Source organism: Oryctolagus cuniculus, chromosome 1, assembly GCF_964237555.1.
Source record: "Oryctolagus cuniculus chromosome 1, mOryCun1.1, whole genome shotgun sequence".
NCBI lineage: Eukaryota > Metazoa > Chordata > Mammalia > Lagomorpha > Leporidae > Oryctolagus > Oryctolagus cuniculus.
Window position 1 is genome coordinate 185,011,498 of NC_091432.1, and position 71,052 is coordinate 185,082,549.

Consider the following 71,052-nt stretch of genomic DNA (forward strand, 5'->3'; position numbering starts at 1 on the left):
ACAAGATGAGCCTGGACCCTGAAATAAGGAGGTGCTAAAAACAACAAACCCACAAAGATGGTGCTGTGTCAAAGGGATGAATGAAATGAGCCAATGGAAAGAACTCCTCAGGGCTCCATTTGGAACAATTTGAACAAGAAAATAAAGTGGTATTGGATTTTAGCATATGGTATAAAATAAATACTCATGAGTCCATATATATTGTTGAACAGATAAATAAATGGGGAGAAGAGACCTTCTTACATTCAGAAGAATTCCTTATGCAAATACTCTGCCGTAGAGGAGGTGAAGCGCAGCTCCCCACTGTCTCATCGTGAACCACACATAGAGACTTTGCTCCAAAGAGTACAGGATGTAAAGGGGAATAAACAAGTAGTTTGTGATGAGAAAACCTGACTAGCACTATCTCATTAAGGTGGTCAGGATATGATTAAATGATATGATATGATTAAAGGATGTGGTATGATTAAAATGGCTTTTCACTTTTCTAGTCTTCCTCTTGAAAGTCCATAATCCCAGTCTCATAATTATAAAAAAAAACCTGAAAAAACCCAAAGATGAGTATTTATAAAATACCTGACCAGTTACCTTCAAAACTGTCAAGTTCATCAAAGCAAGGAAAAACTAAAAAACTTCATTTCTAAGAGGAGCCTAAGAAGGCTAACCGTTATATGATATGCTGGATGAGATCCTAGTAGAGAAAATTGATTTTATGTAAAAACAAATGAAACCCATTAAAATATGGACTTTAGATGACAAAAATGTATTAATTATGGCTCCAAAAGGCCATAAGCAAAGTGGAAATTCTCTCCACCCTTCAGAGAAAAGTGCGTCCTTCTGTGATGCCCACTTCTTTCCACTGGGGTTTCACTCACAGAGATCCTTCATGTAGGACATTTTTTGCCACAGTTTCTTGACTTTCCATGCCTGAAATGCTCTTGTGGGCTTTTCAGCTAGACCAGAATGCCTTAAGGGCTGATTCTGAGGTTAGAGTGCTGTTTAAAGCAATTGTCATTATGAGTCTGCTGTGTGGACTACTTCCCATGTTGGAGCATTCACTCCTTTTTAATTCTATCTATTATTATTGCCAGACACTAAATCCTATCCATATGATCACTTTAACACTTAAGATGGTATTTTTACCACCCAGCTTAAGGGGATTTGGAATCTAGTAGCAAGTTTTTAAACTTTATCCTTAGAAGTAGCAATTAATTTTAACTCCTGAAAACACCCAAAGGCTTGGACATCCCTCAGCCCTTGAGGTGTGAATTACACTTCTTTGTTTTAATCACTCAGCTCACATTACAAACAGCAGCTACTTCTTTAATATGTAGGGTATCCTATCTTCCATTATCTCTCCTAATTCTCCTGTAGACTAGTGTGGTGTTGAGTCAGGGATGTGCACACACACAGTGAGTTCCTAAAACCACCTTAAACTAGCTAGTAAGTCCCAATTATTAAATTTTCAAGAATGTTGCAAACCAGTTGTTAAACACAGCCATTTCTAAAATTTAAACTATCCATAGTTATAATTACATAAATAACAATACAGATAAGGGGCCAGTGTTGTGGCATAGTGGGTAAAGCTGCCACCTGTGATGCCAGCATGCTATACGGCTGCCTGTTTGTGTCCCAGCTGCTCTACCTCCAATCCAGCTCCCTGTTAATGGCCTTGGAAAGCAGTGGAGGATGACTCAAGTACTTGGGCCCCTTGACACCGACGTGGAATACCTAGATGAACTTCCTGGCTCCTGGCTTCAGTCTAGCTCAGCCCTGGCTGTTATGACCATATGGGAAGCGAACCAGTGGATGGAAGATCTCTCTCTCTCTAACTCTTTCATATATAACTAAATACCTCTTTATACTTTTTTTTACCTCGTTATACCTTTTTTATTCATTATAAATGCATACCTTGTAAAAAAAAAAAAAAAACAGGTGACACGAGCAGGCATCCATCCTAGAAGTTAAGACATGGGTTTGGATGACTGTATTCATTATTGGGTTCAAACCTTGGCTCCACTCTTGTCCCAGTTTCTTGCTGATGTGTACCATGGATGGCAGTATATGGTGGCTGAAGCCACCTACAACCCAGACCCTTCTACCCACATGGGAAACCTGAATTGGCCTCCTCAGTTCCAGCTTCAGCTTCATCCAGTGATTACTGTTGCAGACATTTGGGGAGTGAACCAGCAAATGGGATGCTTTGTTTTTATGTCTCTCTGCCACTCAAATTAATAAATCATTTTTAAAACAAAGGTAATAAATACTCAATATTCATCACTTCTTAAATTTTTTTACTATTAGCCCTACTTTTGAGGTTATGTCTAGTGTATCTACATGGTGGAAGTAATACAAAATGGTATGCTACTTCCCTGTTTTGTTTGGTGAGGTCACATTGGTATGTAGAAATAGGCTATGGATGGAGTATTTATATACCATGGAAACTTAGAAAACTCACATCAGGAATTGAGTTATTGTTTTGTGTCTGCCTGCCTTAAAATATAATAGAGGGACAGGCATTTGGCACAGCAGTTCAGACTCTGCTTGGGATGCCCAGATCCCATTTTGGAATGCCCCAGTTCAAGTCCTGGCTCTGCTTCTAATTCCAACTTCCTGCAAATGTGCAGTCTGGAATACAGCACATGATGGCTCAAGTGCTTGGGTCCCTGCCACCCATGCGGGATACCTAGATTGAGTTCCCAACTCCCAGCTTTGGCCTGGCCCAGCCCTAGCTGTTGCAGGCATTTGTGAAGTACGCCAGCAGATAGGAACAGGCTCTTTGTCTCTCTGTCTCTATCTCTCTGTCTCTCAACTAAATAAATTTTAAAAAATTAAAGAAAAGGGCACAGCATTGTGACACAGTGGGTTGGACTACTGCTTGCAATGCTGGCATCCTGTATGAGAGTGCCAGTAGGAGTCCCAGCTAAGCCACTTCTGATCCAACTCCCTGCTAATGTACCTGGGAAAGCAGTAGAAGATGGCCTAGGGATTTAGGCCCCTGTTACCCAAGTAGGAGACCAGAATGGAGTTCCTGACTTCAAGCTTCCACCTGATCCAAACCTGGCTGTTAAGGACATCTGGGGAGTGAATCAGCAGATGGAAGATTCTCTGCCTGTCTGTCTGTCTGTCTCTCTCTCGATCTGCCTTCCAAATAAATAATCTTTAGAAAAAGAAATAAAGAAAAACTAGATCACTCCACAATCTATGGATTCGTATAAATCCATATTATTACCACAGATTCTTCATCCAGTTAGGTTTGAAAATGATGAGAACAGACAAATCAATTAGATGTATTAATTAGGAAACTATTATAAATTGAATTGTGTTCCCCCAAAATTCATATGTTGAAGCTAACCTCCAGTGTGACTATATCTGGAGATCAGCCTTTAAGGAAACACTCAAGGTTAACTGAGATCACAAGGGTGAGGCCCTAATCCAAAGGGACTTAGTGTCCTTAAACGTGGGCTCAGGGAAAAGGCCAAATGAGGACGTGATGAGGAGGCCACCCTCTGCAAGCCAAGGAGAGAAGCCTCAGGAGAATCAAACTTGCCAAAGCCTTGATTTGGGGCTTCCAGCCTCCAGAAATATGAGAAAAATAAATTTCTGTTGTTTAAGCCACCCTGTTGCATTCTGTTATGGCAGCCCTAGAAAACTAATATAGTATCTTTAGGTTGTAAGTAACAAAAATTCTCTGTAACAGAAGGACAGGGATGCAGGTACAAGTCAGTACTGGAAACCGGAGACTGTAGGAAATTCAGGATGTTCTCTTTCTCTAAATCTCTTTGTGCCATGTCCTGTTTTATTCTGCACATCTCCTTTATAGCTTCCTGACTAATGGAGTAGCCACAAGGTATAGGAGGCTACTGTAATATAAATTAACTATAATATAAAATTCAGTTATTTAGATGCATTAGACATCTTTCAAATGCTACACAGCATTCATTGTGACGGAGCAGGCAAAGCTGCCAACTATGAGATGCTGGCAACCCATATGGGTGCCAGTTCAAGACCCAGCTGTTACTCTTCCAATCCAGGTCCCTGATAGTGTGCATGAAGAGAAACAGAAGATGGCCCAAGGATTTGGGCCCCTGAATCCACATGGGCCCAGGCCCAGCCCTGGATGTTGTGGCCATTTGGGAAGTTAATCAGTGGGTAGAAGATTCTCTCTCTCTCCATATATTCTTCTCTCTGGGTAACTCTGGCTTTCAAATAAATAAATAAATCTTTTCTTTTAAATGATAAATAGCCACATAAGGCTGTTGCTACTGCACTAGAAATGGTAAATATAGCATTTTTCTAGCACAGCAGGGAAGTCTTTTGGGTAACACTGGATGAAAGCATTAGCAGAGATCAATTTGCCTTAAAGATCAATTTTCATTTAACCTTCAGAACCTCTTACTACATGGGTCCCTTGTATTGCTCATAACTGGTTTTGAATTTTGAATTTTTTATTGTTTTTCCTAAAGGAGACCTGCAAAATTGTAATTGTTTCAATGCCCAAAAAACTTTGATCTGAGCCTGATTATTATAGAAATTTTCTGTTTTCCAATCTACAATGGTGCCTAGGTTCAAAAGTCCAGCTAGGGGATCCAGGAATGATTTAGTTCCACTTTCAAATTTCTAGAGAATTAGAAGCTTTGCTGGAATTCCATCAAATGTAGGCAGAAATATGAGGCAAAACTGTAAGAATATAACTACCAAAAGTATTATAACTGTTATTGTGTTGCTTGTTTAGTGGTGTGGGTGTTGATGAGAAGTACAAGTTCCCAGAAATAGAAGGGGGAGTTTGGAAACAAGGCAAGCAGCCCTATGCTTCTGCTACACAATGAGAACTATAAAGTAACTCTTAATAGATGGTATTAACCTCTAGAATTTTTCAAGAACGACTAGATATTTATAAGTTTTAAGAGAACTGAAAAAGCAAAATGGTCTGCATGTGGACCTATGAGGTAGAACTTGTATATCACCAGGAAGTATCTTTGTAAAGACACAATATATTACAAGAGTTTTCAGATGTCCCGTTATTAAAATTAGAGTTGATCTTAGATTCGTTAGAGAGCCATAAAAATACTAATCTTTAACTCAGTGAAAAAAAAAAAAACAGAACATTTGTATAGCAAGATTTTGGTTTTGGGCACAGGAAATCTGGCTGTTTTCCTAAGAAGGAGAATTAAGAGGATAATGGAAACTTCAAAGCAGAGGCAGAAATGCAGAATGGCCTACTAGAGACCAGATAACAATTTTCTTTCTTTTTTTTTTTTGATAATATTTAGCTTTTTTATATTTTATTTAGTAAATATAAATTTTCAAAGTACAGTTAATGGATTACAATGGCTTCCCCCCCCCATAATTTCCCTCCCACTCACACCCCTCCCATCTCCCACTCCCTCTCCCATTCCATTCACATCAAGATTCATTTTCAATTATCTTTATATACAGAAGATCAATTCAGTATATTAAGTAAAGATTACATCAGTTTGCACCCACACAGAAACACAAAGTGTAAAATACTGTTTCAGTACTAGTTATAACATTACTTCACATTGGACAACACACTAAGGACAGATCCCACATGAGAAGTAAGTACACAGTGACTCCTGTTGTTGACTTAACAATTTGACACTCTTGTTTATGGCGTCAGTAATCTCCCTAGGCTCTAGTCATGAGTTGCCTAGGCTATGGAAGCCTTTTGAGTTCGCCGACTTTGATCTTATTCTGACAGGGTCATAGTCAAAGTGGAAGTTCTCTCCTCCCTTCAGAGAAAGGTACCTCCTTCTTTGATGGCCCCGTTCTTTCCACTGGGATCTCACTTGCAGAGATCTTCCATTTAGGTCTTCCTTTCCCTCCACCCCCCCCCCCCGCCGCCCCCAGGGTGTCTTGGCTTTCCATGCCTAAAATACTCTCATGGGCTTATCAGCCATCAGATAACAATTTTCTAGCTAGAAAGATTTTGAGTATATCTGCAAACCAATATGGGTAAGGACTGGAATCTAACAAAGGCAAGAATATTGGCTGGCTAAGTGTTCTCCATGCCAGGATGGCAGAAGGTCAGATCCAAGCTTACTCTATCATTGCAGCAGTTCCTGAAATTATTTCATAATTACTTAACTTGGAATTTCTATTCCCAGAAAATGTGAGGTGAGTAACTTCAAATACGACTCCTACAAGAAAGCACCTAAAAGTTTTAAATACATTTTAAAAAATATTTCAAATGCACTGGAGAGCTAATAAAGTGATAAAGCATTACAGGAACTCAGGGGAGTAGGCAACCACAAAGCTTCTTTTGTCCTGATAACAATTGGCTGGTACAGCAAATTCACTTTTGTCTTAATAGTCTTGCAAAGTAAGGAGAGCAGAAGTGAAAGCCCAGCCCTGCTCTAGGTGTGGTGCTTAAAAGACTTTTTCCCACACTTCTCCATTTTAGGATACTCAAAGAGCTACATCTTCAAGTACAGGGGAAGAGATAAATTGGTCTATCCAGATATTTTCAACTGGGATCCACATTGCCTGAATGAGTCATAGAACTCAAGCCATAAATTTGGTTTAAGTGTCCACCACCACCAGTGATAAAACAAATAAAAGTCTTTATCAGTCCACTTCTTGTTACTTCAACTAACATACCTGAGAGGAACTTCTTGGGAAAGAAAACATTTATTTCAGCTTACAGTTTGGAGGATACAGTTCAGAGTCAGGAGGCCCCATAGTCCGGCTTCTGCGGAGTCTGGTCATGGTGGCTGTGTAGGAATTGATCACAGGAAAACAGAAAGACAGAAGCTAGGCCAAACTTGAACTCAAATAATAACCAACCCTCCTCATGAGAACCACCCTCCAAGGGAACAATCCCAACAACCCAAACACTTCCCACCAGACCCACTTCTCAGGTGCCACAATTAGATTGAGTCTCTACCTTTAAGCCAACAACCACTCACATTAAGACAGCAGAGTTTAAATATCTGCATGAATATAACAAAATCCTTCCTGGAGATAAGAAACTTATGCCAGACCTCAAATTATTCTTACAAGTAATTTTTCAAGAACATTGATCAATTTACAAAGATAAGCAATCACATGGGTTAAAAAGATGCCATGTGTGATATTTCACAGAAACTACAAGCAGAAACAGACTGACTTCAGATATTAAAAACTTGTATACAGGTGTTCCAGTATATATCTGCAATAATAACTTTTTTAAAAAAAGATTTATTTACTTGAAAGTCAGAGTTACACAGAGAGAGAAGGAGAGGCAGAAAGAGAGAGAGAGAGGTCTTTCCATCCATTGGTTCACTCCCCAGTTGGCCGCAATGGCTGGAGCTCTGCTGATCCAAAGCCAGGAGCCAGGAGCTTCCTCCGGGTTTCCCTTGGGTGCAGGGACCCAAGGACTTGGGCCATCTTCTACTGCTTTCCCAGGCCTCATCAGAGAGCTGGATCAGAAGTGGAGAAGCCAGGACTCGAATTGGCACCCATATGGGATGCTGGCTCTGAGGCAGCAGCTTTACCTGCTACACCACATTGCTGGCCCCTGCAATAATTTCTTATAGAATTATAAGAGCCCAAGTGGAAACAAACCCAAATGCCTATTAACAATGCAAAGGATCAATAAGTTTTAGTATGTTCATACAACGAAATTCTAGTCAAGAGTGAAAACAGTATGATGTACTTTACAAATAAACCTAATGGTGAAAAAAGAAAAAAAAATACCTAGAGCATGATTCTATCAATGTAACAATAAAAATAGGTAAAGCAAAACAATACTTTTAGGGACAAATGCATAGGTGAAAAGTATAAAGAAAAACAAGGAAGTGACTTTTACAAGTTCAATATAGAAATTACATTAAGAAAAAAGGAGGGTTTTTGATCAGAAAAGACATTAGGGAGGCTCTGCAGCCATTGTATTTCTTCACCTACTTGGTTGCAACATGGGTGTTGGCTTTGTTATTGTTCATGAAACTGAATGTTTATGTTTTGTGCATTTTTCTGTATGAGTGTTATGCTTCACAATTAAAAAAATAATTTATCCAGAGTAAAGGTGTTAAAATACCTAAGTACCTACAGTAACAATGATGTTGGCTTCAGGTCAGATAACCTTCATTAAAACAAAAATCAACAAATGCCTTGGATGTTCCTGTGTTGTTGACTTTGTAGAGTAATTAGTTAATCATTTTAATTGAGTTTTAAATGACTACAACTGTCTCTCATATTCAGTGCCGCTGCCATGACTCTAGCCTGATCGCCATTTTCTTCCTCTACACATGTAGCTTTATCATCTTTATGTTGGTTACTTAGCATGTTGTAACCTGTTGTGTTTGAATTGTTTGGGATTATGACCTGTTGTCTGCATGGAATTTTCCCACAGCTATTCAAGGGTAATGGAATTATGTTAACAACAACCAAGTATATAAAGCTTCACATCTCCATTTTACAGATGCGAGGATGACTCGGCCAGACTTCTCATTTCTTGGGGAAGATTCTCAGAAAAGGATACTTTCCAGAGTAGTTGGCACCTCAGTGCTTAGGAGAAAAATAAAAGTGGAGTTTAACACAAGGACACAAAAACCAGGAACAAGAAAGTCATTAGAATGAAAGCAGACATTCTGTTACGCTCTCTTTCTCTGAGCCACATGGTCATTCACATTTGACCACTGGTTATAAAAGCTTTATTTTCTCTCCAGAAACTGACATTTTTTTACTTCTCTCTACAGGACAAAATGTGGCACCTCCTAGCTCCCTCTCTTTATGTACTGTATTACTAATTTCCAAATAGCAATATTGATTCTTTCAGCCAGCCTTTTCAGACTGGCTGCTTTCACTTAGCAATAAAGCTCTTCAATGTCTTCTTGTGGCTTGCTACTTTATTTTGAAGTTTTTATTTAAAATTTATTCGAGAGGCAGAGAGAAAGAGAAACTCAGAGAGATTCCATCCACTAGTTTAATCCCTAAAATGACTGCAACAGTTGCACAGGGCTGAAGCCGGGAGTTAGGAACTCAGTTCAGATCTCCCATGTGGGTTGCAGGAACCCAATTACTTGAACCATCACCACTGCCTTCCAAGATCTGCATCAGCAGGAAGTTGGAGTCAGGAGTCACACAGGGTAATGAAACCAAGCACTCCAATGTGGGACACAGGTGTCCTAACTAGTGTCTTAACCATTAGGCCAAGTGCCTGCTCATATCTTTTTTGATTACTGAATAAAGTGCCGTTATTATTCAATTGTACCAATTTGTTTATGCATTCACCTATTGAAAAACATCTTGGTTGCTTCTAATAGATGGCAGTCACCAACAAGGCTGCTATAAACATTTGTGTGCAAGTTTCTACATGAACATAGGTTTTTGACACATTTGAGTAAATTCCTAGGAGTAATTTATGTTAGACAACATAGTATGATTATATTTAGCTCTATAAGAATATGTCAAGCAAATCATTCAAAGTGACTGTACTATTTTGTGTTCCCATCAATAATGAATGAGAGTGAATGTTTCTCCACATCCTCATCAGTGTTTGGTGTTATCAGTGTTTGGGATTTTGGCCATTCTGATGGTTCTCATTAGTTTTAATTTGCAGTTCCCTAGTGATATATGATGCTCTGCACACAAAGTAGAGAAGATGATATAAGAGCAGGTCACTGGGAGTCATTCTTAGAATAATGCATATCATAAATTTCTTATAGTTTAGTTTCCTGTTGCTGACACAATAAATTTTCTTATTGGCAGGTGCTTAAAATAGTGTAAATGTGATATCATGCAGCAGTGCTAGTGGCTGCAGAGACTGGTGCAAAATTGTCATTCCAGTCATGGGTAGGGGTGGGGGAAGCGATATCTCAGGAACTTAACCCTTAAGCAAAACGTGGGAACTCAGCTTATGTGAACTACAATGAACATCTCAGTAACTCTTTTCCAAGAGGCAATAACAGATGGTTTGGAAATTGGGGTTTCATCTAGAAGTCTACACAGTGAATTAATGTGCCCAGTTGGTTTGGATATGCTGAAGAGCACCATGACCACAAAGGAGAGTTCATACTGTTTCTGTGCAGACTGCATTAGTATGGCCTTTATCTGTTGGAAAAATGCTGGTTTCCAAAAGATCACTGAGGCCAGATCCATTCATAAGCAGAGTTATTCAAGTCGTGATAAATTTGAAGCTCATCAAGGAAGTATTAGCCAGGATCAACAACCACAATCATCAGCAAGCACTGAGTCACAGCACTGAGGAAGGAACGAAAATACAGGCCATCAATAGCGAGGCAAGAAACAACAAATCAAAAATGGTAGTGGAGAAGATAATTGTGACCATTCTCACTACAGCAATGCATACACCCACAGCAATCAGGAAGCAGGCCTAGTAACAATTGGACCAAAACATCTGATGATTCTGGGCTTGAGAATAACAGTGCATTGGTGGCTACTGATCCAGTGATGGATGGGGCTAGTGAAACTGAATTAGTATTCAGACCTCATCCTACACTTAGGAAAAAAGATGACAATACACAGACAAGGCACATTAAAACTTCAGGTAATGCCACCATTGATTACTTGCCTAAGTATCTGGCTCTAAGGTTAGCTTTAGAAGAACTTCCAAACAAAGGAGAATCAAAGTCAGATAAACCTTGATTCAACCAGTGAGAAGCAGCATGCCATTTATATTGCAACAGCCAGTGGTTAGTTCACTGTTTTAAATGGCTCTTTTCCTTTGGAATTGGTCAGTGAGAAATACTGGAAGGTGAACATGCCCATGGAACTTTATTGTGCACCCACAAAGGAGCACAAAGGAGCTTTTAAAAACAATTCTCAGAGTGAAATTTTTCTGGCCTGTTTCTTTAACATTAAAGCTGTGCCATCAGTGCTCTTATAGACAGATATTGGATATGTTCAGTTTTCTTTCTGAGCCAGGCTCCTTTACACTACTAGAATCTTTTCCCCTTTAATCTAAAAGTTCCCTTTTGGAAGAGACTGACACTATTTCTTTGCTTTTAAAAATATATTTAAGGGGGCCCACACTGTGGCGCAGAGGATTAACGCTCTGGCCTGCTGTACCAGCATTCCATATGGGCGCCAGTTCTAATCCTGGCTGCTCCACTTCCAATCTAGCTCTCTGCTGTGGCCTGGGAAAGCAGTAGAAGATGGCCCAAGTCCTTGGACCCCTGCACCCACGTGGGAGACACAGAAGAAGCTCTTGGTTCCTGGCTTTGGATTGGCGCAGCTCCGGCCGTTGCAACCAATTGGGGAGTGAACCATCGGATGGAAGACCTTTCTCTTTCTCTCTGCTTCTCCTCTCTCTGTGTAACTCTGACTTTCAAATAATTAAATAAATCTTTTTTTAAAAAAAGTAAAAATATATTTAAGTTGTATGCTTTCATAAAATATGGTTCCATTTTGGAGTAACATTTTTACTCAGAAAGTTTCATAGTTCTGTATGTTCTGTATTTTTGGTTTTTGTTTTTGACAGGTAGAGTTATAGACAGAAAGAAAGAGAGAGAGAGAGAGAGAGAAAGGTCTTCCTTCCATTGGTTCACCCCCCAAATGGCCGCTACGGCCGGCGCACTGAGCTAATCTGAAGCCAGGAGCCAGGTGCTTCTCCTGGTCTCCCATGTGGGTGCAGGGCCCAAGCACTTGGGCCATCCTCCACTTCCTTCCTGGGCCACAGCAGAGAGCTGGACTAGAAGAGGAGCAGCCAGGACTAGAACCTGGTGCCCATATGGGATGCCGGTGCCACAGGCGGAGGATTAACCAAGTGAGCCATGGCACCGGTCCCTGTATTCTTTTTTTAAAAATATTTATTTATTTATTTTAAAGAGTTACAGAGAGACAGGAAGACACAGAGAGAAATATTCCATCTGCTGGTTCACTCCCCAGATGGCTACAACAGCAAGAGCTGGGCCAGGCCAAAGCCAGAAGCCAGGAGCTTCTTTCAGGTCTCCCACATGGGTGCAGGGGCCCAGGAACTTGGGCCATACTCCCTTGCTTTCCCAGGTGAGTTAGCAGGGAGCTGGATTAGAAGTGAAGCAGCTGAGACTCATACCAGCGCCCATGTGAGATGCCGGCATCACAGGCAGAGGCTTAACCCACTATAGGATAGTGCTGGTCCCTGCTCTGTATTCTTAGGTAATTATTTAGTTGGCTTTCCTTTTCCCACTCTCTTCCAAAGTTTCTTAGGCCTACAGAATATTAAATAATTTGAATTCTGACTTTTTTTTCTCCTGAAGTCTTATATATTTATAGTTTTCTATATAAACTGTAGAATCTTCATGAAGACCAAGGCTAAAATTTATTGTGTTTAAAAACAATTCTCAAACAATTTTTAGCTTCATGCTATTTTTTCCCATAACACCTCTTTTTAGAAAGAGGTTCCTTTTAATGCAATATTATATTTTTCTGTCTATAATTTTTTAATTTCTGATCATGAGGGAGGGAAGCAAACAAAATCAGGTTCTAACTTGGTTCAATAACAGATTTCAGTGAAGAAACAAAACTGGTAGCAACAGGAAGCCTTCAAGTGTTTACTTAAGAGTTCTTTTTTTTTTTTTTTTTTTTGGTATTCTGTCACCTAACTTCTTTTATAATGCATGCTTGATGCTTTTCCTATTAAAATTAACAGAGATATGGGGGAAATGTAAATGTATTATCTTAAGACTTTGGGAGATCAGAAATCTAAGATGGGACTTGCCAGGTTAAAATTAAAACATTGACAAGGCTATGTTCCTCCTGAAGGCTTAAGGGAGTAATGTGTTCCTGTCTGTCTTCCAGCCTCCAGGGGCCATCCACATTCTTTGGCTTATGGCCCCTTCTTCCATCTTGAAAGCCAGCGACGTTGTATAGTCTTTCTCATGCTGTCAGCTCTGGTTCTTTTTTCTGCCTTCCTGTCCACTTATAAGAATCTTTGTTATTACATTGGGCCTGTTGTGGGAAATGGTGCAGCTGCCTAGGATTATTCCAGGTTCTTCCCTCCACGTGTGAAAGAATTCAAAGCAGAGGCATAAGGAAAGTACAGAAAGCAAGACGTATTTAAAGCAAAACAAGAATGCACACTCCATGATGGGAGTGGGAATGCTGGCCATGGTAATTTTATTATAATGACTTAAAAGTCACCATGAGGACACAGCTTGTATCCTACTGGATATTTCCTGCGGGTACTGGTTCTACATTTGGCACTTTGCAGAACCTGCAGGGTTTTTTTTTTTGTTTTTTGTTTGTTTGTTTGTTTGTTTGGACAGGCAGAGTGGACAGTGAGAGAGAGAGACGAGACAGAGAGAAATGTCTTCCTTTGCCATTGGTTCACCTTCACCCTCCAATGGCCGCCGCGGCCGGCACACTGCGGCTGGCGCACCGCGCTGATCCGATGGCAGGAGCCAGGTACTTCTCCTGGTCTCCCATGGGGTGCAGGGCCCAAGGACCTGGGCTATCCTCCACTGCACTCCCAGGCCACAGCAGAGAGCTGGACTGGAAGAGGGGCAACCGGGACAGAATCCAGCGCCCTGACCAGGACTAGAACCCGGTGTGCTGGCGCCGCAAGGTGGAGGATTAGCCTAGTGAGCCGCGGTGCCGGCCTTTCCTTTACTGTTGGTTCACCCTCCAATGGCCTCTGCAGCTGACGTGCTGTGGCCGGCGCACCGCACTGATCCGAAGCCAGGAGCCAGGTGCTTCCTCCTGGTCTCCCATGCACTTGGGCCATCCTCCACTGCACTCCCAGGCCACAGCAGAGAGCTGGACTGGAATAGGGGCAACCGGGACAGAATCCAGCACCCTGACCAGGACTAGAACCCAGTGTGCCAGCACTGCAGGCGGAGGATTAGCCTATTGAACGCGGCGCTGGCCTCCTGCAGGTTCTATTACACAGAAGGAGTAGGGGCTTGGTGCACAGAAAGGAAGTGTTGGGTGGTACAGTCCAGCTGTCATGTGGGCCAGGCCATATCATATAATCTAACACATTCTCATGTTTCAGAGATTCAGATGTGGGCACCCTGGGAGTGTTCATACAGGGTGGGGCTAGTGGCATCATGCTACCTGCTACATCTTCACACACACTGAAGAAAATCAAGATGGATAAATATATAAATGTCAAATATTAATAGAAAAAGTGGGAGAATGTACATATAATTTTGGGTGTATAAAAACCTTTATCACATAGTACCCTATAAATGCATACAATTTTTATGTTTTATAACAGTTTTTTCAAAGCTTTTTCAAAAAATTTATTCAAAAAGCAGAGAGATGAGACATAAAGAGACCATCCATCCACAGGGTCACTGCTCAAACGCCCACAACAGTCAGAGCTAGGCTAGGCTGAAACCACGAGACAGAAACTCAATCCAGATCTCCCACATGGGTGGCAGGGACCCAACTACTTGAGCCATCACCTGCTGCCTCTCAGGGTGCATATTTGTAAGAAACTAGGACTAGGAGCAGAGCTGGGACTGAAACCCAGGCAGTCGAATATGGGGAACAAGTGTTCCAAGTGGAGGCTAACAGCTGTGCCACATGCCCACCCCTGAAAGATTATTAAAAAGATAATAGAGGGGTGGGTGTTGTGGCCCAGTAGGTTAGCTGTGGCTTGGGACACCCACATCCCATATCAGAGAGCTTGGTTCAAGTCTGGGTCCCCTGTTTCCTATTCAGCTTCCTGCTAATGCATCCAGGAGGCAGGTTAGGGCTCAAGTGTTGAATCCTTGTCACCCGTGTGGGAGATTCAGATAGCATTCCTAGCTTCTGGCTTTGGCCTGGCCTCATCCTGGCTATTAAGGGCATTTGGAGAGCGAATGAGCAGAAGGAAAATCTCTCTGTCTCTACTGCTCTGCCTTTCAAACAAATGTTTTTAAATGAATACATACACATTTTTTAAAAAGATTTATTTATTTTACTTGAAAGTCAGAGTTACACAGAGTGAGAAGGAGAGGCAGAGAGGAGAGAGAGAGAGAGTCTTCCATCCACTGGTTTACTCCCCAATTGGCTGCAGCGGCCACAGCACAGGTCTCTCACACAGGTACAGGGGCCCAAGGACTTGGGCTATCCTCTGCTGCTTTCTGCTGCTTTCCCAGGCCACAGCAGAGAGTTGGATCAGAAGTGGAGCAGCCACGTCTTGAACTGGCATCCATATGGGATGCTGGCACTGCAGGCGGCAGCCTTACCTGCTACACCACAGCTCCAGCCCCACATACATATTTTTTAAAAAATTTAAAGGGGCCAGCATTGTGGTATAGCCTGGGAGGCCACCGTCTGCAACACTGACATATGGATGTCAGTTCATGTCCTGGCTGTTCCACTTCCAACCCAACTCTCTGCTAACGGTCTGCAAAAAGCAGCAGAAGATGGTCCAAGTGTTTGGGCCCCTGCCACCCACATGCGAGACCTGGATAAAGGTCTTGGCTTCAGCCTGGCCCATCCATGGCTATTGTGGCCATCTGGGGAGTGAACCAGCAGATGGAAGATCTCTCTCTGTGTCTCTCCCTCTCTTTCTTTTTTTTTTTTTTTCTCTCTCTCTCTGTAACACTGACTTTCAAAATAAATAAATAAATCTTTAAAAAAGATAAATTTTGTATGTTGAATATTACTATAGTATACACAAAGTAATAACACATGCAGCAAACTGGCAGAAAACATTTATAACATATATAAGCAAGGGTTGATAGCCTCAAAGAAAAAAAGAAAAAAGAAGTACTTGAATATATGAAAAACAGCCCTACAGACAATATCTTGAGTGCATTTTATCCTAGTAAAAAAACCTGAAAATAATTTAAATGTCCACCAACAGGGGAATGACTAGATAAATGGAACACTTATTCAAATAACAGGCTACCTGCAGCAGTTTAAAAGATGAAGGAAAATTTTTCTAACCTTCAAAAACATCCAAGACACAATGATGTTTTAGCAAGTTACAGGACAACACTGGCAGTTCTATGCAGGCGGAACCAAATGTACCAAATAGAGTCACAGCCATAAAGGATCTCAGCCCCACCTTCCTCATATCAAGCGACCTTTCAGCAGACGAACAGCAGTGAAGAGACACGTTAATTTTATTCTGCACAACTTGAATACAAACTCATTCTGCATCACTTAAATAGATTCTTAACTGCATACCACTTTTTAAAACATCTGAGTTTTGTCTGCTCACCACTGCACCCAAGCACACAGTATGTACTATATCTGATAGGTAGTGTTTGTTTAGTCAATGACATATAAGGGGATGGGACATACTGTTAATATTAAATCCTATACTGGTAAAAAATTGGTTATTTATGCCTAAATTCTTCCTGCTTCAAGCATAGCTTGAGTGTGGAAATTGCTTGGGAGAAACCAAAATCCTGAGTCAGAGGTGTGTGTATGTGTGTATGTATTAGTATGTAATGAATAACTGCTGTGTTTCTAACACTCTGGTAGTTTGTACCTTATTTCTAATCTAAACGACAATCTGCAAAGTAGAAGTCACACTTGTACCCATTTTACAAATCAGGAAACTAAGGCTTGGATTGACCCACTAACCCTAGTGGGTTCTTTTTTCTTTTCCTGTTAGAGCAATTTGACAATTGCACAATTCTTCCCCAACAGAATGTGGTCAGTCTAGAAAAACTTCCTCTACCAGTGCTTCACTTACTTTATTATTTTATTTTAATAGATAACTCACACACTAGGTGTAAAAACTGGTAGCAACTGTATTTAGTACAAAGGTAACTTACTCCCTTACATTTCCCTGAGGCACCAGTCAACAACTTTCTGGGTGTCTTTCCGGAAACATTTTATGTCAATACAATAACAGATGTAAATATTTCTAAAATTTAACTAGAAGTGTTTCACATACATTGTCCTCCATCTCTCTCTTTCCACTCAGCAATATGTCCTGGAAATCACTACATATTGACTTATTACCAGAGCCTTTCCAGCAGCTGCACAATAAAAGTTGTAGGGGATCTTATTTCTTTAAATCCTTCTACATTTATGCCCATTGAAGTTGTTTCAAATCTTCTGTTATCACAAGCAACAGCGAGTATTCTTACAAATGGGCCATTTTGCACATACGCAAATGTGTCTGCAGAATAGATTCCTTCAGTTGTAATTGCTGGGTCAGATGTCTTTTTAAATTTCTCATAGATATCCTGCTTTTCATCCATAAATGTTATATAAATTTATTCCCCTCTGGCAGTGTTTATACCTACCCTCTCCACAGTACAGGAACACTTACTTGTACAAAAGGAAAATGAAAGAGAGGAGAAAGGGAAGGACAGGGAAGATAAGGGAAGAGGAGGTCTAATTTGTCAATAGAGATCCAAAAATACTGTTGTCAGCCTTGCCTAGGAGTCAAGCAGTTGCATCAACACCCATTTCCTGAAACAGTACTACATTCTGACTGAAACTGGGAAATCTATTTCTTTCTCTGCTACTTTATATGAGTGACTGATTTATTTTAAATGAATATAGGATTTGACATGGAAACTATTAATTCTGCTCTTTTGTATAAAAAAGACAACCCCATTTTCCAGTAGACTGGCTCCTCACAACCCTGGGCCACTTTTTGTCCACATGTGACTGAGGCACCTACCTTGTACCTGGTGATGACACCCAGGGAACTACTTCATCTTCCTGAGCACTGTTTACTTAAGATACCTCTAACACAGAGAAGCACAGTCACTCCATTTCTCCACTGGGTTCGCTCCTTTCATCAGTCTCATCGACAGCCTTTAAGAAAACACTATTATTTAACTTTGTGGAGACTGGTTTCCTCCACTCCCCATGTAGGAAGACAGACCCCTGGATTTCCAAGGACAAATGTTTGTCACCTTACTTTTCCTATCTAAAACTTGAAATTCATGTAGCAACTGATAGAAGCTTTTTACATGCCAAAATATCTCTGAAAGTATAGAGCAGTTAATCAGCCTTGGTGACAAGAGATAACTGGTAGAAGGACCCTAAGATTTACTTCCTGTGTTGGTAAGTTCCAACAGCTTTCTCACCCAAGCCATTAACAGCAACAGTTTATTAAATGATTTACAATGGGGGCAGAACACTATTCTCCCTCTATCTCTTGACTCCCAATAAAGAAGGAAATAATTAGCACTAATTTCTACTGGTTAGAACTAACATCTTGATTGTTCTACTGTTCATTAAAAAAAAAATCTTTTGGGCAATCTTGCCCATTTTCAGAGGGCTTGCTGGAGTTGGTGGGACTTCCTCCCTGTGGAGGGGATGGCTCTCCCAGGAGGTAGTACCTAGAACAGAGCACAGGTACTGAACACCACCAGTACCTTCCGGTCTAATTTCTGACATAAATGGTGAGTCTTTCATTTCCACTGTCTGGTGAAGAGCCTGGCACAGAGTGGTTGCCAATGGTTGTTTCTTGAATTAACAGATAAGAAGAATTCTACCGCCAAAACTCTTCAGCCACCTTCCCCCCAAGTCTCAGATATTTTCTAGTGATGAGTGTGAGCAGGCTCTGTGGGGCGCCATGATCTGAATGGAGATTGGGGTTAGGGTATGCTTTTCTTAGTTTGTTCAGAAATGCCTTAAAGGCATTAATAAATAAGGGAGATAACAAAGATTCTCAAAATTAGCCTCAGAGTCTTTCTCTGGCTGCTACTGCCTTAGAGAAACAACTCTCTAATCCCAAACTGTTCACAGATTGTGCCAAGACCCAAATCTTGCGTTAGCTGCTCTTTGAGGGGGAGGGGGAACAAACAAACAAAAAAATCTAAAAATTCACAATCACTCAAAGAAAAGTTCAAATTTTAAAACGGGAAATAATACTGATGCATTTATTTCATTGCTTATTATTTGAACTGATCACTTAAATTATTGGACGAGGATATTTCAGAAAATTCGTGGAAACGGAATTAAAAGATGCTTGTTTGGGTGCAAGAAACTTGAAATCCATGCCTAGAAGGGTATTTCAAAAAGTTCATGAAAAATGTGTATTTCGAAAACACTCTGCATGAATTTCAAAACTTCTTTTTCTTTTTTTGTTCCACCAAAATAAGCTTCTCTTCTAATTCCGCTTTAGGCGAACATTTTGAATTTCTCTCTCCTGGGAGGTCTGGAAGGAGGCGGAGCGAATACCCTCCCCTCGGGCCCGCCCCAGGGCAGCGGGTGCCTGGGTACCCGGGAGCCGCGTGGGACCGAGGAGGATCGCTGGCGCTTAGCGTCTCTGAGATACTCGCCAGTATCGCCGCACCCGGGCGCGTGGGCCTCGCCAACCTCCCAGCGGGCTCAGCAAGGGAAGTGCCCTTTTTCCGCAGCGTGCCGGGCTTGGGGCGGGTCGGTTCCGCAGTCAGTCGTTCGGGGAAAGCCCTTGTCCCCGAATTGAAGTCTCACGTCCTCTGCGCCAGCCTGGAGGCCTCGGCCAGCTGCCCAGCTTGGAACCCCTAACCCTTTCCCGCCCCACCCCTCCACCTCTCGATTCCCCCCCCCCCCTTTCTTTTTAAACCTGAGAGAATCGGCCCGAGTCTCCGCCTCCTCTCCGCGGGTGTCCGCGCGTCGCGGCCGCCTCTTTCCGCTGTCAGCCTGCACTTCTGAGACCCCGAGGCCCAGACCCCGAGTTCCCCGCTCTGGGCCCTCCGCGAAGCCGCCTGGTTCCGTGTGCGCGTGCTCTGTGCACTCCGCAAACGCGAGCGTGGAGGCCGGGCGAGATCTGCGCGCGCGAGAGCAGCTCTGCCTGGCTAAGGCTAGGGGCCTTGTAGTCGGCGCCTTGGCGCTCCGAAGGTGCCCACAGCAGGCGGGGCCTGCGCCAAAGGGGAACGGGGGTGCGGACAGACTCGCAATCCCACTGCCGAGTAGTGGAGGAGGGAGGTGAGAGGGGAGTCTAGAAAGGAGCGGAGTGAGCCTCCTACAGGTGGCGGAAGGGGCTAAGAGTGGAGAGAACTTGAAGACAGCTGAGAGGTCTGGGGAGGTTCGGAAAATGGTCGGGGACGGACACCTAGAGCGTGGGAAGGCTGGGCGCGAGCGCTATATGCAAAAGGATTTAAAACATGCAAATAAATGTTTGTATACCTGCATTGCAGCACTATGCACAGTAGCCAAAGGGTGTAGAAACTCAGATGCTCATCACTAGATGAATGTATAAAAACACGGCAGTCTATTCATACGGTGGAAGATGATTCAGCCATAAAAAGCGTTAAGTTCTGATGCGTGCTGCCTCGGAAGAATCTCAAAAATATGCTGGGTGAAAAAAGATCACATAGTGTGTGATCTTCTACATGATAGGTCCAGAGTTGATAAATCCATAGAGACAAGATTTGTTAATTATCAGAGGCTAGGGGTAAAAAGGATTAAATGAATATGTTTTTAATCGAGCCTCCTCTGGAGATGGTGAAATGTTTTGGACTAGATAGGAAAGAGCTGATGGTTGTACGGTATTTTGAACGTGCTAAATGCCATTGAATGGTACAATATCACAGTTAATTTCGTGGAATGTGGATTATGCCTCAATTAAAACTCATAACCAATAGAGGCCAGGTACTCCAGCCTGGAATGAGGCACAGTGTAGCCAGGAGCCAGCCACAGCTAAAGTTGCAGCCAAATCCTGGCAGCTTCCCTACTCTGGCAAGGTGGCCAAGTTGCTCTGGGTTTGGAGGCGAACTACTTGCTGGTAACCTTCCAGAGCGCCCTAGCTGCTGCCCGTGGATTCTGAGCGCAAAGCTGAGGGAAGGAATCCGGCCCCAACTGGCCGAAGAATGGAGGTCCAAAGCCGTGGGCCATTTCGGCCTGGCTCTGCCACCTGGGCAAAATACCCCAAATCTCATGGGTTCCAGACCAAGGCACCGGAAGTGGCTGATCAGGTAAAGGAGTCGGTTGAACCGGCCTCTCTCTGGAATTTCCAGTCATCATTTTAATTGCATCTTATCGATAAGATTTAACTTTGGATATTTTATCACCCCGAAGATCTGGATGTGTCTTAACAATCCCAGATGTGTCTCATTCTAATTGCAGTGTTTTTCTAAGAGGTGTATACAACAGTGATGTGTCTTGGAAAAAAAATATTGCCTTCGATTAGAGTGAAAATTTCTGGTTATGTGTTTCCCGTGATTATTACTTGAAGTCTGTCTCCCCCTGTTTCACTCCTTGCACAGTGCCATAGTAAGTGCTCAATATATGTTGACTGAAAAAGAAAATGAATGAAAGCTATTTTTCTTTTTAATTCGAGCATTGACTACGATTTGCAGGCAGTTTGACCCAGGAAAAGCCATGTAACCTCTTTGAGTTTTTCTAGTTCACAAAATGGTTGTGATGATATCAATATCGCATGGAGAGGGGGGTGCATGTGTGACACTGGCAGCCGGAAGTGCATACGTAGATGTGCAAACCTAGTTCATCTGTACAAGTGCTCCAGGCCTAGGTACTCAATCCCAGAAAACTCCAACCTAGGAAAAAAGCAGGCACAATGTGGTTGTGTTTTTGAAAACAGTTTATGCCGATATATAAATGAGGGTCAGGAAAGGCAGATCGGTGTAAAAATGCATTTGACTTTTTTTTTTTTTTAAAAAGCGCTTTTAAAAAGTTGGAGCTAAGAAAGCAGGGAAGAACTGCATAAGGTGGGGGTGGTTATAGCTCTGATCCAGCTTCGATGCTGGACTTCTCAGCGTCGCGAAGTCTCAAAGATCGTTTGAGTTCGGAGTGTCTGCAGAGGATGGAAAGAAAAGCAGCATTAGAAACCAGAAAGCGAGGACTTGTAGCCTCTCCCCGCCCAGTCCCCGCCCGTTATACAGGCACTTGAGGACACGAGTGGCTTTTGTCTTCCTAAGCGCAAAGCACAGGACCTGCCAATTAGTTCCAAAATGTTGTCAGCTCCCACTGCACTCCCAAGCCTCCTCGGTGGAGCAAGGCGTCACTGCCCTCCGGGCTCTGAGCGGGGCTTCGCCCGAGGGCTTAAAGACTTCTACTTTAGTGATCAATTCTTACTGACTGCTTGTGCGGGGGGAGGGGGAAGCTGAAAATGTCATCTCGCTCTTCTTGCGGCTCCAGACACCTCTTACACAGGGTGCAGAACCAGCCAGCGAGCTCGTGTCACCAAAACGCACTCCTATTTCCATGTCCAGGGGAAGGTAGACATAGGAGAAACTTTGGTTTCAATTCCCCCCCCCCTTTTTAACTTTTTTTTTATTTGACAGGTAGAGTTATAGACAGTGAGAGAGGGAGACAGAGAGAAAGGTCTTCCTTCCGTTGGTTCACCCCCCAAATGGCCGCTAAGGCCAACGGGGCGGGGCGCAGACCCAAGACAAGTGCTTCTTCCCTGTGCAGGGCCCAAGCACCTGGGCCATCCTCCACTGCCTTCCCGGGCCACAGCAGAAAGCTGGACTGGAATAGAAGCAGCCTGGACTAGAACCCGGTGCCCATATGGGATGCCAGTGCCACAGGCGGAGGATTAGCCAAGTGAGCCACGGCGCTGGCCTCAATTCCCCCTCTTTCAAACCCGCTTGTGGCTTCCTATCATTTCTGGAACAATGTGGCTGCTCCTTTCTTTTACAGGCAAGATCCCTACACGACCTGGTTCCTGCCTTCCCCTCCACTCTCCCCCAAGACACACTGCACTTCCCTCGGTCTCCCCAGCCATCCCGGATCTTCAGTCTCAAACTTCAGAATTACTCCGCGTCTGCGGCTACTTTCTTTTCATAGGGTCTCTGGCCACTCTTTAGCCTATCTTCCTGTTTACACTTTTCCACCGCCTTGGATTTCACACGTTGACTCTCTAGAAATACACTGTTTTAATCGTTGTAGTCGATTTCCCTGAATGTGGGCTCTGTGAGGGCAGGTCTCTGGTTTTGCTTTTTACTTCTATGACCCCAACACCTAAGATGGGCTGATCGTGTAGCAGCATCTTAACTAAAGAATGATGTCCCTTTTCCCCATATCCTTACCTTCCTATCTGCGCATTCACCCACTCCCAGATGGAAAATGCAGCGAGGCCTGGGATGGTTTCATCTGTACTACACAGGTGCACACTTGTCTTTTTGTTTTCCCTAAGCAACAGTAGGTCACTTACATTGTATCTCGAGATGATTTAAACAGGAGAATGGGCATGCGTTACCTGCAAGTACTATCCCATTTTATGGTAACTGAAAGCATCAGAGGATTTTGGTATTCGTGGAGGGTCCCAGAACCACTCCCCCGCAGGCGCTTAGGCAAGACTGTAATTGTGCTTGGAGAGCTTGGGGGCAAAAGGACGGACAGGAAGGAGGGTGTGTTTGGCTACATAGCTTCGACTTGGTTATTAAGGGTCGCTCAGTTTATTCATTTGCCTTGGAACAATTCAGTCAACTATTTTCTCCCCGTCAACTCTGCCTGGCTACAACTCTGTGGTTCCACTTAGTGCCCTGGACGCAAGCTGCGATTGGAGCAGGAGAGAGCTTGCGCCACTGAAGTAGATCTCGCCTCTCACGCCCAAGGCCAATAGGGTTCTGCATTCAGTATGCACAGCATCTCTCAGCGGAGCGCGCAAGCCTCCGCCTTGGCTCCGCTAACGCCCAGGGAGCCTACAGCCCTAGTTCTGAGTTAGCATAAATTCTAGTCTCTTCAAAGTCATATTTTACCTTTAAATATTAGTGTTGCTGTCGTACATCGCTTCTCATATCTATTTTGATTTTAAAAAAAATCCTCCCCCAGGCCCATTTCTCTCATTCATTGGTCTCTCAAAAAACTGAAAGCTTAAGCAAAAAACAGGGGCAAGAGGAGAGCTCCGTCTCCCTCCCATAGTGTGCAGCAAATCCGAATGTGCAGATTTGGACGTCGCCATCCCACAGGCCCTAAAATTGCCTTGCGGAGTTGTGGAAAGCTGCACCTCTCCACCGCATAAAGCGGAGGGTCGCATTTAGTAAAATCTTGCAACTGAGCTGAGAATGACGGATTTCACGCAGACACCCTGCAGAACCGGTTTTGGAAATCCAGCGGTTGGTCCCGTGATGTATTTATGCGAACGCCGAACCTGAGACCCGGGAGAGGGGATGCGGCTCACTAGCTAGCCTGCAGGAGGAAGCCGGGGCGCTAGCTGGACCTCTAGCCTCCAAGGTCTTGTTTAGCCTTGAGCTGCGTGGGTGGGGGTTGGGGGGGGATTTGAGCGGTGGCAGAGGCAGGACGGGGTGTGGGACGGGCTTTCACGAACCCAGATTCCGCAGACTGCGGCTCTGACTAGGCTGCGAGTTGGCAAGACTCGGGTTTTCCCGGGCCTTAGGCTCTGTGAGCCGCATTGAGAGCCCAGACCCTGCTTTCCCGTGCTCAACTTTGCCTTCTTGAAAACAAGCGCACTGAGCTTCCGGAGCTCTGTGTTGGAATTCTGGCATCATCCGTCCTCACCTGCGGTACCTTCCACGGCCCTTGCGCGGGCGTGGTTACCGCCTTCGGCGGCGCGCAGGTACCGAGCGACGTCGTGGTGGCCCCGCTCCTCAGCCAGGTCCACGGGCAGGCGGCCCCCGGCGTCGCGCACGTCCAGCCGCGCCCCGGCCCGGTGCAGCGCCACCAGCGTGTCCAAGAAGCCCTCCCGGGCGGCGTCGTGCACCGGTCGGCTGAGGGTGGCGGGGTCGGCGCAGTTGGGCTCGGCGCCGTGGAGCAGCAGCAGCTCGGCCACGCGGGCGCTGCCCATCATCATGACCTGCGCGAGAGGGAAGAGCGGTCAGGGCTAGTGTATGGATCAGGACTTTATGAAGTATCCCTTCCTAGGCAGACACCAATGCCAGGCACGGTGTATAATTGTCGTTCATTGGCTTCCAGTCACCAACACCCTTCTCCAGTTCTCCCACCCATCCCATTTTCAGTACACACTGGATTGCATCGTATTCTCCAACTTTTTGCGGAGCTCTGGCCACAAGCAGAACACTATCAGACAGTCAAAGCGAAAAACAGTGAGGGACAAACTGCCTTTTACTACGGTGGTCTGACTGCCTGTATTTTCCCTCTCATTTGGAAATGAAACCATGTGAAGGCATGGAGACTTTGCTTAGTTCATTACTATATATCCAAACCAAGACATGTTAATTTTTAAAAGCCAACAAAGCACCATGCTTCCTGAAAAAAATCTTTTGTTATATTTATGTAACAAAATATATATTTATATATATTTATAGTATATATAAGATAAATATACCTATTTATCTTCCTTGAGTGTTAAAACTCATTTCCTGTGGTAAGTGGCATAAGGTCCTCACAATGTCAAGGTCCCAATTCTTAGAAGCTGTGAATATGTTACCTTATGTGGCAAAAGAGACTTCACAGATATGATTAAATTAAGGAATTCTTTAAAACTTAACTGACACCTAATCGTGCATATTTATTTGGCACCATATGATGATGTTCTTAATGTTAACTGACACATTAAAATACTGTGTATTATGTGGCATGATGTTTCTATACATGAATTCACTGCGTAATATCTGATCCATGTAAACGTATCTCCAAATACATTTAATATTTCTCTATGGTGAAAACATTAAACATCCTTTATTTCATGCTCTTTTATTTTTTAGAGAAACATACAGTACATTATGATTATCTATAGTTGCCCTACTTAAATTAAGGACCTTGAGGGGTATCCTGAATTATCAAGGTGGACCCAATGAAATCACAATATTCTCATAAAAGAAATAAGCATGGATGCAGAGGTCAGAGAGAAGACACAGGGGCTTCAAGCCAAGAGCCACTAGAAGGTAGAAAAGGCAAAGAAACAGATCCCTCCCTAGAGCTTCCCACACAATGCCTGTGGACCCAACTTGGAATCTTCATCTCCACGACTATAAAATAATAATTTTGGTTTTGCTTTAGTCACCGGTTGTGATGATTAGTTACAGCAGTAGGAAAGGAAAACACTTCTTTTGTTAAAGTTAAAACGTCCTTAATTTTTCACTCCTGGTACCACTGCTACAGTTTACAGGGCAATATAGCTGATGTAGTGAAAAGACAAAACTACAACAAATAAAAGACTTCAGGAATGTACATCTAGTTGACACTACATTGCATTAATCAATAACTGCACTTTTTTGCAAACTGTATCTATGACAATCCTGAACAAGAAGGGTTTCCTGTTTAAGGTGCAGTAACATTTTTGGACTATGAATCATCATTTTTTCTGTGGCAGATTTTCACACTTGGGATGAATGTCTCAAAGAATCCTGGAACTTTTTGACAACTCCTTGCTTGTTCTTTCCCTGCTAAGAATTGTAGCCATTTTCTGCTTTTTTTCCCCCCTGCATTTTTAGAAACTTCTGCTATCTTATCCATCTCTTCAACCACCAAATCCATAACCTTTCCACCATAAGAACCACCCCCTTTCATGGGTCCATAATTTGATTGCTGTTGTTCATTCTAAATTCGAACATCATTGTAGCAATCACCACCACCATAGTTAGAACCTCCAAAATTTCCTCCTTCATTGTAACCATCATATCCTCCTCCTTCACCCTATCCACCACCTTGCTTTCCATATCCTGGGCCACTACCATCATAGCCTCCTCTGCTACCATAGCAAGGACTATAGCCCTAGTTGCTACCATCACCTCTAAAACTATTATATCTATGGTCACCTCCTCTATAACTTCCTCTGCCGCTGCCACCTCCACAACCATAGTCTCGTCCTCCAACAAAGTCTCACCATGGCCAAAATTATCTCCACCACCTCCAAAGGTTCTTCCCCAACCCATAAAGTTGTCAGATTCATGTCCACAGCCACTTGGTGATCCAGCGGCAGACTGCACCTCTTGTTTAAAAGAGGCCATTTTCACTTCACAACTATGCCCATTAATAGTGTGCTATTTCTGAGCAACAATTTTTATCAGCCTTATCATGACATTCAAGAGATACAAAAAGCAATTCCTCTCCACTCCCCTCCCCAACTCTGCCTGTCTTCCAAAACGTCTACGGTTTCAATCTTGGCACATTCCTCAAATTAGATTCTTCTGTACCTTCATTAATACCACCCACAAAAATCTCCCTCACTCTTAAATGAACACCAGGCTTTACCAAATCCTCTCTAGAAGCAGCTCTCTTTGGTTCCACTCCATGTACAGCAACCTTGTGTGATCAAGCACACACTGCTTCATCCACCTCGTCAACACAAGAGAAAGCCACAAAACCAAAGCCCCTGGAATGTTTCGTTTCAGGGTCTCTCTTTACAGTCTGTGAGTGTGCCCCTATTCTTAAAGTGTTTTCTCCAACTATCAACTGTAGTTTCAAAAAGATCAGGACACCCACCCATCCACAGTTTCCTCAAATGCTCTGTTTCCTGCACATCACAGTCCTCCATTTTGAGACTGGACTCAGCTCTTCCAACTGCAGTTCAATATGGGACAGAGAGGAAGAGAGGAAAAACACTTCTAAGCTTATGATTGGAGAGTTTATTAAATGGAAAATGCTCACCTCTGATTCCTAAATCATCTTTGAAACAAAGCCATTCCCAAAGAGTAATTTTACAATGGTGTCCAAAATCACAGCAGCTTTACAATTTGACTGTTGAATGGAGAGGTGGGAGAGAGAGAATTCTTTCAGGATAACCACTGTTTGGTTATATTAACCCAAAGATAGTGACTGTGTAAAGAGGAATTACTTATTTCTAGTCATGTTCTGTCCATTAAACATGAATTACTTAATTCGTGTAAATCAAGGAGACATAATAAATTATACTGTAGCTGTTGAATCCTGCCTTGAAGAAAGTGAAACTGATTTAGTTTTCAAAATGACCAGAAGAAAATGTAAGTGAACTAAATTACAGTAACAGAAAGAAAGAAAAAACAGTGCACTGCACTGTTTGGGTATATTATAAAGTCCTTCATTTTGGTCATGAAGCTGGTCTTAAACCTTTTTTTAATGTTTTGTTGCATGAAAAAAAATTGAAAAGTGGCACACATTTAAATATTCAAACCATAGTAGCAATTAAAAGCAAAAAGAATGAATTAATTAAATGAATATTTGGAGGGTGATTAAATAAATTTAATAAGAAATTTACTTGAATTTATTTCTTTATTTTTTCTATAAACTAAGTATTTCTGTGTTAAACATAAATTTGGTTAGGGTTCTAAACGAAATTATCTTCCCTTTCTCCTCCCTATTAAGAAACTCAGAATCATCCAACCAAATTTGCCTTTTTTATTTAATCAAATAAGGTCTCTTCTAAAACTACAAAGCCAAATTGTTTCCATGCTGCTGGCAAAATTTTAGAGATGTGATATTATGAGTGGTGCACACATTATTATGCATACATTCTTAAATAACCACCCAACTTTTCAGTTTCAAAATGTCTCCATACTTCAGATCCCAAATGATCTCAAGTTTTAAAGATTTCTGGTTTTATTTTTATATCTATATTTTAAATATATAAAAGTTATCCTATGTAGCATAATTTCAGGAAAGGAGAACTCATTTGTGAAATTCCATGTAGAATTACTTTCCTTTGTCTTTGTTGTGCTGGAGTTTTTGCAACACGCATTCGTTTCATAAAAGTTTTCTTTCTTTATGAATCAGAACTCATTTTGACCACCAGGGATAAAACTAGGGTGGTGACTGCCAGTAAGAATTTGGTTTTAGACTGAAATTTAGGAAGTTGGTGTAGACAAAAGAGCAAAACAATCTACGTACGGCCCAAACCAGAGGGCAGAGGGGGAGAAATGACACTGCTCAACAATCCCAAATAAGTTAAGCCATAAAAACCAAAAAATACCCTGAATAATAGGAGATATCCCCAAAGGGTAACTATACATTATCTCAAGCGAGATCACAGTAATGCTTCTCTCCATATTTGTCTTCATTTCCCAAGTTCTTATAGTAAGTACAGATTACCTCAGTCAGAGTTAAAATAAGTAGCGTATATATTTACTTTTGAATAATTCCAATCGGTATTTTATCCGATTTCCACCGAAATCCCCCTTTATTGAGAAAGAGGATAAACACCATTCAGGGGCCTTTGAGTTTGGGGCTGAGAAGTCCCAGCAAATCATTATTAAAAATACATGGCTTTGAAACTCGCGTTTCATCCCCAACGTTCGTGAATTTTGCACCTGATAGAGTTAGATCTTATAAAATCGCTCCCCCTTGCCAGATCGTCCCAGCAGTCTAGAACTCCACAGCGCACGTGCCTGCTCTTTGCTTCGGTGGCTTCCCGACCCGCCACCCCACTGGGGTCGCCAGGAGAAAGTTTTTGATTCCTTGCTCCACGGGAAAACTCCCCAAGACGGATGCATCGAAGCGCTCCCCGGTAGTGCAGCCCTGCAAACCTCGCACTCCAGAGCCCCCGGCTGTCCGCTTCTCCGGCCGCCCATCCGCGCACCTACCTGGATCGCCGACCGACCATAGCGGTTAGGAGCGTCGGGCGGCACTCCGGCCTCGAGCAGCGCCCGCACCTCCTCCACCCGGCCCCGCGCCGCGGCCGTGGCCAGCCTGTCCGCCGAGGGCTCCATCGGCTCCAGTGCCGCCCGACCCTCGCTGCCACCCTTCCTCCGCAGCTGTCCTGAGTCAGAGGCTGCCCTACCCTCGGACCTTACGCTCGCTCCTCCTCTTTCTTCCTCTGGGGCTGGCGGAAGAGGCCCCCCAGACTCTGTCCTTGACTCCTCCCGCGGGAGCGCCGCGGCTTTCCATTGCAGGGGGCGCCGCTCACGTGTCTCTGAGGAGGCGCCATTCGCTTGAACGCCACGGGAACGTGACACCCCTGAAGTCGCCCCACGGCGGGGCTCGTCCCGGAGCCGGAAGCGGGCGGTGGGAGGGGGGCGCCTCGGGCCCCTTCCCACCTGTCCCCTCCCCACCGTGGGTGCCACGCGGGTCCCCGAGCGAGAGCTGTTCTCCCGCGTTTCCTCCCCTCCCAGTATACCCTGCCCCGCCCCCAGCCCCTGCGTTAGAAAACCGCGCGGGATTCCTAACTGCCACGCTCGAATCTGGGCGTTTGGTATCGCAGGCACAGTATTGCTTCCTCTTTTAAAATCAGAAGACTCTCAAAGCCGTCCCCTCGCCGCCGAGGAGGGCCAGAGAGGTGTTCCTTCTTTTAAAGGACGCACCGCCCGCTCCCCCTCTCAACGCCGGGCTCGCGCGCGCGGCGTCCACGCCGAGCGAGGCTGCCTGAAGTCGGGCCCTGAGCACTCGATCTGCAGAGTCGGCCAGCTCGCGCCGCCCCGCCCCCTCTCCCCGGTGAAACGGATGTAGGGAGCGAGGGTTTTGCTGGTACAAGGGCCAAGTCCTGTGGAAGGGCTGGCTTTGGCACGAGTGGGGCAGAGTTCTGCCTGTGGGCACATGGGGGAAGTGGGGAGGGAGTCCCTGGAGGAGAGACTTCAACCTACCGGACACCCTCCCCCACCTTCTCATCTGATGAAAAGGTAAACAGAACTAGGGTATATATAGCAAGCGAAAGGAAATACAGTTAGGTTTTTTTTCCCTATGATTATTACTTTTATGAGTTTAAATATGTTTTATGTTTTGAACTAGGTGGCTCAGACCTTGCCGATAGCTTAAGCCCGTGCTTAATGGGCCTGCCGGATAACCCTGCTCTGTTTCAGTTACTTTTCAATCCTTGGTTGATTTCTCCAGCAGATCCAGAATGCCTTGGACTTTCAGTTGCTGTTTGGTCAGCAAAGCATTCAGTTTGCAAAATGATGCCAGTGCTGGCTCTGCTCCAGATTCCAGCTCCCGGCTAACGGACACCTTTGGAGGCAGAGAAGACAGCTGAAGTACTTGGGTCCCTGGCACCACATGGGAGATCCAGTGCAGTTCCTGCCTCTGGCCTCAGCCTGGCCCAGCCCTTGCTGTTTCCCAGTACTTGGCAATTGAACCCCTGGACGGGACATCCATTTCCCCCCTCCCTCTTTCTCTTTTTAATAAAATATCTTAAAATATAAATTAAAATAAAGTGATGCCAATTAAAACACTTGGGGGGGCGGCGCTGTGGTGCAGCAGGTTAAAGCCCTGACCTGAAGCGCCAGCATCCCATTTGGGTACCGGTTCTAGTCCTGGCTGCTCCTCTTCCAATCCAGCTCTCTGCTATGGCCTGGGAAAGCAGTGAAGGATGACCCAAGTCCTTGGGCCCCTGCACCCTTATGGAAGACCCAGAAGAAGCTCCTGGCTCCTGGCTTCGGATTGGCACAGCTCCAGCCCTTGCAGCCATCTGGGGAGTGAACCAGCAGATGGAATACCTCTCTCTCTGTCTCTACCTCTCTGTAACTCTTTCGAATAAATCTTTAAACACACACACACACACACACACACACACCTGTGGGATACTGACTGTTATAAAAGCACACTGTACTTCACTGCATCATCTGTATTTTCCTCTCGGCACCTCTCAAGTACCTGGGTAGCAATGGTGTGGAAAATTCAAACTGTGGATACAAAACCCATAAGATCCTTTTACTTCACCTTAGCGTGTTTTATGAGGGAGAAGAGAAAATACTGGTTGTGAATACATGAGGAAAGGAATAGACTCCCCTTGTAAACTGTATGGCTTCTAGACCAATATCAAAATAAGTTTCTATCACTAAATTAATAGTTCTTAACCTTGGGTGTGGGGAAGAGTAGACTCCTTCAATAATTCATTGAAAGCTATAGATCCTCTCCTCAAAAATGAGAGTGTGTAATGATTTCTTTAAAAATTATGTTCGTGACCAAAAAGGAAACCTGTTGAAGTGAAATGGACACTATGGGAAACGGTGACTTGATCAGCATAGCCCTGACTGTTAATGAACAACTTAATACATTATCCCTCTTAAAAAAAAATTATGTTCATGTACTTCTGAATAAAACCTCTAGGAAATTCAGGGATCACTCTGAAACCCAGCTATGGAAGAGCTGAATTCTTTCAGCGCTTGTACAATGTATCAGACTACTGGTGACGGAAATGAGAAATGGAACCATTTAAAAACATCTTTAGAATGCATATTATAGCAGGTGTGGAGGTTGAATGCTTTGGAGCTATCGAGAACAGGCTTTGGAGTCTGTATACAGTAGCTCAGGCACTTCCAATAGAGCTCCCCAAAGATTATGGCACTCTTGGGTACAGCCTCTTGGTTCTAAAAACTTTTCCCATTACTGATTATAAATCTTGTGTGAATAGTTAATAATTGTGTGAAACTTTTCCAGTTTTTAAAAAACCTGCCACACTCCCAGTTTATTTATAATAGCTCAGAACTGATATTAACATCCCTGGAGAAATAAAAAATATAAAGCCCATGATCCTGCCGCTGGTTATGTCAGCCTCAGTTTTCACATGTGTAAAATGGAATTATAATACACTTGATATTTATTTTCTTCCCTGAGAATTCCATGGCTTTGGCTGTTTTGAAAATCTATACTATGAAATTTGAACCTGTCTCAATTCTGATCACTCACTTATGGCAAAAAAAAGTTTGTTAATTCATTCAAGAGGTGCAAATGTTGAGTAGAGAGTATAATGGTGGCAAGTGTAGGTTTTAAAAATGAGTTCTGGGTTCCAATCTTGAGTTTTCTACTTATTTTCTCTCTAATTTTGAGCAAACTTACTTATTGTCTCTAGGCTTCAGATGTCTCATCTGTATGACTGGAGAAACAATAGTACTTACCTCAAACGGTTGTTGTGGGATTCAATGAGGCATCATATGTAGCCCTTAGAAGAGCAAAAGGAAGCGGAAGATTCCATAAGAAAATTTAAAAAAAAAATCCTTTGTAGTGGTGCAGACAGATGCCCAGGATGCTGGGAGCTGAGCCCAGTATTAAGAAAAGAATAGGAGTATAAAGACAGAAAAGAAGAAAAATGTTCCAGACAGAGGGAAGAACATATACAAAGACAAAGATGTTTAAGAAAATTAAAATTAATTAGTTGGAATGTTTGACAAGAGCCTGAAAAAAAAAAAAAGGAGAAGAAGAAGAAGCAGGCAAAGGACCACTCAGAGATTAAGAAGAAAAAGTAGGAGTAAGTGTGACAGCAAGAAGCTGGAGACAATGGGTATGGAGTACACTTTCCAAGCTCAGCTGTAATAGTTCAAGGCCATGTACAGTGAAGCAGTGAAGCAAAGCAGATGGGAAGGTGGAAGAGGCCTGAGTACACATGTAAGAAGGAAAAGTGCCAGGTGAGGAGATGGGGCAGTTAGCAGAGAAAAAAAGAGATTAAGGACATGGGCAAGACAGGGTATTTCTGAGGACCTACTTAAAAGGTCAGAAGGAAACAGAATCCAACGGGCATGGGGTGGTCATGTATTTGGATAGAGAAGATACAGGCAGATTTGAAGAGGGAGAAAAGGTCAGAGCTAGGGAGGAAGTTGAGGTGCTTCCTTCCACAACCAAGGAGGCTGGTCTGTTAGCAGAGTCAGAAGATGGGTTAGGAAGTCTGAGAACGATGCAGGATTGGAATACCCTTTATGAGGAAAGATAGATTGGCCTGGCTACAGACTTTTTTTTTTTTTAATCAGAATGGAGGGTCCAGCTAGAGTGGAGACCATGACACCTACAGGGACATCTGAATACTTATTTAGGTGACAGAAAGCCTATGATTGTGCTCCTACTCCAGAACTCTACAAATCAAAGAACATTAATACTAGACATGAATACAAATTCAGTATGTCACCAGAGACAGAAAGATATCTGAGAAGGCAGTGTTCTGAAATTAGAAATCTGCTTCTGACAAGGGTGTGTATGCTATGCAACTATTCCATGCAATAAGAAAGATGATTTTTGTTAGGAAAAGGAGTCAGAGAAACAGCTCTGGATGGGACCAAATGACAGTACTGCTATATGTAATGATCTCATTTTTGACTGGAAAATCCTGAGAGAGAAATGCCTGCATCAAACATTCCAATTAATTAATTTTTAGCTTCCATGTTTATAATCTCCAAAATGGGCTCTTTTTTATTCTATCCTTTACACCTCATGGGATTATTATATCAAGTGAAATAAAATATACAAAAACTTTTTTAAAAACATGCATATAAACATACATAGATGTGTACATATATTTTCCATTTTCAATATTAGCATTGTTACTAAAAATAATCATTCGGTGATAAAGTCTGAGGTTAAAAATAAAATATACATAAGATATTTTTAGAAGAATATAGAAAAGTCTGTTGATGAAGAACTCAGATGGGCATGTGACTGACTTTTTCTTTTGTTAAGATTTATTTATTTATTTGACAGGCAGAGTAATGAGAGAGAAAGAAAGAAAGAGATCTTCCATCCACTGGTTCACTCCACAAATGGCCACAGCAGCCAGGGCTGTTCCAAGCTGAAGCCAGGAGCCAGGAACTCCATCTGGGTCTCCTATGCAGTTGTCAGGAACTCAAGTACTTGAATCATCATTCACTGCTTCTCAGGCTCATTTTCGAAGTTAGATCAGAAGTGGGGAAGCCAGGACTTGAACAGCCTGCTGTTTAACTCTGTGCTCCACAGTGCCTGCCCCATGAGTGACTTTTCACATTCTGAAATTTGACTTTTGTACTGTGTCATATATTACTCTAATGCAACAAATTTGTAGACAAATAGGAGTTGCTTTTCTCAGAATCATCATTCGTAATTTTGCTTGACAAAAAGTATCAGGCACTTGGCTAAAATTTGTGGATATAAAGAGAGAAGGGCCTATAGTCAAGAGTATGTATTGGCAAAAACCATCCATTCATTTGCTTCTCTGGAGGAGGAAGGTTGTCTTCATTCCAGATGAGCTCTTTAGGAAAGGCTAAATGAACAGTGTAGGGAAAGGGAGACTGGGGTGATGCATACTTTGATACCTCAGACCTGTGTTACTGGGCATGGGTGGGGCGCATTTCAGAATCTAGAAAGAACCCCATAATGCAGCGGAATTCCTTAGGAAACAGCTTATCAGAGCAAGGTGTATAACCTGTGGTGGAGCTTCTAGCCATAGCTGTGTTAAGCCTGTGTAAATGGGCTATTGGATAGGATGCTAGCTGCAGTAGGGAACTGATGGAAGACAGAGGCCATCAAAGATAATTCCATGTACCCCTTTAATTTGGAAACACAATAACATGAAGAAATGAGGGTCCTAGGCCTAGCTGCATCACCTAGTTTGTCTCCTTGAGCACATACTTAATTCTAGTGCTAATGTAACAATGGTGCAGCAAGAGATGGTTGTTGACCCCAGCCAATAGATTTCCCTCAAGGTGTCCCCGGGTAAGGATTCTGAGTTTTCAGTGTCAAATCTGGGTGATAAGAGTCTTTTAAATAGGAAAGAAGCACTCTTAGGTGAAAAGTGTCAAGGAATTTAACATTTATTTTCTCTTTTACTGTTTACTTTTATTTATTTGAAAGGGGAGAGGGAGAGAGAGAGAGAGAGAGGGAGAGAGAGAGAGAGAGAGAGATGTTTGCATCTGCTGGCTCACTCCCCAAATGCCTGCAACAGCCAGGGCTAGGCTAGATGGGAGCCAGGCTGAGGACAGGAACTCCACTTAGGTCTCTCACATAGGTGGCAGGGACTCAAGAACTTGAGCTATAATTTGCTGCCTCCCATGTGCATTAGCAGAGAGGTGGATAAGCAGCAGAGTAGGAGTAGCTGGAACTTGAACTGGCAGTCTGCTAAAGGATGTGAGCATCCCAAGTGGCAGCTTAATGGCCACCCTAATTATTTATTTTTCACAAGGAGAAAAATGTAGCTTTAGCATGAAATGGAGACCTCTTAGACAACAGAGCAGGTTTCCAAGCAAGCTTGCTCAGAAAATGCAGGAACAGATCTACACGGCGTTAAAATGGAGGTTGTTTCTTTCTCCCTGTTGTTCTCTAATTAAATTAATATGCATAATTATTGAGAATTATTATTTTCCAAGGCACTCTTTTAGGGGTTCCATACTATTTCTGTACACTCAGAAATATGACAAAATTTCTCTTTCTGCCCAAGCAGGATCTTAGCAAGCAGCACAAAATTCAAAATGCCTTAATTATTATAGACTTAATTCATGATTACTGGTAAGTCATGATTTTCTGCCCTTTTTCCTCCAAAGTGGTTATAACTGGATATAAAATCTGTACTACTGTCTTGATAATTTGAGAAAAACTTAGAAGTGTATTACATGTTATAAAGCAGATGCCTTTTCTTTCTAATTTTTATTTTTTAAAAATATTATTTATTTGAAAGTCTGAGTTACAGAGAGAGGGGGAGGGAGAGAGAAAGAGAGAGAGAGAGATCTTCCATCCATTGATTCACTCCCCAAATGGCCACAATGACGAGGGCTGGGCCAGGCCAAAGCCAGGAGCCAGGAGCCAGGAGCCAGGAGCCAGGAGCCAGGAGCTTCTTCCAGGTCCTGTATGTGGGTGCAGGGGCCCAAGTACCTGGGCCATTCTCCTCTGCTTTCCCAGGCACACCAGCAGGGACCTGGATCAGAAGAGGAGCAGCCAGGATTCAAACCAGTGCCCTATGGAATGCTGGCATCACAGGTGGCAATTCTATCCACTACGTCACAGCACCAGCCCCCTTACAGTTTCATTTTTGCTTTTTTAATTCATTTGAAAAGCAGAGAGAAAAAAGGAGAGGGGGTGAGATTGAGAGAGATATTTCATTTCATCCACTGTTCTCTCCCCAAATGCCCACAACAGGCTGAGCTGAGCCATACTGAGCCCAGAAGCCTGGAACTGCATACAGGGCCTCTGCGTGAGTGGTGGGGACTGAAGTACTTGAACCATCACCTGCTGCCTCCCACATTGCACATTAGCAGGAAGATGAAATCTGAAGTAGAGCAGGGACTCTGCTCCAGGCACCTTGATATGGCACGTGGGTGTCCCAAGTAGCATTTTAACTGCTGTGCAAATGTCCACTTTGGATGTCACTTATTTTTAATTTAAAAAAAATATTATCTGAGAGGAAGAGAGAGCTTGAGAGCACATGAGTGAGAGAAAATACTCTCATACATTGGTTCATTCCCCAAATGACTGCAAAGACTGAGGCATGAGCTGGGTGGAATCCAGGAGCTAGGTACACAATCCAGGTCTCCCTCAATTCCTTGTGCTACCTCCCAGTCTGCACTGCCAGGAGGGTGGATTCAGGAACCAAAGTCAGCAACAAAACCTGAGAATCAAACCCAGGTAGGTACTCCAATACCAGATGGTTAACCATTAAGTGAAATGCCACATCTCTAGATGACTTTTCTAAATTGTGTATAAAACACATGTGATTTTAAATCTAATAAATATGCTATTAAAATATCTCTAGCATGAATTCTAAATGAGAAACCTTTGCAGCTGATAAAATAATCACTTCCTAACAACTATTCTGTAAATTTATCCTTTTGCATGTTGAAGAAATTCTTATGGTGAATTACTTATATTTGTTTTTAGCTGCTTGGTCAGCTGAAAGAACTAAAAGATTAGGACAGCCATGTCTGTTTGTAAATATATGAGTATGTGTCCATACTTGTGTGTTGTATATAGGTATTTCTGTTAATGTGGGCATATTTGTAATTTGTTTATATATTCAGATATTGAGATTAGCCTCATCCTGGGAAACAATATAAGCAATAGGCATATAATTAGAGGACATATAGATGAGAGAGAGAGAGAGAGAGAGAGAGAGAAGGAAGAAAAGGAGAAGAAGAAGAAGAAAGGGAAGGGAGGAAGGAGAGGGGAGGGGGAGGGGAGGCAGGGGAGGGGAAGGAGGGGGGAAACAAAGACAAAAAGAAGCTCAGAGTTGCCAAGAAAACAATAGTGGCTATCATTCATTGAAACCTACCCACGGGACAAGTATTATTAAGCAGTTTTACTCAAGGTTCCCAGTTCTGTCTGAGAGGTCCATACCCTTTCCAGTAGGATGCTTCCATGTGACTAATTTATACAGTATAAGGTATACAACTCAACTATGCTTTCTTGCCTTTAAGGTCTGAGCTCCCAAACAGATTGCAATACCGGGACCAAGATAACAATATCTACTTTCAAGAACTTGGTGATAGAACTTTTGGATCTCAAAATCCCCTCATTTAATCCATTTTCCTCCATTTTGGATGATTTTTCCCTAACTATAGCTCATATATGTTTAAAAATAAAAAAAGAGGAGTGAGCAGCATAAAGAAAGTGATACACTACACAGAAGCAATAACTATTGACATTTTGAAATATTTCCTTCCTTTTTGCTTGCTCAGTCTTTACCTTGTAGATATTGTCCAGTTTTGAAAGGAGCTTTCCCTAACTCATATCATGAGAGCATTACTGAAATTTCTTCGTGAACTTCATAAACATTACTTGTAACAAGTGTAAAATATTCTACTGAAAAAAGTTGTTAGTTTACTTAATAAGGCTCCTGCTGTTACATTAGTATATAAGATGTTTCTAATTGCTACAACAAACAATGTTGCAGCTTTCCAAAGAGTACAAAGCTCATTAATACATATTGCAAAACCGCTTTTCAATAAGCCATCTCTTTGATTTACTGATAATAAAATGGAGGGGTGGCACATTGCCAAAATTACCCAGTTAAAAAATGTTTGCCACAGCTTTTGGACTCAGGTTCTCTCTTGTTATTCTTTGTATGGCCATAGCTGCTTATTTTGACTTGGTTAAATATGGATGGTGGGAATGGCAATCATATCCTTAATTATAATTGTGGAGGAGACATCAATGCAGTGCAAGGGAATAGGCCGGCACAATCAGAGCCCATCCCTTTTTACCAGAACTGAAGGCTTGAAAAAGTTAGATATTCTTTCTGAGCCTCTGTTCCCTTACCTGAGGCTTGAATAAATTATCTTAACTTTCTGAAGTCTGTTTTTTCACCTTGCAAAGTAGGGAAAATAAAACTTACCTCACAAAGTTATTTTGAGGAATCAAGAACATCAGCTGTACGAAAATTCAGGTGTACATCAGGTTAGAAAAACTTAACTCTTTTTTGAGAATACGTATGACATTTACCATCATGTTTATTATTTAGGCCATAAAGGCCTATCTTCCGTTGGGTATTTTTTTATTCATTGTAGGTATGTGTTATTTCAACAGGAAACTCCCTTCCAAAAGATATGAAGAGCCCTGCCTTCTCTGAATTCTAACTAGCTGAAAACAGGGCTTCTCTGTGACAAAGTTGCCTGTCTTACAACAAAAGAGCATCTAGAAAAAGAAAAAAAAAACTCATTAAATCATGGGAAGTGACTCTGGAGTGTGTCACTGTGTTGTTTTCTGTGTTTCCGCTACCACTTCTTGGGGTGCATTTCAAGTGGAAGACACAAAACTGAAAAGTTGCAAAATTTGCTTTCCTAAACTTTTATTCTCAACCCTTCCTCCTTTAAAACATGCCCTGCCTTTTCAGCTGATGACCACAGGAAGTACATTTACTGTATTTTGTCTCTTTGATATACTACTTATCAATAACTTCTTCAAATGTGCATATTTTCAGGTCAGTGTCTAAAGCAGACATTTTGAAGGTTTTGCGGATGACTTTCATGTTTTCTGCTTCTTTCTCCTCCATCTCTTACACATGCTATTTTTAATAATAAAGAATTTTTAGAGTTTTTATGCCCAAAAGTTTTGATTCAGATATTCCGAATGCAACAATCATTTTGAAGAAATCAAGACTATAATTACCCCCAGGGACCCTCTAGAAATTATTTTGTATATTTATTTTTAAAATAATTTGAAGATAGGTTAATAACTATTTTTTCAGTTCTTTAAAAATCATGTGATGTTCAGCCTTAGAAAACAGAGGTTTATAAATATTGATTACCTAATAATTATAAACACTAGAGCTTAGAATTACTGTCTGAAGGCCACCACATAAGGTTTCCATCAAATGTAGATTAAAAAGTAGACATCTATACATTGATTTTATTTCACACCTTGAAATGTGTTAGACATTTGAATAAATATATTTTTATTATGATGCATATATTCTTTCAAATGGAGTTCAGGAATTTTTGGCTACTCTGAGTAATTAAATCCTAAAGAAGTAGGTGCTTTCTTAATGACATGGTTTATGTTACTTGAAAGTTTACGATGAATCTTAACATTGCTATTGTATCCAGTTATTATTCTATGAATACTATAGGGTACTATTGTCTCCAGTTTACATAAGAGAAAGTGGAAGCAATGAGATTTCAAGTACTTAGTCCTAATACTTATAATAGCTATTAAGTTTAAGAAAAAAAGGAATATGATCAGAGTTCATGTGAACACCAAGATGATTTTTCTACTAACTACATGCCCCAAGTAGTTCCTATGCTGGTTGCATAAATTAAAGTGGGCATAAATACCTTAGACATACAAGAGCAGTTTCAATTCATCTTATTCTTGGCAAGAAATATATTTTTAAAAGATGTTAACTTCTTTGTTTTATTTTGATTTGGTGATTTTTAGAGCCCATAAGAACTTCAGTTATTATATTGCCTTATTTTTTCATAATTTTCTTATTCACTCAATCAATAAATATTTACTGGGACATATATGATATGCCTGATGCTGAATGCCACAGAGACCCAAGAAGCTTAAACAAACTTACAAAACAACAATAAACCAGAAGGGGTAGAACTGAACCATATATATATATATATATGTATATATGTATGCATATATGTATATACACATGAGTTTATATATATATAAACTGAACCATACATATATCAACCTCAATCATGTACTAATTACCAGTGACTCTGGGCAAGCCATGAAACCTATCTGAACCTCAATCTCCAGATCTATGAAATGAGAAAATAAAATATCTAAAACAGAAGTATACTGGGAAAATTAATGAGACAACGCAAGTCCAACTGTTCTGTTAAGTTCCTCACAATCATTTCTGAAGGAAAAGAGAAGCTTATTGTATGCTTTTGGAAGAAAGTTTCAGTAAACTTCTTTTAAAAATCAAATGTTATACAAAATATATTCACCTTTAGCTACTCAGCATGCAAATTTCATGGTGTAAAATTGGGTGCTCAGGTTGTATGGGCATTTAACACTTATTTCAGAGATAAAAGATACTACTTACTCTACAGAGTGGGAAAAATTTTTAGTTGGGGGCAGTGATTGTTCTGCGGGTAGCTGCTGTTTCTTTAAATTGGGTGAGAGAGTTATACAATTGCTGAGTCAGAAGAACTGGCAGCCTGGAGAATCAGAGCAAGAAAATGGTGGCCCTCGAGAAAAGAAAGCAAAACATAAGCTTTTTCTAATGCATCTGCAAAGTCATTGGTGTAATATTAGACAAAGTTAGTTTAAAAGCAGAAAAAATATGACTATAATCTGGGAGGAATATTTTTGTTTTTCTTGGAAATTATTCTTAAGCTTAAATTATTCATCGGTATTTACACCCTTGTTATTTGGCTCTTAGAGAGACACAGACTCATCATTTTGTCCGTAAGTGCTTTATTCTGTTAGAGCTACCTTTAACTGCAATCAAGCTTTGATCTTAACCAATATAAGCCCCTGAAACATTTCTGACTTGTTTTTTTCTGTCCTACATAATTGCAGGTTGTCATGTTTATTATGAGCCTGATTTGGATAATAAAATGAAATTTAAAAAAACCCTTCACACACACACACACACACACACACTTGTAGGAATGTGTAGACAGAGAGACCGAGAATGAGATTCATTTATCCTGTGTAAACAGAGGTAAGTGCTTATAATGCTTTTTAAAAGATACAATATACACCCCCTGTGGAAATGTTTCAAGTTTCAAGCTTTAAAACATAAATATATACTGTTACATAATTCTAATATTATGTTTTGGTTATGAAAATCTGGCATCTAAAAGGCAATTTTTTTTTTCTTGTTCAGATGAAGGATCATGTAACAGTGAAGTGCATGCTCCATTTGGTGAAATACCTCCATTGATGCCCAGACTTTCCTTCCTGGGACCCAAAGTGTGACCTACTGACTATAAATTAAAATCTAACTTAGAAACTCAGTTTTAAAATAAATAAGTAAAACTAATACTAAAAAGCAACATTGCCTGTATTTGTCGAATTGTATCCCAATGGGCCACTCGTAACAGAGATGACTTAAGAGACTTGTAGTAAAGGGATCAGATTTTCTGGAAGTGAAGTGCAGAAATATATATTTTTTATAGCATCCAAGTAATAATATTGTTGATAACGTCTGCCATGCTTTCTTGACTTCTGGTTACTTACATGCTTAAATGAAGAAGCAAAGGCATTTTTTACTCTACTCCAATTGTACAATTTTATTAGTTTCAATTTGCGTAAGAGATTACATCTTTGTTCATAGCCTTCTGAAATACTACAAAAGCTTTCTTCCCTTTAAAAAATCCCCACTGTACAACTATTTAAATCAATCACAAGATTTTGTTGCGCAGGTGAAGGAGAAAACAGAGCTGGGTAAAGAAGAATTAAAAAGTTCTTTGTGATACAAATATTGTGCTTTCACTGACATAGCCAATGTTACAATATAAAAGTCAACTTTCTCTTTTATAATGGATCTCTGATTCTTTGGGAATTTAAATCGTGTGATATTTTTTCCTTTGTATTATTATTATTATTATTTAATTATATAGTTCTGCCCAAATGTGAAGCTCTTTCCAGGGTTCGTGAAACAAGTGACTACACTGAGAAACACAGACAAGCAGCAAGATTTTCCTCAGTCCTCTCTCCCTTAAACAAATGCTATTGACACTGATTAACTTCAACAACTGTAAGTACACCTGGGCTTGCTGAATACACATGATTTAGGATATGGGGATTCTACTGAGGTCCCGAATTGTGGGCATTTTCTACGAGGAGTCAAAGCCTTTGAGATCTTCCTTGCCCTACTGAACAAAACCGTGTTCTCCATCATTTGGCTTGTTGTCTCAGAAGCAGATCTTGTTTTAATAACCCCTAAGAACTCTTCATTCTAATTAGCGATTTCATTTGAATGTTTTAACTGGGCGGGGGGCATGGGGGTGGCATTTTTCAAACTTGGGAGCAGCTGTAATGTAAAAAGAAAACAGTTGTGAGACATCATCACTAGGCTAGTCTTTACATCGTCCTGCACCCCCAGACAAGAAACCGAGATGGGGAGGCCTTTCCACTCCCCTGTGTCTCCAGCTAGCGAGAGAACGGAAAGGCCGCCAGGGCTGCGAGGCGCTCCACGCCCAGGTTCCCCGGCTCACCTGACTCGCTCCCCACCCCGGCCCCCGCCACAGAAGGCCTAGCCAGCACCCAGCCGGGCTGGCGACTGGAGGATGCCTCCAGTTCTCCCTCCTTCCCTCCCTCCCTCCGGCATCCAGGAGGCCCGCGCAGACTCCGCCCGCTTCCCCCACTGCCTTTCCTCCTAATGGAGCCTCACAATGTGATTAAATCCGTGTCTGTAGTTACCGTCACCGTGATCACCTATTACCGGCGGACACGGCTGGGGGGGGGGGGGGGCGGGCTTCGAGAAATGGCGGTGGGGAGAGGGATCTAAATGGGCCAAGCGTTTACACTCTCGCTGGAGGGTCCTGCGCTAGTGCTAATGAAATCTTCGGCATCAGCAGCCTCTGTCTCTAGGAACTTAGAGGATGCGGAGGTAGGGGTAGAGGACGCAGGGGAGCAGCGGGTGGGCGAGCGGAGATCAGAGCAGCGCGAATTCCACCTGCCACCTACTGACGCTCTTTGGGGTCCTGGGGACACCGCTTGAACCCCAACCGAGCTCTAGGGGGTGGGGAAGGCAGCAAGCCGCTGCCTGGAGTCGCGGGGAGAGGTCTTGTGCGGGCGCGGGAGGGTGAGGAGGGGTGGGGTTGGGAGAAGAGATCGTCAGGAGGACGCAAGTGTTAGGACCAGAGGCCTAGAACCCAAGAACCTTCTAAGATGGAACTACGTGTGTCTCCCGTTAGGGCCCTGTCCTGCTTTCCCTGACTGTTAAGGCCACCTTCTAATATACGCGCACAAATCCCGTCCGCCTTGCTCTTCTCTACCCACCCAAGGCTAACGGCAATAGATACAGAACCAACGACTTTGGAAACGCCATGGAGCTTGCTGGTGAGGGTCACAGCACCTTGAACACTCAAAAATGTAAGGAAGAAAATATCATTCCCCCAACCTCCCATCCAGAGGAAATAACTAAATTCCATTATATAGTGAGAGGGAGAGAGAGAGTGCCCATAAGACAGCAAACGTGCGTGTGTATGCTAGAGAAAAAAAAGGTTATGTACAGCTTTGAATCTTAACTTTTAAAAACTCACCTAATTTCATGATTTTAATATTCTACTAAATATTCTTCAATATTCTTCAATATTCAATAAATCATGTGACATGATTTAAAATTTTGCTGCTAGAATTTTAGGCGACCTTCAATTTCTTGCTACTATTTATCCATCTCTGTCGATTTTTATTAGAATCTTTCTTCCCTGAGGGTGATTCCTAGATATAGAATTTCTGAAATGCATATATGAGTCTTTTTAGAGTTCTTGGGGCCTTCATTTGGCCTAGCTACTTGGGACGCTCACATTGCATATTGGACCACCTGGCTTGGGGTCCTGCATCCAGTTTCCACACCCTGGGAGTCAGCTCAAGTAGTTGGGTCCCTGCCACTCACTAGAAGACCTTGAATGAGTTCTGAGCTTCCAGTTTTAGTGTTATTCCAGCCCCTGCTGTTGTAGGCATTTGAGGAGTAAAATACTGGATAGGAAATCTCTGTTTCCTTTTCAAGTAAAAAATTAATAACAATCCAAAAGCTTTTGATACATACTACAAAACTTTTTCTTGCCTATGGAGATTTCCAGAAAGTGCATTAATTTCATCAGGCAATAAAGATAATATTAGTGATTAGGTATGTGAGAATCAGAATTTAGAGAACCATACTTTTTTAAAAAAATGCATGTTCAATATTATAAGTTTGTGTTTAGAAAGAGAAACCATACTCATTGCTTACATAATTTAAACTTCAGAAATGAAGGACCAAAATACTCTGAGATTGGGTTTTGTGGCAAGAGTCTACAGTGTTTTAGCATGGAGTTTCAGTTTTAGTTCGGCCTAGGTGTTTTAGTATAGAAGACTAATAAGATTTTCATGTATCTCAAAAAGTATTAAAGATTTTAAAAGAGTAAAAGATGTTCAGCTTTGCTATAAGAATATTTTTTGAAATGATCTGTACTACTTTACTAACAGGAATCATTCACATTAGGAAAACTAAACTGGTAACAGTAGCTACCAGTGATGAACTAACATGTAATAGCAGGTCTGTGAAACATTACAGACACTGAGAGCAACAGGCCATGATATTGTTGCCTTAGGATGACAATGATCTTTTTTTAAATTCAATAGTCCTTAAAGAAGCAAAGTGAATATTAAATATTGATCTCTGAAATGCCTAATGTTCATTTAGAACACAATACAAATTAGGGAGTATATTCATTGGGAATGCTTATTTATGCCAACTGCACACTACTTAAAACCTCAAGATGACTCTGCTATAAAATGTATGGTAAAACACTAAAAGCTCCCAATAGATACAAATAAATGCACATTTATCTTCATAATGAAACTATGACTACTTGTAAGCACACCAAGGCAAAAGGTTACAGATCAATAGCATAATTCATCAGGTATATGTGGATAAGAAACTAGTAATATAGAATTTCATTATATATACTATAAATCCCATAAAAATAAAGGCATAATGAATATTTTTGAAGAAATTTAGAAAATGTTAAAGTAATATCTTACATATTTGTATTGACTTTAAATACAAAATTCATACAAGTAATTTTTTTGCTCTTGCACCTCAAGAAACTGCATGAGTCCCAATGCAATTAGCATTCATATATATTCTTAAATGCATATAACCACAGGACTAATATATAAATGTGAAATTTATGATTACATAGCATTATAATTACCACTGCCAGATGTTTATATTGTACGTGTATAATTTCACATACTAAGCTGGAAATTGCACATATTTTCAAGGCATGGTCTGTTCTATTCAAACAGTGTGTTTTATCATCAGATGCTTGCTGAAAATCAGGCCTTTCATATAATGAATACGCTTTTAAATAACTTCACACATAATTTCTGAAAATTGATTTATACCTAAATAAAAATGAATGACTGCTTTCAACATGCCTGTCATTTTTATATTAATATTTTATATCACAAATATATTCAAAGTGAATATACTCCCTAATCATAATATTGTTTCATATTCCTGAAATAGAAAATACAGGATTTTAGTATTTACATTCCTACCTATTTTTTACTTTGTTACTATAGATTTCCATAAGCAACTTTGTAATATAAGTAATTTTATATAGGGAATAATATTAACTATAGAAATAAGACAACTATTATAAAGAGAGGAATATTAACCACTAAATTCAAGCACATGTTTCAAAATGGCTAAGCGTTTGCTGATAAGCCACTGTTAGAAAATAAAGCAGGGTCTTGTTGATGTTTTAAAATAAACTAAAATGAGATCTAGCAAGCCTTAAAATCTCTGGTTTGATTTTTTAAAAAGTGAGCTTTCATAGCAATATGAAGAAATGCACATTTATGCTATTCATTGTTAGATTTTTTGCTAACAGAAATTGAGGCATCAAAAACGCTGATAGTTTTCCACTTTCACGTCAAAAAGCCAATCAACCTCGTAGTAGTAAAGAAGCTCCCTCTCTGTCTCTTTACAGGCCTTTGCTTTATTGAAGCTATAAACTCCGGGGAAAGCCATGCCACCAGGAAGGTCACAAGAAATGGCGCCTCGCTAAATTATTTTTAGACTTATTATCCAAGTTTTAATTTAGCATTCAGCATATTGTGACTAGATCGTTTTCCCCAGTGTCTCTGGTCGTAGGAAATTACACTGTGTGCAAAGATTCATCCCACTTGAGGATAAAACTACTTCGGATTCTGTTTTTTAAGAAGTAGGCCTCATTTTTAAAAATTGTGTTAATTGTGGTCAGAGATGAAGAAAACAGGCTGAAATGTGATTCCTCGGGGACCTCACTGCACCTCTCTCGTCTGCTAAACACAGGAGCAAGGTCCCGAGGACTTTCTGTCGCCCAGGCCGACGAGACAGCCACTTTTTCCTGACCACGTAAGCGCACCTCTGCTGGCTGCAAGATCCCCGACAGCACGTGTTTGCTCCAGGGGCAGTTACTGATCCTTCGATCAGGAAGTCGAACTGCGCGGGCTCCCACTCCCGCGTGTCCTCTGCTCTCCTAGAAGGAGGGAGGGGTGCCCGAGCTCGGAGGCCCGGGAGAGGGAGGAACCAAAAAAAAAAGGCGGCCTCCAGAAAACAAAGACCGTTAGCCTAAATTCCCCCCAGGGCGAAAGGCAGTGTGCCGAAAATACACCTTGCCCACGAGGTGTGCGTGTGTGTGCGGTCTGCTGACTCCCACCCAGGAAATTCACGGTCCCTGACTTCTAGGGTGGGCTGAGCAGCTCTCCGTGGCCCTCCGAGTTTCACAGCACCAAGCAAGGGTGTGAAGAGGGCTCGGGGCGCAAGGTTTCGGGAGAGTCGCATCTCTAAGCCACTGGAACCCGACCGGGGGAAACAGCGTCCATCCCCCGCCCCCGTAACCTCCTCCTCCTCCTCGCCTCGCCAGGACCATGACTTATCTGTGTATTAAATCACGCCAAACGCAATCAGCCGAGCGCCACAGCGCCCGGGATTTTCGGAGGGCCTTTCCTACCTGGTCTTCTAGGTTGCGGCTGCTGCCCTCGGCGCTGGCTCCTCACTAGCATCAGCACGAGGGCCGCATCGGCCCGCACGCTCCGCGCCGCCCACTCACCCGCAGGCCGCGCGATCTGCACCACGAAAGCCCTCACTCGAGGCGGGCCGCACGCGTGCCGAATGCGGACGGTCACCAAGAACCTGCGCACCATGTTCTGGCCTCCACCACCGTTGAGCTCCGCAGCCGCTGCGCCGCCCTTTGGCACCGGAGGTGAGCAGCACCGCCCCGGCCCCCCGACTGCAGACTCAGACCCGCGCGCCGCCCCCAACCCATCTCCGCCCCGAAGGCGCGCACTCGCGTCCCTGCGCGCGCCCGGCCCCCTCCTCCTCTCCACCTTCCAAGGGCTCGGGACCGTTCAGTGTCCGGCGCGCGCGGGAAAGGCTGTCGCGGGCGCCCGGAGGGAGGCGCGCGCTGGGGTGCTCGCGCCCTGGGCTCCTCTGCCTCCCGCCTACCGCTTCTTTCCCGCCCTATCCGCGCCCCCACCCCCCGCCCCGCCACCTTCCCACCCTCAGCGCGGGCGCCCCACGCGGTGACAGCCCGAGCGCCTGCAGCCAGAACGCATCCCCGGGCAGCCCGCCCCCCTCGCAACATCCGTCACCTGACGCGGCCTACCAGGAACAGCCGCGCTCCCGCGGCTCGGGTCCCGCTAGCCTCCCCGCTCCCGGCCCGCGCCTCTGTCCGCGGCCTTTATTCCTCACGCCCTACGTCCGGAGTCTGTCTTCTGTTTTCTGCAACACCGGATTACTTAAAAGAGCAAAGGAAAGAGAGACGAGCAAGGTCCTCTCATGGCTGTGTCCGCCAATCAGGAGGCTGAGTGTCAGTTTTGAAAGAAAATGCCGCTCCGCTCCGGTTCTAGGTTTGGGAAGCCAGCGACATTGAGCCGAACCGCTGCGCGCTGCCGGCTGCGGTCTCTGGGCGCCGCTGGAGCTGGGGCCGGCGCCGGACCAGGTAGGCGGAGCGGAGACCCCGCGGGCCCAATCGGTGCGCGCACCCCTGCCGGGACCCGCTGTCGCGTCGCCCGCCCGGGGCGAGGGGCGCCGGGCTGGAGCTCGAACCCAGTCCGCTTCTTCGGGGGCTGTTTTATTTTCGGTTTTGACTTCAAGATGCGGCGGAGCATCTGAGCGCTTCTTCCTCTTTCCTCCTCCGGCCGCGGCCCCTCCCCCCACCCCACCCGGGGCCGCTCCCGGGCGCCCGGCGCGGCGCGGTTCTGGGTCCTTCAGCTGGGTCCGCTGCTTCCCCCTCAGCGCCCGGCCTGCGACACCCGCGGCTCCCGCTGCCTGTCCCCGCGGCGCGTCCCTCCCTCTTCTCCCCGCCCCCGCCCTCTGCCCCCAGTTTCCTTCCACATCACTGATCCTTTCTTTCTAGACACACTGCCCTGCTCCTCCCCGCCGCGGTCCTCTCGGAGCAGGAAAAGCCGGGGAAGGAAAGGAAGGCGCGGCGGGGAGCGGGGGTGAGGCAAGGACGCGGAGGCGGCCGAGGACACGGAGAGCCGGGTCCCAGGGCGCACTCTGGCGAATCGGCTCGGGGTCTGCAGCTCGGACGCTGGCCCGGCTGCTCTCGGCGAGAGGGAAGTCGAGCCGGGACGCCGGCTCCAGGCGCGCCGCGCTGCCTGGGCGCCCGGACCTCCGAGGGGCCTGCGGTCTGCGGGGATCTGTCCAGAGTCTCGCGGGGCTGGAGCGGCGACCCCGGCGGCCCGGCGTGCGCAGGACGCTGCAGGACTGGGCCCGGCTTTCGAAGCCTGGAAATGGAGCCCGCCTCGCTGCGGGTTTCCGTTCGTCTGCTTGGGCCTAGTGGCCTCGTTGCAGAAGCGGGACCCATTCCACGGCAGCGTGGGAGCTGGCGGAGCTCTCAGTGGATCAGACGCCAAGCCCCAGCGCTCCGCGAGGAGGAAGGTGGGGCCACCTACCGCGTTATGGCCGTGCTGTCACCCGGGGGCCGGGCGGAGCACGCGCGGCCTCCCTGCTCCCATCCCCCACCCGTCACAGGACGTCGCTGTCCGAACTCGGGACCGAGGGACTGGCCGTCGCTGCACAGCCGCTCTGAATGTCTGTCAGGTATTCGTAGATGCCCCTGTCGGCTGTTCCCGAGCGCGGGGCTGCGGCCTGAGTGCCCGCCCAGGCTCCCGAGCGCCGTGCCGCGTGCTGCGGCTCTTGCCGCCCTGCTGCCGGGGTAAGCGTTCCTTCTCGCTCTCCACGAGGCTGGCTCCTCCTGGAGTTGTGTCTTCAGCTGTCGCCGCGAAGAAATGCTGCCCGGTTCAGGCAGGCACTGTCAGCGCGCGCTGCCTTTGTCCTGACAGCAGTGGTCCTAACTGCAGGTTTGCTTACCTGTTTGCTGTGTCTGTCTCTCACGAGCTCCGCGGGAACCGGATCCTGCTCTGTCTTCTCTGCGATCATGACACGGGCCCTGCCCTCCCCACCCCCAACCCCCAAAAAACCTCAAAGGAGAGATGAACGAGTGAAAATCCAATGTAATGAGGGCGCTTGGTTGGGCAGTTGTGAAGGGAAACAGCTGAAGAACTGCCAGTGGTGACGGGTTTCCTGGGCCCAGGCAGGCATTAAACCGTGGTGGGGAAGGCCCTTCTTACACATCTCTTGAATTTGTTACTCATTTTAGCCAGAGTTCTCTAGGGAGACAGAACCAGTAGTGTGTGTGTGTGTGTGTGTGTGTGTGTGGTGTGGTGTGTACACAAGAGGGTACTTTAGAAAGTTACTGGAAGATAGATTTAAAAGATAAGCTTATTTTGGTGCAAAAGTAATTGAAATCCATGCATAGCTGTTTGATAATGTGCATTTCCATGAAGTTTTGGAAGACTGCTGGTATATGTGTGTATATACAAATAGAAGTGTATATATACATATGGAAACACACACACACAGAGGTACTTTGAGGAATTGGCTGGGGAGATGGGGGCTGGAGATGGGACTTGCTGGCAAATTGTTAATTTGGGGGGGCAGGTTGACCAGCTGGTGACCCTGCAGCAAGGGGTCTGAGTCAGAGTCTGGAGGCAGAATTCTTTCTTGAGGGACCTCATACTTTTCTCTTCAACCCTTCAACAGGTAGGATGAGGCCCACTCGCATTATGGAGGTTTAATAGTTTCTATTGGATTAACTATTAATAGTTTCTATTAATATTTAAATATTAAAACTATTAATAGTTTTTATTGGCTTAACTATTAATCACATCTTAAAAATACATTCATAGCAACATTTAGGTGATGTTTTACCACAAAACTGAGTACTACGTCCTAATCAGGTTGGCACATAAAACAAACCATCACATTGTCATACCATACCTGAGGGCTCTTCTGACCCTCAGTTTCTGAACCAAATTGAAATTTGGGGATTTGTCTGTATGGATTGGGCATGTTTTGCTTAAACCATAGCCACTTTCTCTCCACAGGAACTTGTCCTGGAGATAAGGCCGTTGTCCATTTCAGAGGAATGTCAGTTGAGTTACAGAATGATTACATAGTTTAAATTTTATACTTTTAAATTCAGTCTTGGGTTTCCCTGTTAACCAACACCTGTTCTTTACCAGTTGTGATATACAGGGGAATTCTAATTTTAATATTAGGGTAAGCAAGTGCAATTATGAAGATGATTCTCTGGCAAAACAACTAATATGTGATTTTTGACTACATGGTCTTCAAAAATCCAAAGAAATGGGCAATACCCTTTGTATATACTTTAACTTATCTCACTTTTGTTCTCACAGCAGCTCTTTGAATTTGGAATTGTTACTCCTATTTTGCAGGTATGAAGACTGAGGCCCAGAGAGGTTCAGATCTTGGACACTTCCTGCTTAGAACAAGTGACAAGGCTGGCATCATCAGCAAGGTCTTTTGAGTGCAAGCCCAATGTGCTTTCTGTTGTCCCTAAGGCCAGAGTCAGTAGAGTGTGTGAGTTAATTGTGAGTCACTTATGCACACAGAATCATTGAATATCGGAGGTTTTCTTCACTCTCTTCCATTGACCTAAGAAACTAATAGTTCTCTGAGTTTTATTTATTTATTTATTTTTTAATAGGGAAGACAATTTTCTGTTCTGGATCAGCAAGTACGTCTCAGGCAGAGATGAGGAGAAAAGGTTACTGAATGTTTCTTGTCTTTGTCCTGTCGGTTCCCCATGATATCATAAGACACCAGATATTCCTTAGGTAATTCTTGTTATCAAAATCTCATAAGAAACAGTCCTATTACTGTTCATGCTCAAACTTAAACCTCCAAAGGCATAAGACAAGAGATACCATAAGCAAAGTTAGGAAACAGTTATTTGTTCATAAGCAACAAAAAGATTAATATCTAGAATTTATAAGTAAATGCACAAACCAGTAAAAAAATACAACCCAGTAGAAAAATGGCTAAAGAATATAATAGGAAGCTTGTAGTAGAGTACATGCAAACAATGGAGTATATGAAGAAAAAATATATTCAGTCTAATTAGTAAATATAAACAAAACAATGGCATGTCACTATAAATGTGACAAAAGAAAATGAAGTGGCAGGGTTGTCAGGAACCACTCACTCCTACACACTGTTATATACTGGCATAATTGCTTTGAAAGACAACATTATAGTGTTGACCAAGACTGTATATGCATATATGTCACCTTCAACTCAGCTCTTCCACTCTCACAATTTATCTAAGTATGCAAAGGTACACAGAAATAATGTGTGGAGATATGTATATATCTACATATGCATGTATATACACATATAGATATATACTATATATGTAGTTATATATAAATATGGAACATGTGTTTGTGTATATATATATGCATATGCATATATATCATTTGACTCAGCAGTTTCCTAAATATGAAAAATATATATTTATGTGTGTATACATACACACATATCTTTAGGTATTAAAAGATATACACACAAATATATAAATATGTGCATACACATGTAACTATGGATTTTACAGATGTATATACATACATATATAAAGGAGTATACTTTAGTCATAGCAATTTCACGCCTACAACCTACTACAAATAACTCATATAAATATGCAAAGTTCTAGCCAGTGTATAATAGCAACAAAATGGAAGAAAGAGAAATGTTTATAAAAAGAAACTATTGTTTTAAAAATTAGGGTTCATCTATGAAACATAAGTTTGCAGCCATAAGAAAAAGAAGTGCATCTACATGATTTGAAAATGGAAGTTGTCAAAAATCCATTGCTAATTTAAAAAACAGATGACAGAATAGTATGATCCATTTATCTTCTAAATGTGTGTGTGTTGATGGAAGTATATTTACAGTTTTATGCACCTATATTTCTAGAAGGATAATTAAATGTTAGTAATAGTGATGAAGGCCCTCCCCACTTTTTTTTTTCTTTATCATAAGGCTAGTGCTTGTGGATGGTCCATCTCGAATTTTCTAATGATTCCAAATAACTTACTGAGAAGAAGAGGAGGCATGCCTGACTTTTGGGCCTCAACATCTTTGGTCAGCAGAGTTGGTAAAGAGACCTAATCATTTTTTTGGAACATGAAGGATTTCAAAAATCTTTAGTACAATTTTGGAAAAATTGGGAGCACATTTGATTTCTTAAAAACTGCCTTTAAGAACTACTGAAATTTAAAGTACTACTTACTTGGTAAGGTGCTCATTGAAATTTACAAGGAATTCAAGAAAGCCCTGAATATGGGCTGACCTATGAAGCAGATATTCCAGAGGTCCTCACAGAGTCCCCATGAAGTCAAAAGTTGTCATAAAAAAACAGTGGAGTTTCCAAATGCTTCGCTGATGTGGAGGCACATGAGAAACTAGATGTCTTTTAAAATATCTGTATTGGTTTTGATTTCTAATGTAAATATTTGCAGTTCACCTAAGAAAATTCAGTTACTGTATTGATGGCTTTTAAAATTGAAATAAAGATACATGTTCATTAAAAAAAAATGTAGTGATTACCAATGAGTAGTGAGAACGGGGGTGTGTGGGGAGGTTTCACTGGTTTTTACTTAATGCTTTTTGCTTTCTAGACTTTTTGAACGTTTAATCTGAGTAGGAATTATTAAAATAACAGCCACAGAAATTTGGGAGCCCAAACCTAGGGACTGTAAGTCTACAGACCTGGATCTGATCAGCAAGTCTGAATTTGAAAACATTACAAGTGATTCTGACAAGGAGCCAGGGTTGAGAACTAATTCCCTCAAATGGAAGTGGTTTTAAACTTCTCTTCAAATGACTTCTAGGACCAATACCACCATTGTATAGGTAGAACAAGTACTTGGAACTAAATGTGGGATGAAGTTTCATTTAATTTTTCATTAGAAAAGGGGTGGTATTAAATCTTTCTGTTTACAGTGACATTTATTTATTTATTTTTAAGACATTTATTTATTTGAAAGGTGAAGTTACAGGGTGGTGGGAGAGAGAGAATGAGAATGAGAGAAATATCTTACATCCGCTGGTTCACCCCCTAAATGGCTGCAATAGCTGGAGCTGGGCTGATCTGAGCCAGGAGCCTGGAGCTTCTTCTGGGTCTCCCATGTAGATGCAGGGGCCCAAGGACTTGGACCCCTTTCCTCTGCTTTTCCAGGTGCATTAGCAGGGAGCTAGATCTGAAGTGGAGCAGCCGGGACTTGAACCGGTGCCAGTATGGGATGCCAGCCCTGCAGGCAGCAGCTTTATCTGCTATGCTATAGCGCCTGCTCCTACAACGACATTTAACAGATCAAAAGCCAGTATGAAATTCTAGAATAGTCTTATTGTGGTAATTCTAAATATCAAAGGCAGTCCTGAGAATAAAGAGTAGTGGAGGATAATTGAATTACTTTCAAGTCATGGTTATAATTTAAAATGGTAGGTGGCATGTTGGCAGGGATACCTAGGTCCTGAAGGGTACTTGCGTGTCTCAGAAAATTGGCGGACCTTAGGGACTTTTAGATGGACAGAGAAATGACTCCATAAAACTCTTTTTAACAGTCACCCTTAAGAACTTTGTGTTGACAATAGTCTGCTGATTTGTCTATGAGTTAGTAAACAGAATAAATTGTTTGATGTTTTATGTCTATGTATTATCTCCCATATACACATTGTAAAAATGTGTGATTACCTACAATGGCTTTGTTTGAAGCTTAGATAAAGAAAATACAGTGTAATTGTATTATTCATAAGAGGAGAGAAACCTGAAGAACACTGGATAATCCTTACATTTGCTTTGGGCCTACATTGAAACCCATGTAAACATCACTCATTCTTCGTCCTAACCTCCATTTTGTAATCCATAACTCAGTACCTAGGATACGGTGCAGAACAAGGTAAAAGCTTTTAGGAAGATCCAGTTTTCAGCTAAGACAAGAAGTTGGAGAGATTTGTAAACAGGTAGAAGATAGAAGTTTAAAATGGAATTGAGTCAGGGACAGTAGCACCAACCACATCAGACTAGAGGATACTTATAATAGTGAGAGGGCAAATAGAGGGTTATTCATCTGGGGAAGAGGCCAAAGCCAAGTATGAAAGGGAAATGAGGCATGGTTTAATTATTGTAACTGGTCTTAAAGCTCTGAGTTGAATTCTGTTGTAAAATATTTTCTATGCCAGCACAGACTATATCAACTGGGAGTCTAGTGCCAGGGGCTTTTGAGTGGCAAAGGGATTAAAATAGGTCTTTGGGCTCCTTTATACATTTCAAGTATAATGTGAATAGCTGCGAGATGGTCAGCATGCCATCTTGGTATATTGTTTATGGTTCATTTTCCAGCAAACTCTTTGGTTTATATTTAATTCAAACTTCAAGTTAGTCAGAGTTGGTGATCATTTTTGAGGCATTCATATCATTACTGCACTTAATATATACTGCTTTCCAGTTACATACTGTTTCATTAGCAGCACTGGTATCAGAGCAAATTTTTCTTTTAGTAAGTAATTAATAGGGCCAATATATGAAAGCTGATGAGTTTCTGTAAGATGAGTATGCTATTTCTTATGTAAGGAATGATGTTAAGATCATCTCAGTAGGGAACTTAAAGGAGTAATTCTATTTACATAGATGAAATAGAGAAAAACTTGATAAAAATCAGTATAGTAAAGGGAATGAACACATTTCCATTATTGTAGGACTGGAAATAGTTAACAAACTCCATCACATATAGGCCAGCCAAGATACCTGTTGGTTTGGAATTTTACTCATGTATGAATTCAATTCAACTTTAGTAGATAGTGACCAACAGTTTTTCAAAGCGTAGCAATTGACATTCTCACCAATAACTTGAGAGAGTTCCAATTGCTGCATATACTTGGCAATATGTGGTATTGTCAGTAATCTTAATTTTAGCCATTCTGGGGATGTGTAGGGTTTTGTGATGTGGTTTTAAGTTGCCTTTCTCTGATGACTCATGGAGGTCAAATACCTTTTCATTTGCTTGTTGGACATTGGATACCATTTTGTGACATTCTTAAGCCTCTTGTCAGTTTTTCCTTTTTTAAAAAATTAAAAAAAATTTTAAAGTTATACAAGTTTGATGTATTTCATATGTACAGATTTAGGCGCATAGTAATACTTCCCATCCTATCTTCCCTCCCACCCATGCTCCAACCCTTCTTCCTCCTCCTTCTCCCAATCCCACTCTTAATTTTTACAGAGATCTACTTTAGGTTTATTTGATGATCCTAAAGTTACCCTACACTAAGTAAAATAATTTAACAAATAGTAAAGGGAAAAAAAAAACACTGTTCCTCAACATTAAGAGACAAGGGCTGTCTTGTCAGTTTTTCTTTGCTGTTGTCTTTTCCTCATTAATTTCTGGAAGTTCTTTCATATTTTGTTTAGGAGAACTTTTTGGATACCTGCGTTACAAATATCTTCTTCATGCTCTCTTTTCCTATTCACTGATTAATGGTGTTTTGGTGAACAGAAGGTCTTAATTTCCGCATAGCTGTCTCTTGATTTCCCTCTTCTCTTGGACCTTGGTCCTGTTTATTGCCTTGTAGCTCTTCAAGTAATATCTACAAAATAGGTTCTCCAGCTTTTCTAGATGTTCCCAATGGAAGAACTGGGCAGAATTCCCTCAGGCAATCACCATTAATTTGTCTAGTTCTTTCTTCTGGCATTTCCATATTTTAAATACACACAACAGAATGCTACTTAACATTTTATACTGACTTTTAAATCTTGCACTTGTAGCCACAGTCTCTTATCCTCCCAGTATACTTATTTACTGTATTTACTTTATGGTATAAAATTTTAAGCCACATTTATTATATCAAGACTATCTAAAATATTTACTGCAGACACGTGATTGGAAGAAGTTTTAAAGTCAGTTTAGTTTAGGGTGATGGGGATTGGGGGAAGGATTCTCTTTGAAGTTTTCAACAGCCCCAATCAATAGTCCAGATTTTCCAGAATAATCTCAATGTCAACTAAAGCAAGCTCTAGGGGTTCTTAGATTCTAGGCACTGTAGTTGTTCTTTCTATTTTGGAGTGACCCAGAAGAATCATGCTCTGTGGAATTTATAAAGTGACTGTGGGGTAACTTTGAATTGCTGGGAGGGGAGGGTGGAGCAGCCACCAGCAGGCCAGTCCCAGCTGACTTCCTAGCATTCACCTCTCCACAGGGCTCTGCAGGGTCGTTCCTCTTGGCAAATGCGCAGCCAACTCTTGTGACATTGATAAAGACTCGGGAAGACGCCCTCAACAAGAGATCCAGCTGTTGAGTCAGAAGCAGCTCACTTTATGAGAAGACTTATTTACCTCTCAATTTCGGAGGTTCAAGGGCATGGCGCTGGCACTGGCTCAGTTCTCCGCTGTGTTCCTGCACGGCAGCTAGCAATGGCGGGGAGCAAGCCAGTGGCTACATTAAGGGACGTCTGGGCAGCCAAGTGCTGGGAGCGCCGGCGCCTGGCGCCTCGGCTCGCCCCTCTCCGCCGCGCCCTCTTCCCCCGGCTCCTGAGCTCTGGTCCTTCTAATATAGGCAAGTTTTCTTTTGTTCCTAACTCAGCCCTATTTAGGTCAGAAACCCCTGTTAAATGCTCACTTAAAAAGCACCTTTTCCTCCCTTCAGAGAACTAGTATTAGTTTGTAGATACGCACTTGTGCAATATTTTGTAAATTTATTGAACCTATTTGTCTCACTTTAAGAAACATTCTTCTAATGTCTGAATAGCATGAGAAAATAGAAAACACAATTGGAAAAAAAATAAGATGAAATGAGAAAGACCTTAAACTATTTACTTTGCACCAGCACGTTTTCTGTCCTGGTCCCCTCAAATTTGCCTGTCATTTTTTAATGAACTGGTAGAGATGGTGGTTAGAAAGGGGTTCCCTCACTCTAGGGCTCCAGAATTTTAAAATGTTTTTCTTATCTTCTCCATTCCTGTACACAAAGGAACTTCAAGAAGTTTGTGGAAAAGGATTCTAGGTAAAAAAATAATAATAAATAAAAATCTAGTGAAAAATTAAAAAAAGAAGTTTGTGAGGAAAATGTAATTAAAAACTAAACTTATGTTGGTGCAGAATTTTTTCTGAAGTACACGCCCTTTTTCATAACATGTATTTTCCATGACAAAATTATTACTAATGACACCATCACAGTCATATATGCAATGAATTCATAAAATTCATAAAAATATAGAACTTTTGTGATTCATATGTAGGGAACTGAAGAGAGAATCTAGTCCATCTCCTCCCTCGACAGAGGCAGAAAATTGAAGCTGATCAAAGTTACATGACTTAGTGGTCTTATGTTGAATTAATTGAGGAATCAATGTGGAAATCCAGGTCGTCTGTCTTCCAATCAAGTCCTTGTTTCTCTTTCCTCCATGCCCTCTTTCTGTACAGTTATAAATAGAATTGGAGAATATATGGAAAGTATTAAAGAATAATTATTCCAAGTAGTTCTGAAATTAAGATTTTTCTCATATATGTGATTATCTATCATCAGTTCATAATTGAACTTTGAAATCACACCAACCTAAAAAATTGTTTAAGTTTTCATTAGCTTCTGTTCATAATGAAAATCTTGTAATGTCAGAATTTGGTTATGATAATTATTGATAGAAAGAGAGCAGAACTCACTACACTTTAGAAGACACTGGCTTTTGTATTTGCCTCTGAAGGCAGTCCACAGGAGTGCTTCTTCAGATGATTTCTTTATGCTTTGCAGATCATTAATTCCACTTCCTCTGCTTTTGCTAGAATGTCACTATATTGAAAAATTTTTAAATTATGCCCTATCATAAAAATAATCAGCCTCTGATCAAGCATAAAGGAAAATGTATGCAACTTTCACTTTTGGAAAAATTTAGGGACAGTACAGAGATAGTAAAAAAAAAACTACATTGACTATTATATATTAATGTATCTTGTTTTTAAAACATTGTCTTTAACATCTCTAATGAAGGAAGAACAATACAGAATCTTAATGTAAGTGTAAGTGAAATTAGTTGTATATATTTGCAGAAGAGCAGCTACCTAACTTCATAAGATAAATTATTTGGTCCTGGGCGTTGTTGTGTTTGCTGTAATATGGAAACAAACCATAAAAGTATTTTTAAGCACCCACTTTCCCAAAGGTTTCATGAATCTTGGGCTCTGCTTTGAATGTTTCATTCCTTAGTTCTGCAATCACTAATTTTGACCATTACTGCACAGGAAATTTTAACTGGATTTTGCTTTCATCATAAATTTCCATTATTTTTTCTATCTATCTCTGTAAAGAGGAAAGATAAAATGAGGCCAAATGAATAAATTATCAAATTTCTAAACTTAACATTCAGATCTCCCAATAATGAAGATCAACTGGTAGGAGTTATGTAAGCCTTGGTATCTATGTATCTAAACTAGATACATAAATAACAAGTCTGCTTAATTTTCTATAATTCCACAATGGAACCAGAAGCAGGGTTCATGAACACAGTAACATTGTTTGCATGTATCCTTCAAAGTGAAATCCTTAACAGACTTAATAGTATGTATCTCCTTGTACTTCAGGTAAAACATACTAGACAAACCTGTTTGCTAGAGCTTTTAAAAACTGAATAAATTACACATTAATAATTTATTAATTTAATACAGTTGACTTCTGATAATGTTTTGGTTTCAGTTTAGATGTAAAAAAATGTAACATAGTACTGTGGGATCCACAATTTTTTTAAATTTTCCGTTAATATCAGGTTGTCATTGGGAAAGATTCCACAATGACTTTAAATTAGGGATGAATTAGCATATGTGTTGTAGGAATTTTATGAGATCAACGTTTTTTATGACTGAGTGCATGCAACTAGCAAATTAAAAGCCTTGGAACTTAAGAAATAGAGGACAGATTACGGGATTTTATAAGTTTAGTGGGAGACTTGGAATGATCATTTGACTTCTTCCATGAAGATTGTTTCTTAGTAATTGTAAAACAATATAAAGTTGAAAAATTCTTGTAGTCAGTAATGATCTAGTACTTAAGCAAACTGTCTTTGTAGTTTAGTTAGAAAATGGCGATTACTTTTTTTTTGTTTTACAAGTCTTTCTGGAAGGTGTTCCTTGGGGGCTAGTCTCCATATTTTTGATATTTTAAAATATTTAAAACAATTGTTTATATTTGCTAAGTATTAGAAAAGTCATCCTAGAACTTTTAAGGTAGAACATTAATATTTTTAAAAGTATTAATTATCTTCATATGAATCATCAATGATTTTGAAGGCCCATGCAGTGGGGGGAAAAACCATGATCTTTGTGGTGAAAACAGTTGAAATTTACTGTCTTAGCAATTTTGAAGTGTACAGTACTCTATAATTAAATATATTCACCATGCTGTGCAATAGGACTTACAGACTTTCCTCCTGACATTTTGTACTATTTGACCATCAGATCCCCTGCCATGCATTCCCCAGCCTCTGTAATGACCATCCTATTCTCTTCTTCTGTGAGCTGTTTTGTTTTAATTCAACATATAAGTCAGAACTTGGGGGATTTGTCTGTGTCTGATTTAGTTCACTAGGCATACTGCTAAGTATTTGAGGGGATATGTATGTTAACTAGTATGAGTTAATGATTCTACATTGAATTCATAAATAATATCATTTTGTATCCCATAAATGCATACAATTATTATCAATTTATAATTTAAAAGACAAAGAACAAAGTTAGACCATGTTTCCAATTGTGCAGCAGGTGTTCTGAAGTCCCATACCATTTCACAGGCTTCCAGAGAAATTCTCTGGGGAATTAAAACTTCTCTCAAGGCAACAGACACTACATGTGTTGACTGATAACTGCAATTTGCCTGACACTTTACAGTTCTTTTGTAGTTTCTCTATAGTTAAATTAATATCAACCACAATCTTAGCTATTACTGGTAATGGTACATTACCTTTTCTCCACTATGTACTTAAAATACTTGAAAATCCCACACTAGAAACAATTATGTGAGAGATGCAGGATTGTAGCTTCAGAAAGTATGCATTGAGCTGTCTGAACTATGCTCAAATTCTTTCTCTTCTAATGTTCTGCAAATGTGACATGCTTGCGAAAGCGTTTTTAAAATGCAATTAAAAAGCCTCACATGAAGAATGATTTGGATCTGTGTAATAATATTACTCCTTAGCAGCCTGCATTTTGATATTAGAAAAAATCAAAATGAAATTCCTCATCACTAACTTTCCCAGAAATAAACCACTTTACATTTCTAATGTGACTTTTATAATTTTTTAAAAAATAATTCTTTGATGAAAACAGTATCTCAAAGAAACAGAGGCAAATTAGCCTTTGCATATAAGTAATTTATCATTCTCTCTTTAAACTTGATCTTCTATAAGTAACCATGGATATTTATATCATTTTTTTCCTTTGAAGCCAAATAATAATGTGAAATGTTTCTTTTTATGGTTATTTTTATATCTATTAAGTCTGTGTCCCAGACACTGTGTTAGGCACAGGTGCTACAAAACCAGCAAAATTTAGTTTTGGCCATGGATGAGTTTACAGTATCACAGGAAAGAAAGACAATCAGCCATCCTTATATGCTGGAGGAACATGTAGGGAATCATAGAGGAGGGGTACTTAGATTACTGTCAGTATGTAATTTAGGTTAGTTATTCAGTCAACAAATGCTCAGGTTATTGAAAGATTTTCTTGAAAATGTATTGCTTGAGCAATATACAGAAAAGATGACCCTCCCGATCATGTAATCATGTGGGAGTAAAGGGACCAAGAGAAAACTTTCAGCCAGGGCATGGGGGAAGACTATAGCATGCTCAGGAGGCCTCAAAACACATTAGAATTGGCTAGATGTAGGCTAGTGTATATATGAGAAGGGCCACTGCTGTGTTTTAAATGTGCTGCCCGAAAAGTATATGTTGGAAACAGTCCCCAGTGCAACAGCATTGGGAGCTGGGGCCCGATGGGAGGTGTTTAGGTCATGAGGGCTCCACCCTCTTGAACCTGGCACCAGCTGTGAAAAGGCTTGAGGCCTGGAGATTGTCTCTCTGCATCCTGGCCCTCTGATGCCTTCCCCCATGTTAGGATCCTCCAGCGAGGTCCCCAATAGATGTAGCCTCTGGACTTGCCAGCCTCCAGAAAAATGATTTTTGCCCACAAAACAGAACACCTCACAAATACCTTCTACTGTTTACTAAATGAACTCCACATCTTGGGAACCAGAGAGTCTAACTTTGCATATCCAGGAATGAGTATTCTGTTACCTCTGGCAAGTTGTTGGGTATTTCTCTGCCTTTTTGTCCTCATCTGGGAAACAATACCTATCTCACAGGTTTAACTGTTACATGGAGAAGTGTATTTTGAAGCATGCTTAGTATAAATTATATGTTAATAAACATCTTTCCCCCAGTAAGACATAGTCTGGTCTTCGTTCAACTAACTTGTCCCAATAATATATCAGTTTGGGGTAATGAGTAATTGATGGGGAAGTAAAGATTTTTGTATTCAGCTCAAAGGTAATCCTTTTTATAAATCTACTCTCAAATTAGTTTGTTGTTTCCTTTTCTCTCTTTATATGTACATATAGTATGCTGGACATTTAGAAGCATAAGACATGCATAAATCTTACATTTAACTTTCCGAGGTATGTGTAGCCAGTTTTTATAAATTACTGTTGGAATCACTTACCAATAATGATTACAAAGGGTGAGAGAAGTGAGCTCCTCAGGTCTTTGTACATTCTCAGTAGTGGCAAATCCATGTAAACACATTTCTTAGTCAAATCACTCATATCTTTGAGTTCAATCTCTGTTGTTTATTCTTTATTAAAACAGTGAATTAACCATTGTTCCAATGCTATAGCGAGCCAAGGAACAATGGCAATGAAATCTCAAGGGAGTGCACCATTAGTTTGTTCAGCAGATATTAAGAAACCCCAGGAGCTACCAACAGAACATTTCAGCAGTTTTAGACACCATCTACTTTTTCAACAACCTTTTGGGAAATATTCCAAGATAATTTCCTGGACAAGGACATCTATCTCTCAAAGACCTTTGGAATAGTTCATAGTTTGACCCCCTGAGACACTCTTCATAAAGGAATAAAGGAAACGATCAACATTTTCACAAGGAAATAAATAGGTTAAGAATGAAAGCAATCTAAGCAGTAGCACCGGGAGTTTGACATGCTGCCATAACTTCATTTTAGAGTTGGAGTTCTTCCTCACCTCCGCCGACATGTTCTTTAAAGTATCCGCATTAAATGAGGCAGTTACAGAAGAACAATGCAAAAGTGGAAAACATCACGGAACCTTTCCAAGAGGCGATTCACAGGGAAGTCTGTAGGCTGAGAAACGCGGAAGCAGCAAGTCGTTACAGCACCCGCTGCAGTTAACGCTCACTGCGGTCGGCCCGCGGTTTGCTGTGCTCTGCCTCGGAACGCCATGAGAGTCCCGCCCTCCACGGGCGAAGCGCAGGAGCCAGCACCTTTTCAAAAACTCGCTCCTCTGCGTCGTGGGGAGCCGAGCCAGGGGTTTCAGAATTTGGGGGCTAGTCTGCTGTCGCTCCCGTCCTTTATCTGGACTTGGAGAGAATTTTGCTCTGCTGGTGGCGCGCCTTGCACCGCATCACCCAAGGTAGGCTGGGCACTTCGTGAAGCCAACCTCGACCCCTGTGTGGCCCGCGTTCTGCAGCCTCCAGGCCCTGACGTCCGAAGCTGGAGCTCCACCGAGGTCAGTGGGGGCCTGCGGGACATCCGCCCCCTCCGAATCGCCAAATGCTGCCCCCTTCCTCCAGCCCCCAGGATCAGCTGTGTGGAGAACTCCAGGCTCCTGGGGTCGCTCCAGGAAGTCACGTGCACTTTCCGGCAGAGAGTCCCGCAAAGCAGACGACCCCTGCAGCGTCACCAGCTCCTAAATCGGGCAGGAAGCCCACCTGCGCCAGCTGTCCGCGTCTGGCTTCCAGGTGAGTGCCGAGGGTCGGATCCAGAGTTTACAAACGCGTTTGATCTCCTCCTCCTCCTGGGGCTTGAGCCGCTCCGGAAAGTTCGCGGGCTTAGTGCCGCTCCACGTTTGCAGCCCTCTTTGAAAGCGGGAAGGGATGGGGGACTGGCGAGGGAGAACCCTTGGTCGTGGGCGGCCGCCCGCCGCCGCCCTCAGTCCCCCGCGGCGGCGCGCAGGTACCGAGCGACGTCGCGGTGGCCCCGCTCCTCAGCCAGGTCCACGGGCAGGCGGCCCCCGGCGTCGCGCACGTCCAGCCGCGCCCCGGCCCGGTGCAGCGCCACCAGCGTGTCCAAGAAGCCCTCCCGGGCGGCGTCGTGCACCGGTCGGCTGAGGGTGGCGGGGTCGGCGCAGTTGGGCTCGGCGCCGTGGAGCAGCAGCAGCTCGGCCACGCGGGCGCTGCCCATCATCATGACCTGCGCGAGAGGGAAGAGCGGTCAGGGCGAGGGTGCCGGCGGGGCGGCTAGGCCGCTGCCAGGAGACACGCACTTACACCTGGATCAAAAGCAAGGGTGCGACCAGCCCCAGGGGTCGGCTTCCTCCTCTTATGCTACGCAGGTCACCCACCTCCTCCCAGTCTTATTCAGATTAAATTAAATTCCATCTTACTCTCCAGACGTGAGAGCACGCGGCAAAATAATAATATCTACACTGAGGGCAAAATCAATGATCGATTTCTACTGCAACATGAGAATCTAGCTGGTTAAGTGATTTATGAGCAGAATTAAACTTGAATGCCTTATAAAGTTTTATTCTCCTTGTTGCCCATGCACCATAATCTAGGTTTAAAAATATTTGTTAGGTAGTCACCTGTTTTGTGTGTGTGTGTGGGGGGGAGGTTGGAGTAATGTTTTAGGGGAGAAAATAAGAAACAACGTAATTCTCTTGTAAGAGGCTCCTGTTTTTTCTGTCACATGTGTCTGCTCATAAACCAAATGTAATCTGATAATCCGAGACAAACTTGGAGATTAGAGGACAAAGTAAAACAAGTCAGGCATACTCTATAAAACGACGAAAACAAATGACTTATCTTGAATTAATGGTTCACAGCTTTTCACCTTTTAAGTTAATGTTATAGAGGCAGACTAAAATTTAGAGTGTAATATAAATATAACTGTAAAATTAACATACATATTTACCTCCTACATGATTTTACATTAGATAGTAAATGTTTTGCTGTATAGTTTGTACATTATCAGTGAAATCAGAAATGATGCATAACTAAAAATGTTTCAGAGGAATAAGCCTATAGCATTCATTCATCTGTATATATATGTGCATTATGTAAGCATTTGCTTTCATATTTTTGTTAACAATAAACAATTTTTGATAACTGCCAAAAAACTTATTTGCTCTTGTGAATTTATGTGCTTCAAAATGTTAATACAATTGAAAGGCAGTACACCTTTAGTCTTGTTTCAAGAATATAAAAACTTTTATTTTTTTCCTCAGAAACTATGATAAACATAAATCATTCTTACAAATGATGTACAAAGTATTTTATATAGAGAGAAGGGGAGGGAGTGGTTCTTAGTGTCTCAGTAAATGGTAAATTAAAAACACAAATTAGAAAACTTGCTTTTATAACTATTAATATCATTTTAAGTCTTTAAGAATCACTTTACAATATCTTTGCTTCTTTCAAATCTTCCTAACTTTACTTTTCTAAAAAGTCAAATGGAATGAACATGTATTTTCTTTAAAAATCTACACTATTAATGAGATCCTTTAATATCAGCTTAGTTCTGGAGAGTGGCAGTGAGGAGAATAGTGACTATGACCATAAGGGTCACAGTAAAGTTCAAAAGCATGCTGTTAGATTTTAAAGGAATGTAAAAAATGTCAGTACTAATTAATAATAGCAGCATTAATACCAAAACACTGATAAGTGCATTTTAACGATGAAGAGACTACTTGTGAATGTCCTGTACCAATCAGAAAGAATCTAATAGTTGCTGCAGAATTGGTTTTGTAATTGAATTGCTGAGTATAGTCGTTAAAACAATAAAAATATGGAGCAGCATATTTTAATCACTCAAGAAACACTAACATAAAAGGAATTAAGGAGTGTTGTTGAGGAATATGATCTCGTCTCTTTGAATTCAGTTCACTCCTATGAGAGAAAATATAAAGGATTCCACATGGAGGCTTAAAAGTTCACTAATTTTTTCTCATGCATTATGATATTGTAAATTTCTTAAATCCAACATAGATTGTGTAACTTATAACATCTTTGTCACTGAAAGGAGACAAAAAGATCCATCCTCCCCAAATAACTTCTCCTTCCCCCTGTTCTCTCCATTCTCTGCATCTTTAATCACGAGACGGTAGAGCAAGTATGGTGGTAATTCGAAAAGTTACTGGAAAACAGAATTTAAACACAAGCTTATTTTGGTGCAAAAAATTTTTTTGAAATCTATTGTTTTTGCCCAACACGCATTTTCCACGAACTTTTTGAAAATCCCACGTATGCATAGATTTCGATTTCTTTTTGCAACAAGATAAGCATCGTTTAAAACCGTTTTCCAATAGCAGTACCCTGGTATTGCTATTTCCCCGCCGTTCAAAAGAAAACCAAAGCGGAGCAGTGGGTTAGTCCACCCCTTTCTTGAGGATTTTTTTGTTGCGTAAAAACCAGCCTAACGACTGGCCTCCCCCTGCAGCTGGCCAGGCTGCGGCCGCGACCTCGGCCCCAGCTCGGACCCGCGGCGGCCGCGCCCCGCGCTCTTGCGCCCCCTGCCGGCGCGGCCCCGGGGCCCCGGCTACCTGGATCGGGCGCCTCCCGAAGCGGTTGACTCCGTTGGGATCCGCGCCGGCTTCCAGGAGCTGCCGCACCTTCTCCACTTGGCCCCGCGCCGCGGCGCTGGCCAGGCCCGCATCGCTGCCTGCACCACCGAGCATGCCCTTGTCCTCGTCTCGCATTCCACGGCCCCTACACTCGGGGCGGCCCGCCACTCCTCCCTCTTTGGCCACCCCGCCTCGGCGCGCTCTCCCCTCCCCGGGAGAGCTCAGCGCAGCTTCTGTCCCCGCTCGCCGTCCTCGTGCGACTTGGGAGCCGATGCAATGGCCGCACGGCCTTGACGAGCTCCAGGCTTTTTCTGGCGCCCACGAACCCGCGGCCGCGCTCAGCTCACTCCTGGGAAAAACCCTTCGCGCGGCCGCAGCCGCAGCCGAGCGGGCGCTTTCTCGGCGTCCTCGCTGCCCGGCCTCACTCCGGCAGAGCTGCGAGCCAGCCGGGAATGAATTCCGTGTCCAGCTGGGCGGCGGGGCTGCACCCGCCCCACCCCCTTAGGCTCCGCCCACTGTCCCGCCGGCGCCCGCGGGACCGGCCCTCTGGCTCCGCAGCAGCCCCGCCCGCAGCCGATGACGTCACAGCCGACGGGGGCGCGTCCCCGTGAGGCTCTGCGACGCATGCGCCAGTCGCCACGCCGGGAGCCTGCGGGAGCGCCATCTGCGTGCTGCCCGGAGCGATTCGGAGACGTTGCCCCACAGCGCTCCGCTCCAAATCCCCAGCAGGCGGAGCAGAGGGCTGCTGTTAGTCGCTCCTTGTGCAATGGAGTGGCCGAGGAAGGCCGTGAAGAAACCTCCAGCCCTACTAGAGTACCTGAACGTGACAGCCCTGCACCTGCCGTGCAGGTTAAGTTCATCCTCAAGCAGTGCTTGAACTTCACGGGTTTCACATCTTGCATTTTAGCGTTGCTTTTGGTGTGTTTTCCTATTTCCACCAGGACGACAGTGAAAAAAATCCCGAGAACCCTACTTTTTAGATTCTTTCCATGTTTGAATTATGAGCACAATCCTAAAAGCAAAAGAAAGCAAAATAGAAAATACTCCCCCAAAACCTAGTCCAAAATCGAGAGGGGCAACCTGGCACAGTATGTATTTTAAGAATCTGACCTAAATCTGTGTATAAGAAATATATGAAACTTGTATAACTTAAATAAAATTTAAAAAAGAAAAAAAAGAATCTGAGATCCCTGTTTGATATTTGTACAGTATATCTTTGTTTGCACTCTTACCTATTTAAACCCAGCTCGGCAAGTATTTGATTTTTATTTTTCATGAGTAATAAAGGACATTTATGCAGTAATAATGAAACATAATAAAACAGGGGTGTGGTATTGATCCTGTCATTAAACAGGCTGAACCTGTCATTAAATTGGCCTCTGAAGATTTAAAGGCCAAGTGCTATTTTCTCTTTCCTACTTGCTGGGTGAGTTTGAATCAACATATTTACTGCTTTAAAGATAAAAAAAATTGCAACTTGAAATAGGACGGGAGCAAAAAATTATGTGTCTATTTCCTAAGAACTTTGGTGATGAATTACTTGAGAGTGGACCTCTCCTAACACTGAAGGGTTCTTATTTAGAAAATTGTTTTGGTTCAGAGTGCTGAAAAAGGCAGTCTTACGAGTCATTTGCTAGCTTATTCAAGAATGACAGACTTCTCAGCATGTTTCTTGTAGCATGCCTTAGATCCTATTCCCTCTCTGGCAAATCAATGTAGGAAAAGAAAAAGCTCTTTCCTTACACACAGTGTGGCCCATGAAGGTGGCATGCAAGGATGAAGACCTACTGATGAGCCCCAACAGGGCTGAAATTCACTAGGAGTGGGCAGGGAAGGAGGCAGTATGCATAGCAAGTTCTCTTTCACATCTCACCTGCTGTTTCTTAGTTTTCAACTTCCTTAATTTCTCTAACTATTGTTCTCATCTGAACATCCACATTCATCTGGGAAAATGTTATTTCATTTGTTAACAACCACCCCCTTCCTAGTTGGGCCAAAGGAATAGAAATCTACTTCTAGATGAAAAATATGGATAAGCCATTTTTCTCCTTGAGGACCAGTCACCAAGCACAATCCTTGTTGTGGGGAATGATAGGTGAGAAGGTAGGCTGAGAGGAGTAGAGGAAAAAGAAAAGAAGGCAGTGGGAAGCCAGAGCCCTTGAAATGTATGCCATAGGTTCTTTGTCAGTCACCTGATTGGCTGAGCACTGGGCTGATGTTGATAGATGCAGTGGCAAATAGACTCAGTCTAGAATATCTTCATCAACAAAGCCTGGCTGCTCCAAAATGAAGCACACAGTCTAATGTAACTAGGAAGGTTGCCTATAGTGGAATGAGAAGGCCACGCCAATATGGCCACTGGCAACAGAAACTGCCTGGCAACAGGCTGTGATTGGATGGCTTCGGAAACCACATGACAATGGAGCCTGCCTGGCAACAGGCTGTGATTGATTAGGGCATAGATTGCCCCTTGACCAGATTGGCTGCCTTGGCTATATAAGCTGCTGTACCAACTGAACTAAACGAGTCCGTGGGCTGCTCGCCTCTGGCCTGCTTTCACCCAATTCCCCGGGGTCTGTGTGGTGACTCTGCATCTCTTGTCCCCCCCCCCCCCCCACGCTCCTTCTCTCAGAACGAATCCACAACAACAGTTGCCTTTTAAGGAATGTTGCTAAGAGTTTCTCTGTAGTGAATCCAGTAACTAAATTTAGTTCAACAAAGCTTAATTGAGCATGTACTGTATTTCAAGGAGTTCAAAGTTGAGTAAGATAGGGATCCTAACTTTTAAGAAACTCTCAGTTGTAGCACACAAAACTGAGAAATAGAGAGTTGCAACTTAAATATGGCAATTTTTTCTGAGAGATACAACTACAGTACATTTTGGGGGTAAAGAAGAGGGGAACTTAACTCTGAGTGGAGGTTCAGGGAAAATTTTTTGGATGAAGGACCAACTGAAGAGAATCTTTTAAAAAAGAGTTTTTTATGTGGCTAGCACCATGGCGCAGTGGGTTAAAGCCCCGGCCAGAAGCGCTGGCATCCCATTTGGGCACTGGTTCTAGTCCCGGCTGCTCCTCTTCTGATCCAGCTCTCTGCTATGGCCTGGGATAGCACTGGAGGATGTCCCAGGTCCTTGGGCCCCTGCACTGGCATGTGAGACCCAGAGGAAGCTTCTGGCTCCTGGCTTCGGATTGGCACAGCTCTGGCTGTTGCGGCCATCTGGGGAGTGAGACAGCGAATGGGAGACTTCTCTCTCTCTCTCTCTAACTCCATCTTTCAAATAAATAAAAATAAATTTTCTAAAAAAGTTATTTATTTATCTGAAAGGCATAGAGAGAATGAGAGAGAGAGAGAGAGAGAGAGAGAGAGAGAGATTAATCCACTGGTTCACTCCTCAAATGGCCTCAATAGAGCCAGGAGCCAGTAACACCATCCTGGTCTCCCATTTGGGTGGCAAGGGCCCAAACACTTGGTCCATCCTCCATAGCTCTCCCAGGAGCAATAGCAGGGAGCTGGATCAGAAACAGAGCAGCTGGATCTTTAACTGGCACTCTGCCATGGCATGCCACCATTCTAGACAGCAGTTTAGTCTTCTGTGTCACAAGATCAATCCCAGTTGAAAAGAATCTTTATAGAAGCATAATAAATTAATTATTTCATGTGTTATCGCTTTGAGTCTTGTATTTCTCTGAAACATATCAAAAAGATTGGGAAAAGATACTCTGAGCCTATTTCTGAGCCACATTCTTGTAGGCAAGACCAAAATTTCTGAAAAATAAAACTACTTGGAGTTAATAAGGTAAGAAAATTTCTTGAAAGGACATAGGTAAGGACTTGCAAGATTGAGAAAGGAGCCAAAGAGCAGAATAACTGAAACCTTCCAGAGACCGTTACGTGATTTGCCCTAAACAAGTTGACTGGAAAAGTACTTTGTGCTGAGGAAATGTTGCTGGGGCACTCGCAGCTCCCAGCACCACGGACAGCGCTCCCCTAGTCTGCATGTCTGGGTGGTCCTAACCTTCTCCAGACTGAATTCTAGGAGCTTCCCATTTGATCCTCCAAAGCCCCTTTCTCCTCTGAATCAAAAAGGAATTTACATGGAAACTCAACGGACTTTTTAAAAAAAACAAGACTGCTTCACTTGGTTTCCATATATTATTAGATTATCCAATATTCTCTGAATAAAGAATATAAAGTATCCTGTATATTTTAAAGAAGATAAATCATACTTATTGATTACTTTGTTCCAAGAATTTAACAAGGATTATTTAATTTAAATCTGATAAAAGTCATGAGCAGCATGTATTGTTTCAGTTTTAAAGATGACAAAAGGATCAGAGAGGAAAGTTGAATACTGGCTTACTGCTGTTAGTGGTGGTATCTAACCTGTGTAACTTCAGAGCCTTTCTACTGCTTACACTGCATAGT

The 71,052-nt window shown here is 42.5% G+C and overlaps 3 protein-coding genes, 1 long non-coding RNA gene and 1 pseudogene across 6 annotated transcripts; 2 read left to right on the forward strand and 3 right to left on the reverse strand.

The window, feature by feature from the left end:
- Positions 1 to 5,873: 5,873 nt before the first annotated feature.
- On the reverse strand, positions 5,874 to 19,947 carry LOC138844446 (uncharacterized). The gene is made up of 3 exons (XR_011380297.1): positions 19,403 to 19,947; positions 17,525 to 17,661; positions 5,874 to 6,734 (listed from the first exon to the last, which is right to left on the reverse strand). It is a non-coding gene; the product is annotated as an uncharacterized lncRNA (long non-coding RNA).
- On the forward strand, positions 9,792 to 10,849 carry LOC100340883 (E3 ubiquitin-protein ligase RING2 pseudogene; annotated as a pseudogene).
- Positions 19,948 to 21,361: 1,414 nt separating the features above from the next.
- LOC100340625 (cyclin-dependent kinase inhibitor 2A) lies at positions 21,362 to 47,778 on the reverse strand. 3 transcript variants are annotated; one of them, XR_011385219.1, is made up of 3 exons: positions 47,415 to 47,778; positions 24,262 to 24,556; positions 21,362 to 21,592 (listed from the first exon to the last, which is right to left on the reverse strand). XR_011385219.1 is itself a non-coding variant. In XM_008252921.4 (3 exons), exons 1-3 carry the CDS (start codon positions 29,521 to 29,523, stop codon positions 21,567 to 21,569), a joined length of 420 nt encoding a protein of 139 aa, XP_008251143.2. In that variant the 5' UTR covers positions 29,524 to 29,560; the 3' UTR covers positions 21,362 to 21,566. The 3 variants fall into 3 exon arrangements, 2 of the variants coding, with proteins under 2 accessions (XP_008251143.2, XP_002708009.3); XM_008252921.4 differs by lacking the exon at positions 47,415 to 47,778 and adding an exon at positions 29,425 to 29,560; XM_002707963.5 differs by lacking the exon at positions 47,415 to 47,778 and adding an exon at positions 29,220 to 29,403.
- Positions 47,606 to 53,371, forward strand: LOC127493574 (translation initiation factor IF-2). Its single transcript, XM_070061298.1, has 5 exons — positions 47,606 to 47,985; positions 48,072 to 48,168; positions 48,313 to 48,404; positions 48,822 to 49,625; positions 51,211 to 53,371. The coding sequence occupies exons 1-5, from the start codon at positions 47,606 to 47,608 to the stop codon at positions 51,221 to 51,223; spliced, it is 1,386 nt and encodes a 461-aa protein (XP_069917399.1). The 3' UTR covers positions 51,224 to 53,371.
- A 9,266-nt stretch (positions 53,372 to 62,637) lies between these two features.
- CDKN2B (cyclin dependent kinase inhibitor 2B) lies at positions 62,638 to 67,127 on the reverse strand. The gene is made up of 2 exons (XM_002708053.5): positions 66,607 to 67,127; positions 62,638 to 64,256 (listed from the first exon to the last, which is right to left on the reverse strand). The coding sequence occupies exons 1-2, from the start codon at positions 66,760 to 66,762 to the stop codon at positions 63,996 to 63,998; spliced, it is 417 nt and encodes a 138-aa protein (XP_002708099.2). The 5' UTR covers positions 66,763 to 67,127; the 3' UTR covers positions 62,638 to 63,995.
- Between the last annotated feature and the right edge of the window lie 3,925 nt (positions 67,128 to 71,052).

Bases quoted from the DNA above. Each gene is read 5' to 3' on its own strand.
- LOC100340625 (XM_002707963.5), bottom strand. From the start codon at position 29,345: ATGGAGCCCTCGGCGGACAGGCTGGCCACGGCCGCGGCGCGGGGCCGG. The intron at 24,557-29,219 runs GTAGGTGCGCGG...CCTCTCGCGCAG, and splicing joins ATGGTCGGTCGGCGATCCAG to GTCATGATGATGGGCAGCGC. The intron at 21,593-24,261 runs GTGAGGACGGAT...CATCCTCTGCAG, and splicing joins GGCCGTGGAAGGTACCGCAG to ACACTCCGAACTCAAACGAT.
- CDKN2B (XM_002708053.5), bottom strand. From the start codon at position 66,762: ATGCGAGACGAGGACAAGGGCATGCTCGGTGGTGCAGGCAGCGATGCG. The intron at 64,257-66,606 runs GTAGCCGGGGCC...CCTCTCGCGCAG, and splicing joins TCGGGAGGCGCCCGATCCAG to GTCATGATGATGGGCAGCGC.
- LOC127493574 (XM_070061298.1), top strand. From the start codon at position 47,606: ATGTTCTGGCCTCCACCACCGTTGAGCTCCGCAGCCGCTGCGCCGCCC. The intron at 47,986-48,071 runs GTGACAGCCCGA...GCGGCCTACCAG, and splicing joins CAGCGCGGGCGCCCCACGCG to GAACAGCCGCGCTCCCGCGG. The intron at 48,405-48,821 runs GTAGGCGGAGCG...CTTTCTTTCTAG, and splicing joins TGGGGCCGGCGCCGGACCAG to ACACACTGCCCTGCTCCTCC.